At 45.6% G+C, this 72089-nt stretch overlaps 1 long non-coding RNA gene across 2 annotated transcripts; it reads left to right on the top strand.

Annotated features, from left to right (window-relative positions):
• The first annotated feature begins 32645 nt into the window (after positions 1 to 32645).
• On the top strand, positions 32646 to 54699 carry LOC122942370. Of its 2 annotated transcripts, XR_006390545.1 has the most exons (4): positions 32646 to 32707; positions 34931 to 35122; positions 38553 to 38646; positions 54498 to 54699. It is a non-coding gene; the product is annotated as an uncharacterized LOC122942370 (long non-coding RNA). The 2 variants fall into 2 exon arrangements; XR_006390544.1 differs by lacking the exon at positions 54498 to 54699 and having other exon boundaries at positions 38553 to 39569.
• Positions 54700 to 72089: the final 17390 nt, after the last annotated feature.

The raw sequence follows: 72089 nt of genomic DNA, 5'->3' as shown, positions 1-72089 counted from the left end.
AGTGCTGCATCCCTCTGCAAGATATCTCACTATTTTTGACTTTTCTGAGCCTGTCAAGTCCTTCTTTTGACCCATTTTGCCAAAGGAAAGGAAGTTGCCTAATAATTATGCACACCTGATATAGGGTGTTGATGTCATTAGACCACACCCCTTCTCATTACAGAGATGCACATCACCTAATATGCTTAATTGGTAGTAGGCTTTCGAGCCTATACAGCTTGGAGTAAGACAACATGCATAAAGAGGATGATGTGGTCAAAATACTCATTTGCCTAATTATTCTGCACTCCCTGTAGAACAATTGTACTATTGTTGATACTCATCTATACTGAACAAGCCAATATAGCCTCTAGAATTATCTTCACCCTGGTATCAAAGAGATCGCATCTCCCACTCCACTGTAAGCTGGGGTTCTCGCTTTTTAACCCTCACCCTGTGTTTTTTCACACCCCCTGTCTTTTTAGATTTACTATCAGGACAAAAAAAAACTCTGAAATATGCTGCTTTTCTCATTTTTTCTTAATTATAACAGTATGTCCGTTATACTCAACAAACTTGTGTGATTACATTATATGCATGTTATATATCTCTTTAGACCCTGCTGAAGAAGGTCGCACAGACCGAAACGTTCGGGAATTATCTATCTGATATGGCATAATACTTACTATATGTAAATGAATTTGCACTGGATGTACATTAACAGCATTCTGTTTACTAAGAATTAAATGAGATAATTTATCTTGCAAAAACTTTTGGAGTACCGTGGATTTAACTTTTACTGTCTAAACCACTCTCACAGGCACCCACACTGGATCCGAGGTGTGCAGAGTACATAGTTATCCGATATACTGTCCTGCATCAGAAAACTTTAGGTCAAATTCTCAAAATCTGGGCCTAATCTAGTGTCCATATTCTGTGTGTTTCTGTGACATATACTGTCCTGCATCAGAAAACGGTGTCTTTAGCGGACTGTAAAACAATCTGCGCCACATCTAGTGACAAAACCATTAAAATGAAGAAGGCGAGCACTAAGGGACGGGGAAGTGGGCATGATGCTGATGGTGACCCTGGGCGCAATGAAACTGTGCCTGCTGCTAGTGCACCATAAAAAAATAAAACATCCACTGTACCCAGCTTCATATCCAACTTAGCTGGGCGGAGCAGGACAACACTCTCCAAGTCTGACCAGTGCGAACAGTTGGTCAGTTGGATTGCTGAAGATAATGCTTCCAGTCGGTTAAGCACCACCCTCTCTTCCACCAGTTTCTGTAGCCAAGAGTCTGGTCAACCGAATCCTCTCTCTGATCATGCTTCCTCCCACCATGGAGAGGCTTGCCAAACGAGTGATCCCACATATTCCAAGGAGCTCTATCCAGCGCCACTATTACATTTGGCCCTTGCGTCTAGCACACTTGAAGAGGGATCTGAGATATTGTGCCCTGATTCCCAACCTCTTGAGCCCTTACAGTCTCAAGAAGATGACGGTGGTGAACGGCAATCATTCGTTCACGAGGTGGATGATGATGAGAGACAGTTACCAATCAATGAGGTTGTGGTTAAAGGGCTTCTGTCACCCCATTAAACCGTTTTTTTTTTTTTCTTTACTAATAATCCCTACACTGCGATCTCATCATACATAAGCTAATTAATGATTTTCGTTCAGTAGAATTTGTTAAAAATCGATTTTTGAAATATGTAAATTACCTTGCTACCAGCAAGTAGGGCGGCTACTTGCTGGTAGCAGCCGCATCCTCCGATGGTAATGACGCCCCCTCTGCTTGTTGATTGACAGATCCCATCCGCTGGCCCTTTCTCTGCTGGCCCTGCCTGTTTTGATTCAATATCTGGCGCCTGCGCCGCGGCCGTACCCCTCTTCAATCTGCGCAGGCGCACTGAGAGGTGGCCGCTCCATCCTCAATGCGCCTGCGCCGATGACGTCACATCTACACCCGGCGCAGGCGCATTGAGGAGCGAGCGGCCAAGCGAGTGGCCGCCTCTCAGTGCGCCTGCGCAGATTGAAGAGAGGTACGGCCGCGGCGCAGGCGCCAGATATTGAATCAAAACAGGCAGGGCCAGCAGAGAAAGGGCCAGCGGACGGGATCTGTCAATCAACAAGCAGAGGGGGCGTCATTACCATCGGAGGATGCGGCTGCTACCAGCAAGTAGCCGCCCTACTTGCTGGTAGCAAGGTAATTTACATATTTCAAAAATCGATTTTTAACAAATTCTACTGAACGAAAATCATTAATTAGCTTATGTATGATGAGATCGCAGTGTAGGGATTATTAGTAAAGAAAAAAAAAAAACGGTTTAATGGGGTGACAGAAGCCCTTTAAGTCAAGTCAGGAGGATGAGCAGAGTCATGAAGTGGAAGAGGAGGTGGTTGATGATGAGGTCACTGACCCAACATTGGAAGGTGAAAAGCCGAGCGAGGACAGCAGTACAGAGGGAGAGGGATCCGCAACACCGCAACAGACTGGAAGAGGCAGTGAGGTTGCAAAATGGATAAGTTGTCCCACACCAAACAGACCAGCGAACCATTACACCGAGCACCCCATGCGTAAATATTCCTTGCCCAGGGGTAGGTGTTCCACAGTATAGTGCTTTTTTTAGGAAAGTGCAGACAACAAAAGAGTGGTAGTTTGCAACCTGTGCCGTACCAAAATGAGCCGGGGCATGAACACTAGCAACCTCACCACCACCAGCATGATCCGCTATTTGGCATCCAAGCACCCTAACAAATGGGCCGAACGCCTGGGTCCACAATCTGGTTCTGCGGCACACATCACTGCCTCCTCTTCCCCTGTGTTATGCCCTGCCGGCCAATCCCCTGTCGAAGGCACAGGCCCGGCTGCCCCTCGCCCTGCACCTTGACCTTCGCATGAATCATCAGCGACAACATCCACTTCCATGTCCCAGCGCAGCGTCCAAATGTCCATAACACAGTCATTTGAACGCAAGCGCAAATACCCACCGACCAGTGGCAGATCCCGAGCCTGGTCTCGGGAGGGGCACTTCCAGATTATTTTCTGTCCGCCGCCACAAAACAATGGTGCTTATAGAACAGACTGCACATTGTAGAGGTATACTGTATATTGTGTGGCACAGTGGATGCTATATGGGTATAACAAACATATTTCACATGAAAACTTACAATTACTTGGCTTGGTCCTTGGGAAACTCGGACACCACTTCCACACTTTGGCTGGGGGGCTCGGTGGAGCTGATGTTGTGTTTTGGAGAATTTGGAGAAGGGGCAGAGGGATAGCAAAGCAGGGAGAGGCTGGTGCTGCTACTAGGGGGTCATACCATGGGGGAGTAATAAAGCCCACCATAATGCCCCCCCAGTAGAAATAATTCTGCTTATAATGTGACAGTGCAAAAAATACCCATTTATAATGCCCCCAGTTGAGCTAATGTGCCCATAGTTCCCCCAAAATGTGCCAGTATAAAATACCCCTATATAGTGCCCCTCGTAAATGCCCCCATAGTGCTCCTCCCCCCTTCCTCCTAGTTCCCCCCATAATGTACCAGTATAAAATGCCCTTATATAGTGCCCTAGTAGATGCCCTCAGTGTCCCCCATAATTTGCAAGTATAAAATACCCCTTCTTAGTGCCCCCTGTAGATGACATAGTACTCCTCTACCCCCTTTCCCCATAGTACCCACCATAATGTGTCCCAGTATAAAATTCTACTGTACAGAGCCCCCCATATAAAATCCTCCTTCTTTGTGGCCTCAGTAGATGCACCTATGGTACTAACCAATAATGTGCCAGTAAGAAGTGCCCCCAATAATGTGCCAGTAAGTGCCCCCAATAATGTTCCAGTAATAAGTACCCCTAATCATGTGCCATTAAAATGTGCTCCCATAAATGCCTCCCAATCATGTGCGAGGAATAAGAGCCCCCCCATCATGTGCCAGTAATAAGAGCCCCCCATCATGTGCCAGTAATAAGAGCCCCCATCATGTGCCAGTAATAAGAGCCCCCCCATCATGTGCCTAGTGCCTGCAGCCCTCCCCTGCCCCACAGCATAGGCATCTGTATCGCTGTCCTGAGGACGGCGATACAGATGACTATGGAGATGAGCGCTTCCACAATGGAAGCGCTCATCTCCCTGTGCCCCACTGCCGCCGCCCCCCAATTATGAGCAGCTCGGGGGGGCAATTGCCCCCCACCTGGATCCGCCAATGCCACCCACAGACCATAGCACTAAATGTGCAACTTTCAAAATTACTGGCCCTTAAAATGTTGCCATTTAGGCTTGTGGACACTGAGGCCTTCCGCAGCCTGATGCCAGGTGTGTGCCCATTTCCGCAAGTCGTCCACAGCTTTAGCCGGTCTGTCAACACTGCAGCATCGCTTGCGGCTTACAGCTCACCGACTGTTGTGCGACGTGAGCATGCGCTGGAACTCTACATTCCACATGTTGGCCAGGCTTTGTGAGCAGCAGAGGGCAGTGGTATACCAGCTGCAACATCGTCGTCGCCTTTCAAGTCAACTGCCACTATTCAAAAGCGAGGAGTGCGCATTGATGTCAGACCTCTGTGAGGTTTTAAAAAACTTTGATGAATCCACACAGCTGGTTAGTGGCGATAACACTATTATCAGCGTAACCATTCCACTGCTGTGTCTACTCAAACGATTGCTGGTCACAATTAAGGACGACGTTCTGAATGTGGCAGATGAGGAAATAGGGAAGGACATTACATAGGGTGATAGCCAGACCACCCACAGTTCGTCTTCTAAGCGCAAATTGAACCATGAAGAGGAGGAGGAGGAGGAGCTGGAGACAGTTGCCTCTGCTACAGAGGGTAGTACCCATGGAACTTTAATTCCATCTGTTCAGCGTGGATAGGCAGAAGAGGAGGAGAAGGAGGAGATGGAGAGTCATCCTGATGTCGACATCGATGTCTTGCCTGTTGGTACTCTGGAACACATGGCTGCCTTTCTAGCGACCCTCACATTATATGCATTTTAGATAACACGGATTACTGGGTATTCACCATTCTCAACCCCCACTACAAAGAGAACTTCTCATCTCTCATTCCTCTAGTGGAGAGGATGAGCAAAACGGTGCAATACCAGAAGATCCTTGTTGGAAAATTGCTCCAGAATTTTCCATCTGACAACATTGGCGGCAGAGTCTGTCCTTCTTTAGGCAACCGAGGAAGGGAGACAAGGGGAACACACAGCAGTTCCAACAAAGGCAGGGCAACACTCTCCAAGGCGTGGGACACTTTCATGACACCCCGCCAGCAATCTCACCCTGAAGCGCGGCCTAGTGGTACAAGGAGGGAAAGGTTTTGGAAGATGGTAAAGGAATACATAGCAGACCTTGTCAGCGTCCTAACTGATCCCTCAGTGCTTTACAACTACTGGGTGTCCAAGCTGGACACGTGGCACGAACTTGCGCTCTATGTCTTGGAGGTGCTGGCCTGCCCTGCCACCAGCATTTTGTCTGAGCATGTATTTAGTGCTGCTGGTGGCATTATAACAGATAAGTGTATCCGCTTGTCCACTGGCAATGCTGACAGGTTAACTCAGATAAAAATGAACAAGGCCTGGATTGCCCCTGACATCTCAACTCCACCAGAGGAGAGCTGAGCTGATGATGAACATAAAGGCAATTTCAATCCATCAGTTATAATGTACTCAATCTACTGTAGTGTATTCCCATGCACCTTTTCCACCACAAAAAAAGAGTATATGGTTGAATCTTGTTTTCTCAACCTCTTCCTCCTCATACAGATTATCTATATTCCTTCCACTCTAAGGCCCTTTCCCCTAATGTTTTAGAGGGTCAGCTCACCAGCAGGCTCTCGTCCCTAATGTTTTAGAAGGTCAGTTCAGCAGCAGGCCCTCGCATATAATGTTTTAACACGTAAGCTCAGCAGCAGGCCCTCGCCCCTAATGTTTTAGAGGGTCAGTTCAGCAGCAGGCCCTCGCCCATAATGTTTTAGAGGGTCAGATTAGCAGCAGGCTGTTTGAATATAATGTTTTACAGGGTCAGCTCAGCAGCAGGCCTTCACCTAAAATCTTTTTCTTGGTCAGCTCACCTGCAAGCCCGCAACTAAATGTGAATGAGGCCCTCCTTTATGTGATATACAGGTTGTATCGGAGTGCCTCTTCATTGTAATTTTTGGCAGGACTTGTACTTTATATACAAGTAAATATACAGGAAAGAATGTTTTCCTATAAAATCGATTTTTTTTGTTTTGTGCGTAAAACCTTAATTCAATTGTGGGCCTGATAATCAGTTTAAGGCCTTTTAAGCAGAATCAGCATCAGCAGCATGGTGATAAAAATGAGTGGCAAGGTGACATGGTGTGGAGATGGCAGCATGAGGAGGCCACATAGTGGCACAATGACTGAGTCCGGATAAAGACTAAGGCCACAGATTGCTTAGAAAGATGCAGATGGAAACAATCTGTGGAGCTGTATCACCATCACCTGCAGATTAATGCAGCCATCAAATTTAAGTTGGGTTTGTCGGTTCCACCTCAGCTCACCAGCAGGCCCGCACCTAAAATCTTTTACTGGATCAGCTCGCATGCAGGCCCGCGACTTAAATCTTTTACAGGGTCAGCTCACATGCAGGCCCGCAACTCATGCTGCCTTGCTTTGAAGTAGTAGCCGAAGCCATTTATCAGGCTCCCTGTCACGGATGGTGTTTCGGAAAACTAGAAGACAACAAATGAAGATCCGACTGACTTGATCCCAAACTAAGGAACATAAGGGTGAGCCCTGTAAAAGCCCTAGCTCTCTCCCTGACTTCTCAGCCCATGCAAAGATCTCTATGATAGATAATTGCACGCCCTCGTGCCTCGACTGTATGACACCTGAACACCCTATAATAGTGAGGGGACACGACCACCGGCTCCCTACACTTAATACGGAGGGAGTCAGGGTCACCTAGGATCAAGCCAACAGGGAAACACAAATAAAGGAACAGACTTATCTGTAGAAGCATCAGTTGCAGCATCCAGCATGTGCACAATCCAGGAAGTTGTATAAACCGCAAAGTGATGCAGTATGGGAGGGGATTTAAAGGGAAGCAATCAGTGCAACTAGATGACAGCTGAGAGAGGGAAACGAGATGACAAACGAAAGCAAAACAAAAGAACCTCAAGCAAGAGGTTCTGAAGAACGTCTGTCAGAGCTTCTCAGATATCTGGCAGTGACAGTACCCCTCCTTCTACGAGTAGACTACGGACACTCAGAGCCCACCTTCTCAGGATGGGACCTATGGAAAGCCCTGATGAGACGAGTGGCCTTAATGTCCGTCACTGGGACCTACATCCTCTCCTCAGGACCATAACCCTCCCAATGAACAAGATACTGGAGAGAACCACAGACAATACGAGAATCCACAATCCTAGAGACCTGAAATTCAAGATTACCATCAACCACAATCGGAGGAGGAGGCAAAGAGGAGGGTACAGTGGGTTGGACATAAGGTTTTAGTAGGGACTTATGAAAAACATTATGGATCTTCCAAGTCTGAGGAAGATCAAGACGGTAGGCAACAGGATTGATGACGGACAAGATTTTGTAAGGCCCAATAAACTTAGGACCCAACTTCCAGGAGGGAACCTTCAATTTGATATTCTTAGTAGACAACCACACCAGATCACCAACATTCAGGTCCGGACCAGGCACACGTCTCTTATCCGCCACACGCTTATATCTCTCACTCATGCTCTTTATATTATCCTGAATCTTTTGCCAAATAGATGACAAAGAAGAGGAGACTCTCTCCTCATCAGGTAAACCAGAAGACCCCTCTCCAGAGAATGTCCCAAACTGCGGATGAAACCCATATGCACCAAAAAATGGTGACTTATCAGAGGACTCCTGATGATGGTTATTAAAAGCAAAGTCCGCAAGGGAGAGAAAAGAACACCAATCCTCCTGATTCTCCGCCACAAAACAGCGCAGATATGTCTCCAGATTCTGATTGACGCGCTCTGTCTGGCCATTCGACTGCGGGTGGAAAGCAGAAGAGAATGACAACCGAACCCCCAAGCGAGAACAGAAGGCCTTCCAGAATCTGGAAACAAACCCCCTATCAGAGACTATGTCTGAAGGAATACCATGCAGTTTGACAATGTGATCAATAAATGCCTGCGCCAGCGTTTTAGCATTAAGCAACCCAGGAAAAGGAACAAAATGCGTCATTTTGCTAAAATGGTCCACCACCACCAGAATCACACTCTTCCACAAGGAACGAGGCAGGTCCATAATGAAATCCATGGACAGATGTGTCCAAGGATGGGAAGGAATGGGTAACGGAAGGAGAGGACCCGATGGCCGTGAATGAGGGACTTTGGCACGAGCGCAGGTCTCGCAGGCTGCCACAACACCCTCAACCGACTTACGAAGAGCCGGCCACCAAAATCTCCGAGCAATGAGATCCACTGTGGCTCTACCCCCTGGGTGCCCAGCAAGAATAGTATCGTGGTGCTCCTTAAAAACCTTGTGTCGTAAAGCGAGAGACACAAACAACCTCCCAGGAGGACAAAGATCAGGAGCCTCTGCCTGGGCTGCCTGAACCTCTGCCTCCAATTCAGGATAAAGAGCAGACACAACCACCCCTTCAGCCATAATGGGACCTGGGTCTTCAAAGTTCCCCCCTCCCGGAAAACAACGTGACAGCGCATCTGCTTTCACATTCTTAACCCCAGGGCGGAACGTGACAACAAAATTAAACCTTGAAAAGAACAAAGACCATCTGGCCTGTCTTGGGTTCAGACGCTTGGCTGACTCCAAGTAGGCCAGATTCTTATGGTCGGTAAACACGTTAATAGGGTGTCTGGCTCTCTCTAGCCAATGGCGCCATTCCTCAAAAGCTAACTTGATGGCCAACAACTCCCTATCTCCCACATCGTAATTTCTCTCTGCGGAGGAGAGTTTCTTCAAGAAATCGGCACACGGTCGCCATTTGACAGGAGAGGGACCCTGAGACAAGACCGCACCCACACCCACCTCAGAAGCGTCCACCTCAACTATTAAGGGCAGAGATATATCAGGTTGTACCAAGATGGGAGCGGAAGCAAAACTCTCCTTCATACTAGAAAAGGCCTTACACGCCTCTACCGACCAGGAGGAAAAATCTACCCCCTTTCTAGTCATATCAGTGAGTGGCTTAACAACAGAGGAATAATTCAAAATGAACTTCCTGTAATAATTGGCAAAACCCAAAAAGCGCATCAGCGTCTTCTGATTCTCAGGAAGCTCCCACTCAAGCACAGCGCGGACCTTTTCGGGGTCCATGCGAAAACCAGAAGCAGAGAGAAGAAACCCCAGAAATTGAATTTCTGGAACCGCAAACACACATTTTTCCAGTTTAGCGTACAATTTATTCTCCTGCAGAATGAGCAAGACCTGACGTAAATGGTCCTTATGAGTTTTGAAATCAGGAGAAAAAAATCTAAATGTCATCTAGATACACTAGTACAAATTTCCCCATTAAATGATAAAAAAAATGCTGTTCACAAAATGCTGGAAGACGGCTGGAGCATTCATCAAACCAAAAGGCATAACCAAATTCTCAAAATGGCCCTCAGGGGTATTGAAGGCCGTCTTCCATTCGTCTCCTTCTCTGACCCTGACCAAGTTGTATGCCCCTCTTAAATCCAACTTGGAAAAAACTTTAGCTCCAACAATCTGGTTAAACAGAGGAAGCGGATAAGGGTCATGAATTGTGATACTGTTCAGCTCCCTGAAATCCAGACATGGTCTTAAAGTATAACTGTCATATATATTTTTTGGGGAGTATTGGATTGTGGTGATTAATATCTCCTTGGTAGCCCTATTTAAACTTATCACTGTGAACGCAATTACCCCTTAATTCCACAGTTTAGTTCACTGTACTGCCTACTTTTACCTCTGCTTAAAATCAGGTTGCTAGGCAGGTCCGTCTATGTGTTGAAGGATGGAGGACGCAGAAGCTCGCAGCGTGCAAGGTCAGATTACTGACAGCCAGGGACTGTAAGTGAATGACTAAAGCCAGGTCCTCCCCAGCAGCTGATAACAGTGCCTGGGCTGTGTGCACTTCTCCCTGTCCCTGTGCTTGGCAGACGCTCCCTCACTCAGCAGACTGGGACAATGCAGGGCCGAAGCAGCGCAGAGCAGGAAAGGGAGATCTGCCGTCTGCTCAGTGTATAAATGAAAGCAACATGTGGTAAGAGGACCCCTTTGTGCTGCAGGAGATTAACGCTTTAGGGGAGAGGGCTCTGGTTACTGACACTTTTGGGGGGCTATTGTAACTGGCTAGTGAGGGCAGACAGGATTAGCTTCAGGGTGAGGGCAGTGGCGGCCATCTTAACTGAATAGTGAAATTGCAGTTTTATGCAGACTGGTTGCTAAGGGCTGAATCTTATTAAATATGGGGTAAGTCAGTCTAATAGTAACTGATTCTGAAATATCATGTTATTAGTAACTATATATATGAAAATTGAAATTAGGGTCTAAGTGTGACAGTTATCCTTTAAAGAACCATCTTTTTTCTTAACAAAAAAAAACAGCGGCAGCAGGGGACTTCGAGGGTCATATGTGTCCCTTTCTCAGGCTCTCAGAGATATAAGCATGCATAGCGACCCTTTCAGGTTGGGAGAGATTGTACAAACGAGATTTAGGCAGCTTGGCGCCTGGGATGAGATTAATAGGGCAATCGCACTCCCGGTGAGGGGGCAGCTCCTGAACACCACTTTCAGAAAACACATCCGACAATTCAGAAAGAAAAGATGGTACAGTCTCAGTACTCTGAAACAGATGTCGAGAGGCAATCCTGTCTGCAAAAGTCACTCCAACCATTTATTTGCCTCGCTTGCCAATCAATGGTGGGGTTATGTTTAGTGAGCCAGGGTAGCCCCAATACTAGAGGAGTAGGTAACCCGCTTAGGATGAAACACGACACATCCTCCATATGAGCATCGCTCACAATCAAACAGATATTGTGAACTATGCCTTTTAACGATTTTTGAGAAAGTGGAGCGGAATCAATAGCAAAAACAGGTATGTCCTTTCCCAAAGTGCATACCTGGAAACCATGTGTTATAGCAAATTGATTATCAATGAGATTGATAGCTGCTCCACTATCTACAAAAATCTCACAAAAAAATGTTCTTGCTCTCTAGCACCACCCTGGCAGGTAGGACAAAACGGGAACTACAAGCAAACGGAGAACCTTTAATTTCCGCATCAACCTTGCCAACCCTCCACAACAAAAACAAATCCTCCTCTGAGAGCTGAATCCTCTGTTGTCAGAGGCAAGCAAACCCAGCTGCATGGGCTCCTGCTCAGAGAGGATTGAGAGAGAATGAGGCTCCTGCGCACTGAATGAGACCGTCCCACTTTCCTTGGACTGAGTATGACAGGAAGGAGTGATCTCTCTTTTCTCTCTAAGACACCTGTCAATGCGAACAGCCTGAGACATGGCAGACTCCAAGGAGGTAGGTCTCTCATGAAAGGCATCTTTCAATCCCTCTGAAAGACCATGGCACAATTGACTTCGGAGTGCAGCATCATTCCAACCAGTATCAGCTGCCCATCTCCGAAATTCTGAACAGTATATCTCTGCGGACTGTTTACCCTGGCAAAAAAGACGCAGTCTAGATTCAGCAAGAGCAATACAATCTGTATCATCATATATCTGACCCAGGGCTACAAAAAATGTATCCACTGAACGGAGGGGCCGTGCCCCCACCGGCAGCGAAAAGGCCCAGGACTGAGCGTTATCCCTGAGTAGCAAGATGATGATCCCCACCCTCCGCTCCTCATCACCAGAGGAATGGGGAAGTAGGTGAAAATGGTGTTTGCAAGCCTCTCTAAAACGAACAAAATTCTCACTACCCCCGGAGAACGTATCCGGAAGCGAGATTTTAGGCTCTGAACAAATTCCATGAACGCAAGCAGAAACGGTCAGCTCAAACTGAGAGACAGTTTTCCGGAGATCTGCTACCTCCAGTGAAAGACCCTGCATGCGGCCAATCAAGGCTGAAACCGGATTCATGCTTAAGACGGTTTTGGCGGTTTATAATGTCACGGATGGTGTTGCGGAAAACTAGAAGACAACAAATGAAGATCCGAATGACTTGATCCCAAACTAAGGAGCATAAGGGTGAGCCCTGTAAAAGCCCTAGCTCTCTCCCTGACTTCTCAGTCCATGCAAAGATCTCTATGATAGATAATTGCATGCCCTCGTGCCTCGACTGTATGACACCTGAACACCCTATAATAGTGAGGGGACACAACCACCGGCTCCCTACACTTAATACGGAGGGAGTCAGGGTCACCTAGGTTCAAGCCAACAGGGAAACACAAATAAAGGAAGAGACTTATCTGTAGAAGCATCAGTTGCAGCATCCAGCATGCACACAATCCAGGAAGTTGCATAAACCGCAAAGTGATGCAGTATGGGAGGGGATTTAAAGGGAAGCAATCAGTGCAACTAGATGACAGCTGAGAGAGGGAAACAAGATGACAAAACGAAAGCAAAACAAAAGAACCTCAAGCAAGAGGTTCTGAAGAACGTCTGTCAGAGCTTCTCAGATATCTGGTGGTGACACTCCCTCCCTGAAATCGAACTATGATTCCCCGTTATCGGTGATCACCATGGTAGGCGCATAAAAGAACATCGAAAGTTGATAAGGAAGATATTCAAATAGATCGTGGACAACACGGGGACGTGCGATCAGGCAGAAGTTATGTAGAGTCAACAAAGCAGCAGCAGGGCCTCTCCTGTATAACGTTTCCTCATCCAAAATACCGCAGTGACATTCCCTGTAATTTTTTATTACTCATTCCAATAACAAGGCATCTTAAGAGTCCTGTATTGTTATTTATCGTCACTACCTTCCCGAGTCGGGAGTGGGTAATTGCCGCGTGCCTGCTGCCTTCCTTGGATGTTTCTGCTTTAATAACTTGACCCACCCTCTCCACCCAATCAGATTTCAGCCATTGACCCTTCTTGGATGTGGTATCCCTTTCTCAAGCTACCTCTCCGGCATCGAACCCTGATTCCCCGTTACCCAGGATCACCATGGTAGGCGCAGAAAAGAACATTGAAAGCTGATAGGGCAGACATCAAAATAGATTGTCGCTGTCACGGAGACGTGCAATCGCTCAGAAATTATCTAGAGTCACCAATGCGGCAGCAGACCCTCGCCCCTAAAGTTTTAGATGGTCAGATCAGCAGGCCCTTGCTCCAAATGTTTTAGAGGGTCACCAGCAGGCCATCAATTATAATTTTTCAAGGGTGTGTAGGATGCCCTCCTTTATGTGTAACAAAGGGTGTTTTGGAGTGTCGGTTCCTTGTAATTTTTGGCAGCCCTTTCACTTAGTGCATAGGCTTTATGAGTGTAGGAGTCCCACTACCTGAACAATTGTACCACAATGTGAATGAGGCCCTCCTTTATGTGATATACAGTCTCTTTCGGAGTGCCTCTTGCTTGTAATTTTATTGCAGTACTTGCACTTTATGTACAATTGAATATACAGGGAAGAATGTTTCCTAACAATTTTTGCTGTAAAATAGATTTTTTGGGGGGGTTTTGTGCGTATTTTTGTCAGTCTGTAAAAGTGGCGTACAACTCGGACAACATGGTTCCCAGCAGCAACCTAGGAGTCCAAGATGCATCCAGACATCGTCCCCATGGTGTTCCCGATCCATTTCGCTGGTGTTTCTGTCACTTTCTGACCTTTTCCAATGGACCAGGCACCCTCCCCTCTTCAGAGCAGGGGGTAACTGGTTGTCTCCCATTGACATCCATTATAATCCGGTGCTCGGCCGAGCACACGAATATAGCAATGTGTTTGGCCCAAACACTCGAATACCCGAATACTTTGGTGCTCAATCATCACTAGTCAGCACTCTGGCACAGTTTCAGCTTAACACAATCATTTTTAGGGAACATTATGTTTACACTATTAGTGTCAGGGACACTATTTGCTGGGCACAGTTATTTATTAAGGCATTGTGTGTCAATTATTGAAGGGGCACTATCTGAGTGGTACTAGTATTGCAGTGTTTGGGAGCACATTGGCCACAGTATTGGGGTTGGCAGCATGGAGTGTTGAGAAAGTGGAGAGGATGATGGAAAAATAGGAAACTAAGATGCCTGTTTGTCAAACTCTACGGAGACAAGAGATGGCTGAAAAAAACCTTCATGGCAATCTGGTCCAAATGGAGAAGATGAGGAAAGAGAATGTCTACATCAGAGAAGATGTCACTGTATATAAGAGGCATAGGGCCCTGTATTGTGAGATTGTGGAACAGCTCTTCCTGTATAATGGTACATAGTTAAACTTTGAGATTGTCATTTTGCATTTCGGCCACAGGAGGCCGCTGGTTCTCTGTTACAGCTAAGTGACTGCTGGATTTAAATATGCAAAGTAGAGGATGACTCATACTGCTGCTGCTAGAAGAAGAACCAGGAAGTGTGAGAGAGAGAGAGAGCTGACATGCTGGAAAGGATTTTTTGTGTGAGACTGAATCCGGTTCCATCTTGGTTGGCGAGTGCCCTTGAGTGATTGGGGATGCAGTGAATGGGGACTAGTCATTGTCCCTCACCTAGATCCGGCCCTTAGGAAGAGGGATCATTTCAGGAGGACTGCTACAGTGTTTGGACAGAAGTCTATCTACCAAGCAAGGCCACGTGTGCGGTAAGGGACTGGTGGCCATCTCGGTTAAGAGGCATTCTCTGACACAGAACGGACACAGGTCAGTAAATCTGTTTACTCATCGCAGTATATTAGTGGCGCCTGAAGCATCAGAGACTAAGTCTAGCTGCAATTAGTTATTTAGTTAGATAGGACTTGCAGGCTTTACAGAATTGTTCTGCGGCACAGTATTGACTTGCAGGCTCTGCTGTGCACGCCATCGCGATAGGTCTGTGCAACCGGACTGGACTGTGGGCCCAGGGTATAAGATCTTTGTTGCACCTTCACATTGTTTATATTACTGTTTTAGTAAAGTTCCTGTTTTTGCACAAAGCTGTGTGTTGTCGCTTTCCTCGTCTGTGACTTTGCTGTATCCTGGGGATCCCTCTCCAGTTCACGGTCCTAAAACTTGGCATAGTCGGCAGGATACATCAAACGTTATGGACGGGAACGCGGTGGGAGTTCTTCTCCCGGTGGCAGCGGCACCGGATCAGGACCCATCTCAGGGTGTATCAGAGCAAGGCCAGCTTGCCCCCAACGCCATGCCCGCCCTTGTAGGATACATCCCCGTAGGGGCACTGCTGCGTCATCTGCCAAAGTATGACGGCCAAAACATGACGTTGCATGATTGGATTGAAAGGATGCGGACCACAGTTATAATGTGTAACCTGACCCCTGAGCTGCAGGCAGAGGTTGCGTTGGGAGCTCTTGAGGGTGACGTTAGACAGACAGTGATGGTAAGGCCCGAATCCGAGAGGAACACCCTAGAGAAAATATTCTCCCTGCTGGAGGGAGCACTGGGGGGGGGGGGGGGTGAGCTAAAGTATTGCAGCTGCGGAGCCACTTCTTCAACCGACCACAACGAGAGGGTGAAACCCTAATGTAGTACTCCAATGCCCTACAGGAGACGCTCAATGAAATACAGCGGCGGGACCGGCTACTAAGAGATCAGTTCATAGTGGGCCTCTCCAACAAGTTCTTACAAGACAAGCTGCAAGAGACGTCCCGGACAGCGGCCGACATGACATTCTACAGCGTCTACCTAGCTGCCGTGGAGAGAGAGGAAGAGCACATGCCTGTGACGGCGAGAGTAGTGACTAGCACTTAGTCTGCATCTGAAGACTCTGATTCCTTAAAGGATGTGGTCCAGGCCCTGTGGACAGAATTGAAAGAACTCCAGCTGGAAGTGTTCCAGATGAAGGCAGGATCGCCTCGGCCTCTGGAAATGACCCCAGTGCCCCACGCCCCTCCACCCAGGATAACTCAGTTGCGGGGGCACTTTAAAAGAGGACCCCACTGTTGGGCTTGTCAACAGTATGGCCATATAACCAGAGAGTGCCCGGAACAGATGAAGTCTGAGCCGACATAGAACTTCTGACTGCCGCAGTAGCTGGGCGTACTGCGGCGGTGCACCAGAAGCTAGGCCCTATGCGTGAGGAACATGACCTGTATGCCAGCAGCCCCATCATGGAAGCCAAGTTGGAAGGCCAGAAGGTACGCTGTCTAGTTGATACAGGGTGAGAGTGCACCCTTATGCCCCTGGAGTTCTTCGAAAGGCACTTCCGGCATATTATGGAGCCCGAAGACGGGAGCATCATCAGGCTGATGGCTGCCGATAACTGAGAGATGGATGTCCAAGGGATAGTCTGGATGCGGGTCCGACTGGGCAAGACGTCGGCAAGAAGAGGGACGTGCTGGTGGACCATCCGTCCCGGAAAGGAATAGACGTGACCCTAGGTATGAATGTACTGAGGGACCTAGACCATCAGCTCTATGCCAAAGAAGGGCAGAAGTATTGGCAATGGGCCACCACACACCGGCCGACCCAGAAGGTTTTACAACAGATGGTGAGGAGCTGTAGTCTGCAAAAGAGTAACATGTCTGGTTGGCCCATTGGAGACGTGAAGGTGCCGCGGAGGACCCCGGTGAAGATCCCACCTCGACAAGAACGAATATTGATGCTGCCGGTGAGGGCTGGACGATGACTGAATGGTCTGGAGGACCTGATCGAGCCAGCTTATGAAGAGGAAACACAGTTTTGCCCAGTGGTAGCCCGGGCCCAGAGTAAAGAGGAAAGCCCCTCAGAGGAGGAGGAGAAGGAATGGTGGTTGTCTCTGCCCAGGTACCCACAGAGGCTCCGGCTGTGGCAGGTTTGCCACCCAGAGAGAGTGCTGAACAAGTAGTAGCTCCTCCCCTGACAGATATGCCTAATGTCACCAGTACTTCTGAGCTCCTCACTCTGAGACGGTCAGCGAGACCCAATGCTTGGTGTGCCTCCCCAGCGCTATGCACAGGAGAAGTTTGTACGAGATGGCATGTGAGATTTTGGAACAGCTCTTCCTGTCTAATGCTGGTGCATAGTTAAACTTTGTCATTTTGCAATTTGGCCGCAGGAGGCTGCTGGTTCTCTGTTACAGCTAAGTGACTGTGGCCTAACTGTCATGGAGTAGAGACGCACGGCAGAGAGCTCTCCCGCAATACTGCAGCATCCTGACTCCCCTGACTGATTTGCGCTGCGGAAACCGACACACCAGGATTGGTGAGTTCACCTAGAGTGTGGCAGTAAACAATCCAGTAATACAAACTGCTGGAGGGAGCGCTGCCAGCCTGCTGTTGACGGAGGAGCACGGAGCGGCCAGCGCCAGAAGAGCAGAGTGGAGCGCATGCAACAAGTGGACAGTCTCCTGACCTGTTCTGGTCTCTGGTGCGGCAGTGGGGTGGTGAGTCACACACCCTGGGTCCATTCAGCGCCGAGTTTCCTTCATTGGGGCTGCCGTGAGAAGGAAAGAGAAAGTGGAGGTGTGTCCTGGAGATAGGAGTGGCCATTTTCTCTGCAGCACCACGAGGCTGTACCTGTGGCATCCAGGAGGGAAGAGAGTCTTATACCCAACAGAAAAGGGAGCATATTGTGGCAGATCCCGGTTTTAATTCCTGGGTAAGGCATTCTCTTGGCCGGAAGAGAGGGGAATTCTTACTCCCAAAATATATGCCTGACGTGCTACCCCCGGCTCCCCTTATAATACTGGGAGATTTTAATACAGTTTTATACAATCAACTGGATAGGTTGAGGCCTCCACTTAGACATAATATGACTTTAGCAAATTGGGCGAGGGCTCATAATCTGGTAGAAATTTGGAGATGGAAAAATTCATCCCTTAGGCAATTTTCCTGTCATGCTGGTTCGGGAGATACCATGTCCCGTATTGACCTGGAATATAGACTCTATACTCATGGTACGGGGGACGTCATACTTACCGCGGGGTATCTCTGATCATGCCCCGCTACAGGTTATCTTGGCCCAAGAAATAGATAAACCAGAAAGGGTATGGAGGCTAAACCCATTGTGGCTACAAGTGCTTCCGGTGGAATCGGCTTGTCGCACAGAGTTAGGGGATTACTGGAAGGTGAATGAGGGCTCTTCTAATCCGATAATGGAGTGGGAGGCCTGTAAGGCAGTTTTGAGGGGTGTCTGCATAGCAGCGATAGCCACAGACAGGGAGCAACTGAAAATCACCCGTACTGGGATAGAGACGAGAATGGTGGAGGCAGAAAAGGCATTCACGGGCGACCCGTCTAGGGAAGGTCGAGAGGAATGGCTAACTCTTCAAAGTGAATACAAGCTACATCTCACTGAATACACACATAAACGACTCCTTGCGCAGAGACAGATAGTCTTCTCAGAAGGAGATAAGAACGGGAAGGCTTTGGCATATTTGGCTAGGGTTGAGAACCCCCAAACAGTGGTGGCGGCAATTCACACGGAATCGGGACAGGAGGTCTCCAGGCCTGAGGAGATTTGTGCTCAGTTTGCTGAGTACTATACAAAATGATATACCTCAACATTGACGTATATTTCTGAGGAGGTTAAGAGTTACCTGGGGAGACTGACCTTCCCTCAGTTGTCTAGGATAGAGAGAGTGATGCTGGATTCCCCTATCACCCCCTTGGAGATTCAGTCAGCTATAAATGCCATGGCCCCTCATAAAATGCTAGGTCCAGATGGTTTCCCGTCAGAGTGGTATAAACTATATGCAGAGAATTTTAGTGCTAGACTGAGAAAGCTGATTGCACATTCATTAGAGGTATCTATGTTACTGCCCACATTCTCTGAGGCCATAATAGTGGTGATCCACAAGACTGGGAAACCACCAGAAAAGTGTAGCTCCTATCACCGTATCTCTCTCATAAATCTAGATGCTAAGATTTTGCCAAAGGTCCTGGCATCGCGTTTATCAGAGATCATACTATCCATAGTGGGACCAGATCAATCTGGATTTATGCCTGGGAAATCTACTGACATAAACCTTTGGAGACTTTATACTAATTTACAGATAAAGCATGACAATGCGGGGAAATAGGTCGATAGCTTCACTAGACAACGAAAAGGCTTTTGATTCAGTAGAGTGGACATTTTTATGGGAAATTCTGGGAAAGTTTGGATTCCCGGATAATTTCTTTAAAATGGTTACATCTCCTATAAGCACGACCTACGGCGAGAGTACGGGTCAACTGAACTTTATCTAAATCTTTCCCATTGCAAAGGGGCACTAGACAGGGGTGCCCCCTATCCCCGTTACTCTTTGCACTTGTAATGGAACTGATTTCTCTCCTGATAAATAGCTGTCGAAGAATAGAGGGCTGGAATATTGCAGGGATAACAGAAAAATTATAGCTATACGCTGATGACATGATGGTGAACCTGGGTGACACAGAGAAGTCTTTAGACACACTCCTAGAAGTAGTAGATGACTATGGGAGATACTCGGGACTTAAAGTCAACTGGACCAAATCAGACTTGTATCTGGTCGATGAGGATGATATTTCAGCTAGGTCAAAACTGTTAGTAGCAGACAAATTTAAGTATTTGGGGATTATGATACATAAGGAACCTAAACTGTTTGTCTCTCTTAGGCCTCATGCACACTGCCGTGTTTCACGGCCGTATGCGGGCCGTGGAACCGCGGCCTGGATCCCTCCTGAGAGCAGGAGCGCACTGCGTCACTGGTTGCTATGACGCCGTGCGCTCCCTGCTGCCGCCGCAATACAGTGATACACTGGTATGATCTATACCAGTGTATTACTGTACTGTGCCGGCAGCAGGGAGCGCACGGCGTCATAGCAACCAGTGACGCCGTGTGCTCCTGTTCTCAGGAGGGATCCAGGCCGCGGTTCCACGGCCCGCATACGGCCGTGAAACACGGCAGTGTGCATGAGGCCTTAACCTGATCCCTACCATGGAATATGTTACACAAAAATTTAAAGCATGGGTGACCCTTCCCCTTTCGCTGGTGGGGCGGATAAATATTTTTAAAATGACGTTACTGCCCAAATTATTGTATATGTACAGGGCAGCTCCAGAACTGTTAAAGAGTCCTCATTTTGAGGCTATTAACAAGTTACTTACTCCCTTTTTGTGGCCCAACACCCAGCCGAGGATTTCCAGAGATACGCTAAAAGTACCTTATGCCCGGGGTGGTCTAGCTCTGCCTGACATGTTTAAGTGCTACCATGCAGTGCAACTGACATATGCTAGCTGGTGGATCAGAGCAGATGCCAACAATTCAGCCACGGTATTGGAGGCAGCATTGTTGGACTCATATGAAGCCTTGACAAATTTCATATATCGAGAGGGCAAATATCCAGTCAAATACCTTGCCTCCAGCATGTTAGCAGTGTTAGGCTGCATTCACACGTCCAGGGCCGGTTCTAGTTGAAATGGGGCCCTGGGGCGAAAAACAATAAGCCCCCCCCCCCCCCCCCCCCCCGACACTTGCTGACTTTAACGTCCCGTATTGAAACTGGAGATTTAATTTGTGGACGTTCATACAGAAGAAACTTTATATTGTGTGGTACAGTGTATGCTATATGTGTATAACAAACATATTTCACATGAAAACTTACAGTTACTTGGCTTGGCCCTTGGGGATCTCGGACGCCACTTCAACACTTTGGCCGGGGGCTCGGCGGAGCTGATGTGTTTTATCCTAATGAGAAAGATTTCATAATAAAGGATTTGGAGAAGGGGCAGAGGGATAGCAGAGCAGGGAGAGGCTGGTGCTGTTACTAGGGGCTCATACCATGGGGGAGAAATAAAACCCACCATAATGCCCCCCCAGTAGAAATAATTCTCCTTATAATGTGACAGTGCAAAAAATACCCCCTTGTAATGCCCCCAGTTGAGCTAATGTTCCAAATAGTGCCCCTATAATGTGCCAGTATAAAATACCCCTATATAGTGCCCCCAGTAAATGCCCCCATAGTGCTCCTCTCCCCCTCCCTCCTAGTGACCCCCATGATGTACCAGTATAAAATGCCCCATATATAGTGCCCCAGTAGATGCCATCAGTGTCCCCCATAATTTGCAGGTATAAAATACCCCTTCTTAGTGCCCCCGTAGATGACCCCATAGTACTCCTCTCCCCCTTCCCCATAGTAATGTGTCACAGTATAAAATGCTACTGTACAGAGCCCCCCATATAAAATACCCCTTCTTTGTGGCCTCAGTAGATACCTCTATAGTGCCCACCAATAATGTGCCAGTAAGAAGTGCCCCCATAGATGCCCCCAATCATGTGCCAGTAAAAGAAGCCCCCCACCATCTTGTACCAGTAACAAGAGCCCCCCCATATCATGTGCGAGTAGCCAGAGGCCCCCCATCATGTGCCAGTAGCCAGAGCCCCCCTATCATGTGCCAGTAGCCAGACCCCCCATCATGTGCCAGTAGCCAGAGCCCCCCCAATAATGAGCCAGTAGCCAGAGCCCCTCATAATGTGCCAGTAGCCATAGGCCCCCCTATCATGTGCCAGTAGCCAGAGCCCCCCCTATCACGTGCCAGTAGCCAGAGCCCCTCATAATGTGCCAGTAGCCAGAGCCCCTCATAATGTGCCAGTAGCCATAGGCCCCCCTATCATGTGCCAGTAGCCAGAGCCCCCCCTATCACGTGCCAGTAGCCAGAGCCCCCCCTATTATGTGTCAGTAGCCAAAGGCCCCATCATGTGCCAGCAGCCAGAGGCCCCCCTATAATGTGCCAGTAGCCAGAGCCCCCTATCATGTGCCAGTAGCCAGAGACCCCCCATCATGTGCCAGTAGCCAGAGCCCCCCCCATCATTTGCCAGTAGCCAGAGCCCCCCATCATGTGCCAGTAGCCAGAGCCCCCCCAATAATGTGCCAGTAGCCAGAGCCCCCCATAATGTGCCAGTAGCCATAGGCCCCCTATCATGTGCCAGTAGCCAGAGCCCCCCTTATCATGTGCCAGTAGCCAGAGACCCCCCTATCATGTGCCAGTAGCCAGAACCCCCATCATGTGCCAGTAGCCATAGGCCCCCCATCATGTGCCAGTAGCCAGAGCCCCCCTATAATGTGCCAGTAACCAGAGCCCCCCTATCATGTGCCAGTAGCCAGAGTCCCCCTATCATGTATCAGTAGCCAGAGCCCCCCCTATCATGTTCCAGTAGCCAGAGCCTCCCCTATCATGTCCCAGTAGCCAGAGCCTCCCGGCCTCTGATAGGCTGCCGGCCTAGTGGGAAGGAACAGGGGAGGGACACACCTCTCCCTCCCCTGCCGCACAGCCATCTGTATCGCTGTCCTGAGGACAGCGATACAGATGACTATGGAGATGAGCGCTGCGCTCATCTCCCTGTGCCCCGCCGCCGCCGCCCCCACTTGCCGTCACAGGGGACTTGCCCCCCTTGCGTTAATGGAAGCGCCGGCCCTGAGTATTACCCTGTATTGTTTGTAGCGCTGTATGCAATATTTCCAAATATGTCTTAAACAGTAGGCCTGGAGGGTAGCTGTTAGGTTAAGAAATTGGCATGGGGGTGCCTTCTCAGTTTTTGCCTCAGGCAGCAGAAGGACTTTGTGCATCCCTGCCCTTTGCCACAAAGCAATGAGGGAAGGGGGGGCAAGCTTAACTCCTGAACCAGGGCCCATGAGCCTTTAGCTACGCTCCTACCCGCACTTGAAACCAAAATGAAACCTTCACAGCTCTTGTAAATCCTTACGTGCAGAAACTGTGAGCTGTTTTTCTCTTATAAGGCTATCTGTTTTGGCTCTACCTTAGAATTTAGTTTGCAAGATAAGAAGTAGCTGTCTGATAGCTGACATTGTAAGCCCCATTAGCTGTCACAAGGTTGTATTTCTGTTAGCAGGTCATCTGATCCCTCTATGAAATCTCTCTGGCAGTCAGTCACAATCTGAAATTCATTCCTCCAGGAGGTACTGTTCTTCACAAGTCAGAGCAGTTAAGAGCACCATGGCAGACAACATGGGAGCAAAGAATAAGAGAGCCATGACCACCGGCATCACGTATCCTACTATCACAGGAGTAGCCGCTGCATCAACATGCTGGCATTATTGGAGGTATAGAAAAAATACTGTCAGTACATATCTCCGGCGTGCCTGAAGAAGTGCGAACACTGTGTCAAATTATTCTGAATGTGCTTATATTTTACTTTATGGGTTCTATTTACAATATAAAAACCTAATAATACTCTTTTGTATAGCTAGAAAAGTTTCAACTGCAAAATTTGATTATTTCACTACATGGTCAGCAGGATCAACCTTATTAAATCAAGCATTGATCCTGCTGATGAAAATCAGTTTCCCAAGAAAAAAGGCTATTTATTGCATATGCAAATTAGGGATTCAGTGCACCAAGGAGCAGGGTTTACCCCCTCAGTGCACCTCAGCTGCTCAGCTTTCCAGTGCTGGCCACTCCTCTTGGTTCCCTGAAGATTTAATAGGCATAAAGAATAAATAAAAAAAAATCTATAGAATACCAGAACCAATTTAAAGGAGACATTTATCATTGTAATCAGCAGGATTAAACCTGCAAGGCAGTATGTGTAGTGCCCTGGAGCAGGGGTACTTTGAAGTCTGAACATGTGTGGACATTTGCCTATTTCCCCAATGCAAAATTCTTACTTTATTTCACTTTAAAGGGTTAACTTGCTTAAAGGGATTCTGTCACCAGATTTAACCCTATTAAGCTAGCTGACATTAGCGATGTGCTAATGTCAGCTAAACCTAACTAGCCTATTCCTACTTTTATCTATGCCCCCGTTACGCCACAAATCTAACTTTTATAATATGCTAAATAGCCTCTAGGAGCGGGGGGGGGGGCGTCATTCCTGATCCTGGAGGCTCCGTTCTCCCACCTTTGTCGCCTCCCTCCAAGTCCTGATTGACAGGGCCAGGCAGCGCTCGCATCTGTCTGCCAGCCCTGTGCTCTGGTGAGATCTTGCGCAGTTTCTTTGTATCTATCGCTTGATGGTTTTTGTGACTGCACTTGGGGACACTTTCAAAGTTTTCCCAATTTTTCGGACTGACTGACCTTCATTTCTTAAAGTAATGATGGCCACTCGTTTTTCTTTATTTAGCTGCTTTTTTCTTGCCATAATACAAATTCTAACAGTCTATTCAGTAGGACTATCAGCTGTGTATCCACCTGACTTCTCCACCACGCAACTGATGGTCCCAAACCCATTTATAAGGCAAGAAATCCCACTTATTAATCCTGACAGGGCACACCTGTGAAGTGAAAACCATTTCAGGTGACTACCTCTTGAAGCTCATCAAGAGCTCATCAAGAGAATGCCAAGAGTGTGCAAAGCAGTAATCAAAGCAAAAGGTGGCTACTTTGAAGAACCTAGAATATGACATATTTTCAGATGTTTCACACTTTTTTGTTATGTATATAATTCCACATGCGTTAATTCATAGTTTTGATGCCTTCAGTGTGAATCTACAATTTTCATAGTCATGAAAATAAAGAAAACTCTTTGAATGAGAAGGTGTATAATATAAATCCTGTTCATTTGCACAACACTGTGAAAAGGGTTAATGAATACTGAGAGATGTTGGTATTTGAATGAGAAGTTGGTCATTTCTCACAGCTGCGATAGCTGAAGAAGAAGCGCATGTTTTGGAGGATAAAAGCCTGACTTGTTTACCACCAAAACCAGACAGACTGACCTTTTGAATATCTAGTTTAGCTCTGTTGTTATGTCTGGAAACTTGTTTTTGTCTGGAAAACCTGCTGTGTCATTGCCATTGAGTATCATTGAAGCTTTAATGCAAGTCTATACCAGACGGGTGTTGAAACAATGCATTTGTTTGTGCTGAGCTTCTCCACTCCACCCCTCCCACTAGAAGGTTCCAGTCTAGCTAAAACTGGTATATAAGGAGAGCAGTCAGAGCCCCTAGTGTTCTGTATTTAGGGTAAAATGCTTGGAAGAGAAGACTCTGCCAGACTATTGATTAACTGGAAGAAGACGCTGAGATAGGGATACTCATCCGCAGATCCTGGATCACCAGACTTTGGCCAGAGTACCAGCCTTCTGAGAGAGGGACAGCTAGCTCAGGCCTTTCCTCAGCATCAAACCCTTCTTCTGCCAGGGAGGAGACTGGAGAAGCAAGCTCTATGTCTCGCCTGTATTGTTCTGCACTTGAATTCCTCCAGTAAAGAAGCACACTGGTTTACTGCAGACCCTGACTCTCTGGACTTATTTCCCATTGGGGTGCACCACACATTACCATCCCTTCCGGAGAGCAGCAACACGTTCGGGGGACCCAGCATAGCATTGGGGCCACCCCAAACCCTGGGCGGGTTTGGGGTGGCATATGGGGTGCTCTTTAAGGCATTAAAATGAATGGGTCCACACCCGTGCCTCCATATCACTTGCAGCTGTTCCATTATGTAAGCTATGAGCCATACGAGTAGTAGGGCTGTTGTCACCACTGTATCCTCTGATACCCTTCCGCCATTAGATAAAATTATTCCAAAATGCAAGCTTCTGTGATGGCACTGTTTATTGCAAAAATATAATAAACCAGTGGTAAGCAGAGCAATGAATAAAATATATCACTGTGCAAAAAATCATATTTTCTACTGCAAATAACTGTAGGAAGGTAAAGGTAGGAATCAGTGTAACATTCAACAATGCGTGTTATCTTCCTCTTACAGCTAACATCCCTGCTTTGTTGCCGCTTGTCCAAATTTAAAGTATTAAATGACAGCAAAAATGCTGAAATCCCCCAAAAAGATGCAAAATGTTCTTTACTTTGTTATTTCATTTTATTTATCTTCAAGCTAACTGCAAACTCAGGGGTTATGCTGGCCTACTGTATGCATGCCCTTTGTAGTAAAATATCACATATTTAGTATATGAATTGGCATTTCACTGGAGTATAAATCAGATGCATATGCAGAGACAACCTGCAAAGCTGTGGAAAGAGATCTAGAGACGAGTGATTGTCCAGGGGCATCCACAAGTCCAGACTGGGACTCAAATGCAGCCCTGTCACCCAAACTCCACCATCACTCCTCAAATTGCACAGCACGTGTGGCAAAGTTTACTTTACTTGGTCACAGGCCTCAATACTCAGACCTCAGACCAGACCCCCCCTCTGTCGGGGATATAAAGAAAACACTTTATATAAAAAATAGGATCAAAGGAAAAATTTTAAAGGGAGTTGATCCTAGAGGTGGACATATAAAACACCTCAAAAATAGATTGTTGTTAATTTAATTATGTTGTGCAATCAGTAAAATAAGGTACAAGCGTCTATGCAAAAATATTAATAATTTATTATACAATAATTTAAAATGCAATCAAAGCTTAATGAATGTGAAACTCAATAACATGCAATGACACACAGTGATATGCAGTACCCAAAATTCACCACTAGATGGCTCTAGCATGACTACCAGCATTCCATATCACCTCTCAAAGATAAAAATTTAATAAAAGCGTTTCGACGACAATTATGAGATATACACTCAATAGTAATAAGGACAGATACAAACCCTTGCTCTGCTCAAACTATGACTGATCTCGGATATCGGGTAGTATTGCTACATAAGTTATAAATTATCAAGCCTGATATGACTATGGAGTGAATATTCCAATCAGAGATTCCCTCTGATATCAATATTAGATCTTTCATTCAGTAATATGCATCTTTACTGAATAGTGGTAATATTGATGTAGTACTTTTTAACATTACATGTCCGCAATAAAACTGAGATTTTTTTAAATATCAAGCCAATTAATTCAATCAATACTACACATAATAAAGTTATATGTTACCCAAGAATGCAGATGATATGCAGAGTCTAAAAGAAGTCAGCTCTGAAGTACGTTCTGATCATTGGGATTTTTCTCCTGGGGTCTCTCCTTTCTTTCCTTGTTTCTCTGTGTTCTGTGTGTGTGGTTTATGATCACAAACTTATCAGTTAGAGACACCTTCCTAACTTGGAGTTTTCCAAACATTGTCGGTTAGGCATGTACATATGATAATGACTGTTATGTCACTATATCACCCAGAATGCATTTCAGCTGTTGGTGCAATGTTACCTATTCATACCTAGGTGGCACTATTGCATAGGCTGTTAGCATCATCACTATTAAGGGTTAACTGTCCAGGTCTGATTTAGCTTACATTCTATACACATAATATATGGAATCCCAAATCAGAGCTAAGGGATTATTTTTGACACATAAACTAACTTAAAACATAGACATTTGGGTACCATTTGAGACGTTTCTCAAGCTACTAAATTTATGTACCGATAAGAATATACCTTGTACTCTCACAGACATTTGTGTCTCCTCTGTTTCTCCAACGGTTGATTGATTGCTAGTTAAAATAACACTATGTCAGTTGTGGGAGAGTCCCCGGAATAATAATGGACGGACGATACGTGCCACCAGAGGTCCTGGCCTCGGTGGAGTAAGAACCGGATCATTGCGGTTACAGCGGCGAATGCTGCTGGCGCAGCGTGTCCGGGCCGGTTCTTACTGTTCCCCACGGCCAGCCCAGGTTTTTGGTGGAGCTGGGCTTTTAAGAACCCAGCCTGCTGATGATGGGGGTGGGGTGTGTCTTGCTGTGCTGGAGATTTCCACAGACAGAGTGAGTGCTGGTGAAGGAGAGTCTGGGCGCAGCACACATTGAAGGATAGCCTGGGACCTGTGGTGCTACGAGCCGAAGGGGCTCTGGCCTGAGGGAGACAAAGGCAGATAGCCTAGAAGCCTGCAGAACTGCTGTGGTCTGTCCAAAACAAGGTGACTCAAACCTGCTGTTTATTTTCTATGGAAGGACTTTTGTTTTATGCACTATGTGGATATGCACCTGTGTGGTCTGCACATTGCCTGTTATGCCGTTGGTGTGAATAAAGTCACAGTGTATCACAAAGACTGTCTATGATTGCCTCAATACTGCCGCCGCTACCGTAGCCTACCACGAGCACATCCCCACAATTGGTGGCTTGGAGCGGGCATTCCTGCAGTGAGGCAGGCCTGAGGCAAAAGTTGTGTTGGACTGCATGTCATATATCAGGCCTGCAAGTTTTATGGTTCCTGACAAGATGGAGGAGGCCATTAAGCACCTGATTCAGAGTAATGTACAGCAGCAACAGGCATTGCAGGCTCAGAAGGAAAGACATGATGAGGCTATGTGTGCACAGCAGCAAACAAACAATCTCCTAATGCAGCAGCTGGTAGCCATGCAAGAGTCGGTGCGAACATCCCTGCAAGGAGTTTCAACTGCAACAACCCCGACTGTGTCTACCGCCAGGGACAAAGTCCGATCCGCCCTGAGGAAAATGGGTCCGGGAGATGATATAGAGGCATTCCTGATGGTATTCGAAAGAACCGCGGAGCAAGAGAGGCTGCCGTTGGAGCAGTGGGCCGAGGTGGTGGCGCCTTTTCTGGTGGGGGACGCACAAAAGGCCTATTTTGACCTCAGCTGCGATGAGGCCAAGGACTATGAGAGGCTAAAAACTGAGGTGTTGGCCAGGTTGGGGGTAAACACCTATGTGCGAGCGCACAGGGTGTATCAGTGGGTGTTTGCCGAGTCCCGACCCGCCCGGTCACAAGCCTATGACTTACTTCACCTAGTAAAAAAATGGCTTCAGCCTGAAATATTGAGCACTTCTCAGATGGTTGAAAGGGTCGTGGTCGACAGGTTCGTGCGTACCCTCCCGAGAGCCATACAGCGCTGGGTGGGACAAGGCGATCCAGGCAACCTGGAACAACTGGTTAGCCTGGTGGAGAGGTATATGGCCACTCAGGATTTGGTGCGGGACTCAGCGGTACTACCGAAGTCACGTCAGCCCCCGTTGCCGACCCGGGATCCTGAAAAAGGGATCCCACCACATAAGGAGGGGAGTGGATCTCCAGTCCGTGGGAGGAATACCCTGGGGAGGAGGGAGGCTGCGAGGATCAGATGTTGGCATTGTCAGGACTGGGGACATGTGGCATCCAACTGCCCTAGGGCATCCGAACCCATGGACTGCGGGTTCGCTCGCCGGTCCTCTTTTTATGCCCAACCGGTGTATATAGCTGACCCCCTGCTGGCGGCGGACAACCCTCCGGTGTGTGATGTCGTTGTTAATGGACACTCCGTGCAGGCCCTGCTGGACTCTGGGAGCCTGGTAACTCTGGTCCATGAGTCGCTGGTAACGGAAAAACTCCCAGAAAGGCGAACCCTTACCATTGTCTGTATACATGGGGATCGCAGGGAGTATCCCACCACTAAGGTTACCCTGGCAGTGTGTGGAAAGGAGGTACCACATGTCGTCGGGGTGGGGAGACGGCTCCCTTATGCCGCAATATTGGGGAGGGACTTTCCCCTGTTCTGGACTTTGTGGAGGAACGGGTTGCCTACCTATGGGGAAGGAAAATGTCCAGGTCCCGAGCCCGAGGACCCCGAGGCAGGGATCCCAGCTGTAGGGGTCACCGTAGAGGAGGTAGAGTGTAACCCTGACCGGTTTCCCCTAGAAGTATTGGCGGGTGAGACAGTAGAAAGTTCGTCCATCCTGGATCTGGAGGTACCCCGAGAAACCTTCGGGACCGCACAGCTCCAGGATTCAACGTTGTTACGGGCTAGAGAAGGTGTGTCGGTGGTTAATGGTGTTGCCCAGCGTCCCGGCGCCGATACCGTATTTCCTCACCTGGCCTATAACCAGGACCTGTTATATAGGGTAGACAAGGTGAGGCAGGAGGTGGTGGAACAACTGGTGGTGCCCCAGCCTTACCGGCGAATGGTCTTGGATTTAGCGCATGCGCATGTGTTGGGTGGTCATCTAGGGGTTAAGAAAACGCTGGAGCGAATTCTACAACGGTTCTATTGGCCTGGGATATATGAGGAAGTCCGGAGGTTCTGTCAGTCCTGTCCAGTGTGTCAGCTGACTAGCCCCCAACCTCACTATCGCAGTCCACTGGTACCTATGCCCATTATAGAGGTGCCCTTCGAAAGGATCGCCATGGATCTGGTAGGCCCCATTATTAAGTCAGCCCGAGGTCACCAACACATCCTGGTAGTGTTAGACTATGCCACTCGCTATCCGGAGGCGGTCCCATTGCGCCATACGTCGGCCAAGGTAATAGCTAAAGAGCTCATGAGTATGTTTGCCCGGGTGGGGATACCAAAGGAGATTCTGACGGACCAGGGGACACCCTTTATGTCCAAAGTAACAAAGGAATTGTGTAAGCTATTAAATATTAAACACCTACACACGTCCGTCTACCATCCCCAAACCGATGGGTTAGTAGAACGGTTTAATAAGACCCTGAAGTCCATGCTAAAAAGAGTCGTGGCTAAGGACGGGAGGGATTGGGACTTACTGTTGCCCTATGTTTTGTTTGCGGTACGGGAGGTGCCCCAGGCGTCCACGGGGTTCTCGCCCTTTGAGTTGTTATATGGGCGACATCCCCGTGGGCTACTGGATATCGCTAAGGAAGCATGGGAGCAACAGCCTACGCCTCATAAAAGTGTGATAGAGCACATAGGAAAAATGCAGGACCGAATAGGGGTCGTGTTGCCGATCGTCCGTGAGCACATGGAAGCGGCACAACTGGCCCAGAGTCGGGTATATAACCGAACCGCCCGGGTAAGGACATTTCACCCGGGGGACCGAGTTCTTGTACTCGTGCCCACGGTCGAGAGTAAATTCTTGGCCCGGTGGCAAGGACCCTATGAAGTTAAGGAGAAGGTGGGCCCAGTTGATTACAGGATATACCAGCCGGGGAGGCGGAAGCCCGAACAGGTATATCATGTGAATCTACTAAAACCTTGGAGAGACAGAGAGAATTTGTTTGCAGACAGCCCGCCCTCTGTCGGGACGTCAGGGAGTGACCCGGGGTCACCAGGTGTTCCGGAGAGCGCCGCTGGGGTGACGATAGGGGACGGACTGTCGACCAAACAAGCACAAGAGGTGAAAGAATTTGTTAGTCGGAATAGGGACGTATTCTCTGACCTTCCTGGACGTACCACCTTGATCGAGCATGACATTATCACCGAGCCCCGGGTGAAAGTCCGCCTAAGACCATACCGAGTACCGGAGGCTCGGCGACAGGCCATTTCACAGGAGGTAAGATCGATGCTACGTCTAGGGGTCATAGAAGAGTCAAAGAGCGAGTGGGCTAGCCCGATTGTCCTTATTCCCAAACCGGATGGTTCATTACGGTTCTGTAATGATTTTAGGAAATTGAATGAGGTATCAAAATTTGACGCCTATCCCATGCCTCGGGTAGACGAGTTGATAGAGCGGCTGGGAAAAGCCCGGTATTTTTCGATCCTAGATCTCACGAAGGGCTACTGGCAGGTACCTCTGACGGAGGCGGCAATGGAGAAGACGGCCTTTGTCACCCCGGAGGGGCTTTTTCAGTATAGGGTGTTGCCTTTTGGGTTACATGGCGCTCCGGCTACGTTCCAGCGTCTGATGGATGTCGTCCTCAAGCCCCATCACCAGTATACCTCCGCGTATCTGGATGATATAGTCGTGTTTAGCCCAGACTGGGAGGGTCATTTGTCAAAACTTCAGGCAGTGATAGATTCTCTAAGGAAGGCGGGGTTAACTGCCAACCCAAAAAAAGGCTCGGTGGGACTAGAGGAAGCTCGCTATTTGGGGTATGTGATTGGACGCGGAGTCATTAGGCCCCAAGTAAATAAAGTTGAAGCAATCCGGAATTGGCCCAGGCCTCGTACGTCCAAGCAAGTACGGTCATTTTTGGGCCTGATTGGGTACTACATGAGGTTCATTCCCCATTTTGCCACCTTGGCAGCCCCGTTAACCGGCCTCTTGAAGGGTAGAAAGTTGGTGATGGTTCGCTGGGGGGAGAAGGAGGAGGAGGCGTTCTCCCGTTTGAAGTCGGCCCTATGTGAGTCCCCAGTTCTGGTGACGCCCGACTTCAAGCGGGAGTTTGTAGTTCAAACAGATGCCTCGGGAGTAGGACTAGGGGCTGTGCTTTCCCAAGAGCTCAACGGGGAAGAGCACCCCGTGGTTTTTCTAAGCCGCAAGCTTACCCCAGCAGAAACCCGGTATAGCATTGTGGAGAGAGAGTGCCTCGCCATCAAGTGGGCACTCGAGTCTCTCAGATATTACCTTCTGGGGAGAAGGTTCCGTCTGGTGACCGACCACTCCCCTCTCCAGTGGATGAGTCGGGCTAAGGAGGGGAGCGCTCGGGTTACCAGGTGGTTCTTGTCCCTCCAAAACTTTAAGTTCACTGTTGAGCACAGGGCCGGCCGCTTACAGGGGAACGCAGATGCCCTGTCCCGGGTACACTGCTGTGCGTGTGTTCACCCCCTCAGGCTTGAACGGTATGTTCAAGCCCTCAGGGGTGAACAAAGGGGGGGGGATATGTAGGAGAGTCCCCGGAATAATAATGGACGGACGATACGTGCCACCAGAGGTCCTGGCCTCGGTGGAGTAAGAACCGGATCATTGCGGTTACAGCGGCGAATGCTGCTGGCGCAGCGTGTCCGGGCCGGTTCTTACTGTTCCCCACGGCCAGCCCAGGTTTTTGGTGGAGCTGGGCCTTTAAGAACCCAGCCTGCTGATGATGGGGGTGGGGTGTGTCTTGCTGTGCTGGAGATTTCCACAGACAGAGTGAGTGCTGGTGAAGGAGAGTCTGGGCGCAGCACACATTGAAGGATAGCCTGGGACCTGTGGTGCTACGAGCCGAAGGGGCTCTGGCCTGAGGGAGACAAAGGCAGATAGCCTAGAAGCCTGCAGAACTGCTGTGGTCTGTCCAAAACAAGGTGACTCAAACCTGCTGTTTATTTTCTATGGAAGGACTTTTGTTTTATGCACTATGTGGATATGCACCTGTGTGGTCTGCACATTGCCTGTTATGCCGTTGGTGTGAATAAAGTCACAGTGTATCACAAAGACTGTCTATGATTGCCTCAATACTGCCGCCGCTACCGTAGCCTACCACGAGCACATCCCCACACAGTATAAAGTTTACACTTGAAATTCTTCTTATCATGCTTTAGGAGCGTATGCGTTCCTAGTGAGAAATATATAAGATAATAAATGCATTGACGTCCTTCATAATATTCACCAATATAAAACGATACATATGTCCTTTTAATTATCTTATACTAAAAACGTATTGTTCATTATACATATACATCACAGATTTTCTGCTTCATCAATAGACATTGAACCATAGGGATAATTAGCACCAGAGAGTCTAGAGAATATCCTTATCTCAGTAATAAATCTGTAAGGAGACAAGAATGACTCTTCTCAGACTGGTACATCTACAAAAAAATTATATGAACTGTGTCCTTTCCATGAAACTCTTTCGGCCTACTCTAAAATACATACACAATGGTGAATATGTTACAATATGGCCTCTCAAAGGTAATCAAATTATAAATGTTATATACCTATGAAAAAGCACAACACCCCTAAAAGAAAATTCAGACCCCAGATCAGATCAAATAGAAAATCAGATGGCAGACCCTTCTCTTTGCCACACCTCACACACAGACCCTACATAGTCTACACTCAACACAAATACTACACTACATTATACATATACTACACACACTATTGATGCAGCACCCCAGAATAAAGTTGTTTATAATGTTATATTGCTAAAGTGAAATGTTTTGATTTAATGTGTTTGAGTACTTAATAGCACTGTATGGATAGATCAGGGTTAAACACCTTGACTCAGCCCTTTTTAGTTTGCCAGGAGATGGGCCTGGGTCCACCCATGTATTATTTATTAATTTCACGCACTAATATAGCACTGCTATATTCCGCAGTGCTTTACAGACGTTAGATTGTGAGCTCCACTGGGGACAGCTTGACGCTAAGTATGGTTCGTAGCTGTGCTACAGAAAAGACCTACATTGTGTGCGTTCCTCAGAGTTAGGCCTGAGTCTGAGAAAACAATCATCTCTGAGACAGCTACGGCTAAGAAAATAGCTTTTTCCAAAGTGAGATAGACAGAGAGAGAGAGAAAGAGATGGAAGATTAGAAGCTCCAGAATCTGCAAGGCAATCCATTGGAGTCCATCAGCAAGGCATTGCGCACGTTTAAGGCTTATAAAGACTTTAGTTTGGCCACCCGCATCCTAATTAGTGATGAGCGGCAGAGGCAATATTCGATTTCGCAATATTTAGCGAATATATAGAAGAATATTCATCATATATTTGCTTATTTGCAAATTCGCTATTTTTGTACACTAATATTCGTGTAATGCGCATGCGCAAGAGGCGTGGCCTAATTCCGGAACTATTTTCAAACTACCCAAAGTTATTAGAATATTGGAAGAGATGGTGGGAAGCAATTTATGCGACAGTGAGACAGAACTAGAGATCACTGTAAGTATTTTGACATTACAGCAGTGTATTTGATTACATTTCACATGCATGTCAGACCAGTCGCTTTATATGTAAATAGAGTGTTTAAATATTCGTGGTTGCGAAAATCGCCACTTGTGATCCGAATTTTTTTTTCACAAAACATATAACTTCACTTTTTATCAGGTCTAAGTAGATACGTATTACTGATTGGTGCACTAAGTATTGTTGTGACATCACAACACTATTGCATATCCATTTTCCTGCCGCACACTATATACCACACACACAAACACAGTGTATAGATTAGAGTTTGTGTCCTGTTGGTCAGGACTCAGGAGAAGCTTTATTTATATTACCGCCAGTATTTGCTGGTTCATTTAGAGTTACCCAGGGTGCACAACGGGGAGGCGAACCAGCTTTACACCCCATGCCGTACTGTCACTTCACTAGACAGGTACATCTGCTCAGCTGGCCAATATCCAATTGCTCAGACCCCACACACATACAATCGCAATACAATCCGATCTTATAACTGTAACATTAATTCTAATATTTCCCGGTCAAAGACTTAAATACTTTTTGATGTTTTGTTAAGGACATTATTTGCAATACTTGTATTTAAATTTTTTTGGATGATATGCTTGTGTCTTTATCCTGCAGCGCATGTTGGTGTGGGGCTATGACCGCACCTGGGTGCAGGCAGAAAAGCAGAGGATCGTGAAGGAGATCCGGACCGAGCTGAAAAAAAAATTCAAGGTCAATCATCCCAGGATGGTCGTCTTGAAAAAATGGTCCAATCTGAAGAGGAGGCACACTGGCTGGTCACAGAGATCCGTGACCGCACATGCCCAGGTACAATGCTTACATTACTTTTGTTTCTCTCGCCAACACTCTGTAATGTGTATATACAGTTAGGAAAATTAGTATTTCATCCCTTTGCAAATGATTACTTAGTACCTGGTGTGACACGTAGCAAATCAGCAGGTTACATCATACATCTCTTCCTCACCATGAGTATATATATTTATACACACAGCGAGGTACAGATGTATGATGTAACTGGCTGATTTTATGCATTTTACACACACAGAAATATATATATATGTGTGTATATATACATAAACTGCAATCATCATTCTGTATTCCAGTAAAAGGCCACATACACCATTACATTAGATACATCCCCCACTTTACTCCTTAACCACCGATGACGTACATGTACATCACTTAAAGCCCAGTGACATAAATGTACTGCATGGTGATCGGGCGGCTTCTTGAGCGGTGCCTGCCTGATCGGGGTCAGTGTTCTGGCAGTCACTGATAGCCGGACGCCTGCTGTATGCGCTGGCATTGGTGAAATAACCGATGCCGGCGCATTTACCCCTGCACGGCCGTGGTCAGACATGTGCGGGGTGTCCATCAGGTCCCTGCGCTGCTGTGACGGGGTCCTGATGGCCTTCGAAAGGCATCGTGTTTGCCCTCCGGGAGAGCCTGTGAGTACAAGCCCCCTGTATTAGACTGGTAATACACTTACAGCCAATGCATTAGAATACATAAGTATAGTAATGCATTGTAAAGGGGATCAGACCCCCAAAAGTTGAAGTCCCAGAGAGGGACAAAAACTAAACCGAAAAAAAATAATTATAAGAATAAATCTTTTCCAATTTTTTTTTAATTATATATATACTGTATATAAATTATATATTTCAGCTAACTATCTCTATAACCTACACTACTCCCTGTACTGGACCCTATCAGCTATTCACCTTCATTTTTCCCTAATTACTATCTAATACTAACTATCAAGAGTATTTATATTTGATTTGAAATGATATCATACAAAGCACAGCACTAAAATCACTAGAATCAAGCTCCTCTCTCTCTCACATCAAACTCCACAAAATAGCTGCTGGGGAGTGTCTTCATTTATATAGTGAAGGGGTAGGCAACTTTCCGATTGGTTGCTAGGAATGTTGCTAAGCTGTGACAAAGCCTTCTCATTGGCCCTTCAAACTAGAAGGGAGGGATGATCACCTGATGTGTACTGTGTTAAAAAAAAAAAAGCTAATATTAGTCATTACGAATGTATTGCACTATATTCTAAATATTCGCGAATTCTCGAAGTGCCGATATTCGCAAAAAAATCACAAATCGCATTTTGAATATTCGTGCTCAACACTAATCTTAATTATTCCTCAGCTGGAAATTATAGAACATCTACCAAGAACTACTATTGCCAGCATAAGGTTCTGCAGAGAGAGACTTTAGAAAGACATAAACAGACTATACATTAACAGTGAATCCTCCAACATTCGACCACCCAAAGAGGTGGTCTTTTGAGAGTAACATAATATAGTTTGTAAGGCTGAATAAAGACATACATCTGTCCAGTATAGCAAAACACCCATCTCCAGTAATCTAGTAGCTATAGCCTGTAATATTATTACACTCCAGAAATACGTCCAGGGCCCTCTTGAATTCCTTTATTGTACTCACCATCACCACCTCCTCAGGCAGAGAGCTCCATAGTCTCACTGCTCTTACCGTAAAGAATCCTCGTCTATGTTTGTGTACAAACCTTCTTTCCTCTAGACGTAGAAGGTGTCCCCTTGTTATAGACACAGTCCTGGGTATAAATAGTTAATGGGAAACAGAACTTTAATTGTGATCATCTTTCCAGCTTCTGTATTCCACCGATTCCATTTATTACTTTGGTTTTATGGTGCACTGATGCCCGAAATTTTACACAATACTCTATGTGCGGTCTGACTAATGATGTTTTAAGTGAAAGAATGATGTGGTCATCATGTTTATGACAAACACTTTTTGATGCACCGCATGGCCTTATTGGGGGCAGCTGCCTGACATTGGTTGCTCCAGTTAAAAATGTGGTTCTCTGGGCTGAACCCGGATATAAGCTTTTCTTTATTCCCTGACTACATATAAGTGGAGCAAAGTACGTAGTATAGTACCCGCCTGAAAACAGCCTCCGTCAGCGCTATAAACCAATCTGTGCCGGTGATGTCACCAAATGTCTCACTGCTAGGAGGAAGTCACCGGCACACAACAAAGACAGCCTTGCACGGCACAATGCAGTGCCACAAAGGGGGAGCATCGGAGCAAGGAAATGCTTCGATGCTCAGCTCAGATGTAGGCAGAGAATAAAGAAAAGCTTCTATCCAGGTTCAGCCCAGAACCCAGAGAACTCCTTTAAAGGGGTTCTGTAGCCTTTTATTACTGATGATCTATTCTCTGGATAGATCATCAGCATCTGATCGGCAGGGGTCCGACACCCGGACCCCGCCGATCAATTGTTTGAGAAGACAGCGTCACTAGCAGTAGCGCCGCGGCCTACTCCCTGTTTCCCCCAGTCCCGGTGACGTCATGACTAGAATCACTATTCAGTTCAATGGCGCTTATCCGCGGCAAGGCCAGTGATACTGGTTGTGACGTCACCGTGCCTTCGCAAAACAGGGAGAAGGTAGTGGCGCTACTGCCAGTGATGCTGTCTTTTTAAATAGCATCTGAACCAACACCTGAGACCCCCCGCTGATCAAATGCTGAGGGCACCACAGGAGGCACTAAAGTGCAGCATTATAACTATTGGGGAAATATTAGGAGAGATATAACTACTAGACCACTATGGTGACATTAAAACTACTAAGGCACTATGGGGGGCATTTTAATTACTGGGGCACTATAGTGGGACATTAAAACTGGAGGTGGAACTGCAGGGAGCACGATAGCTACTGGGGCCACTATAAGGGGACACTTTAACTACTAGGACACTGTAGGGGGAATTTCAGGGGGCATTTTAACTACTGGGCATTAGTCAGTAACCACTGGTGCACAATAGGGGGCATTAGACTAACCACTGGAGGTCCTACAAGGGACATTATAAAGGTGGATAAATACTACAGCCCTATTACTGCTGGGTGCACTATGGTGGCCATAATTATTGAGCACCATATGGACGGAGCTATCACTAAAATGGGCACTCTTGGGCAGCAGCATCATTATTGGGGGCATTGTAGGCACTATGACTAATAAGGTCACTCTGGGAGAGAATAATTGCTATTGGTATGACTTTTGTGTTACTATAGGGGGAATAATCTGTGTGGCAGTATAATTTCTGCAGTGTAGTATTTGGTGGCATTAGGGAGCACAGCGGGCACAGTATTGGGGGTAGCAGCAGGATAATATTGTTTTGGCAACAGGGTGGGAAGGATGATGATAATACAAAAGTTAGGAACCTAAGATGTCTGTTTGGTAAACTCTGCAGAGACAAGACGCGGTTGGAAGAGGTTGTCATAGGTGGAATGAAAAATATGATTACAGAGAACTTCAAAGGAGACGTCACTTCTGAGGCACTGGATGTAAGAGATATGTAGTGCCAGATAGTCCTGTATGTTTGGTAGCACTGAATGTAATATGTTTTTAGTGCTAGTATGTGTATATGTGGTGCATTGGGACTTGGGCCCCAAATATTTTGAGACCCTAGAAACACCCCTGCCCCATATTAAAGGGAATGTCTATGATGAGTCAACCCTTTTAGGTCTGTCTTTGGAGCCCATCACCTACCACTAGGGTCTATTTCTTTGATTCAAAACCATTTAGGCTGAGTTCACACTTCAGTTATTTGGTCAGTTATTTCCCATCAGTTATTGTGAACCAAAACCAGTAGTGAAGCCTGCTCAGAGATAAGGTGTAATGGAAAGATCTGCACCTGTTCTGTGTGTTCGACCTGTACCTGGTCTTGGTTTACAAATAACTGAAGTGTGAACCCAACCTTAGACTTTATTGCTGATACAGTGGCTGGGCTTCTGAAACTATTTACTCTTCTGTGGCCCAAGGAACCAAAGTCCAACACTGTGGTTTTCTGCCTGTTGAGTAACCAATGTGTTGTGATTCAATAGAAAATGTAGAGCATGGCCAATAGATGTCTCTGCCGTATGGCAAATCCTCCACATCTGTCATAGCTGTAACCACCTGTTCCTCAGCTGTTGGGATGTGCACCCTCCTATTTTACTACAGCATTAATATATTGTAAAAAATGTAATAATTATGGTCTGATGCACTTAAAGGATCTCTGGCATCTCCAGATATCTGTGGGGACATTTTTCATGAGGGTACTTTTTGAAGTCAGTTTTTCTTGAGTCTGCACTGGCATAATTTGCACCAAATTTACCAAATGTCGCACATTGTTTCATAAATCTGGTGCATCTTTAAACAGGACACTTGTCTAGAGCTGTTACTCCAGTACTGGATTGCATTTTTTTTGCGACTTTGATACGACGCATTTGAGAAATGTGGAGTGAAACTAGTTAACATAGTTAACCACACCCACTTTCAAAACTGTAAAGAGTGGCATAAAAATGCATAAATGTCACAAAACTTGAAATAAACTCCCCAAAATCCCAAATTCTAATTTTGCAACTTTTTAAAGCTAGAATTCTGTAGTTTGAGACTTGATCATTTCCCCATCTTCCTACTGTATGTATGGGAAGGTTTGACCCATACATTTCTGAAGCACACAGCCGCCACTAAGTTAAAGAGGACCTGGCTGTCACCTCTCCTGACATGTCGGTTTTTGTAACTACTTGTTTCCCCATGTAATAACAACTACAGCATCTATTCTTATGACATTCCTTTATTATTCCTGCTAGAAGTTATGAAGGAATTCTTAGCAGTTTGCAATAAAGGTCCAGATGAGTGTTACCAGTTGGGGGCATGCGCAGTCTGACACTATCCATTCGGTGCCGCCAGTGTGAAAACTCTGCAGGGACACATCCCCAGCTGGTAACACCCAGCTGGACCTTCATTGCAAACTGCTAGCAAATCATTCATAACTTCTGGCAGGAATAATAAAGGAATGGTACAACACAGAGTCATAAGAAAGCAGCTCCATAATTGTTATTACATGGGGAATAGTGACTATAGCAGACATTTCAGGAGAGGAGACAGCTCCTGTTTAAGCACAAAGAAGACAAGGTGATAATTGATTTCTATCAGCCTGTATAAATCCACCTTTTATGTTCTTTTAGGACATTTAGGCTTTCCTATGCATATCATCATTGTATTGTAGTCATCTTGCTGGACATCTTCAGTGTTACTTTATGCACACGGCTTCCTCACATCTTTATTGTCCAGTTTTCACATCTTTTAAGAAGCAGATAACATTGTGGTCTCACTTTCGGTTGATTCCATTTGAAGGTGTTTTCTAGGTCTTTCATCCTTGTTCTTTCAATTACATCTGCATCATGTTCTTTCTTTTTACTGCCAAATCCATTGTGGTTAATAATTGATTGAAGTAGAGAAAAGCCGTCTATGACTTTGATGTCTTTACCCTGAACTCTTAAATGAACTGTCTTTCCTGTTCTCGTAACCTATGTTATCTTTACATTGACTGATGCCCCAGATTATCCCTCTTATACATTTCTCAGAAGGGCCCTTGTGGCTTCTCCGTTTCTATCTATTAGTGCAATGTCAGCAGGAAACTGAAAATTGTCATTTTCACCAACATTAAAGGTTATGCACACCTTCTGGGACATTTTTTATGATTGCTTTTTACTCAATTTGGGCTAAAAACTATTTTTTCAATGGGTCTTTGTTAAAAATATTCAGCCATTCTGTCACAAAGCCGATCTGTTTGTCTACCTGTGTGAATTGTACTTTCCCTTTCATTTTGTGCTGGTCATCTAATAAACATTATCTCTTGTTTATAAACGAAAACTCAAGAGTCGAGAATGAGTAAGCTTGCGCAGGCTAAGTGAATAAATATATTTGCTAAGTGTGATTTAATATAACATAACACAGACAAATCACAGACAGAATAATTAAAAGTAGATAAACACCACTAGCCTTAATATGGGGTAGGGATACGGTCGGCCATGCTATAACACCTGGCTGTTTACCACATTATAACACATGACTGAGACCCCAGGGTGTACAAGAGGTAGGGGAAATCAATACCTACATCCTACCAGGGGCGTAGCTATAGGGGGTGCAGAGGTAGCAGTCGCTACCGGGCCCAGGAGCCTGAGGGGGCCCAAAGACCCTTGTGCCACATAAGACACTGGCATTATAGAAAGTGCATACTGGTCAATTTACACCTCTGGCTGGAGGGAAGGGGTTAGGTTAAGAATTTGGCATGAGGGGGTGCCCTTTCAATGTTTGCCTCAGGCAGCAGGAAGGCTATGTGCTCCCATGCCCCTTGCCAACAAGCACTGAGGGACAGGGCCCAAGCTGATCTCTTGCACCAGGGCCCATGAGCTTTTAGCTACACCCCTGCATCCTACCTAGGATAAAGTTCCAGGTGAAGTCTCCCGAATGAGTGTGTGCAAACCAGAGTAATTAACATCAGCCACTCCTCCAGTGTGCATCACGCATGTCTCTAAGATCACTCAGGAATGTGGTCTTATCAGCACAATGGGGGTGGGTACGTCTCTAACCCACTACAAGGGAAACTTTATTTTTCAGAATATTAAAAGTAATATAAAAGAGACAGAATTAAAGGGGATAGAACCAATGAGTACTTAAAAATGCACTTATAAAACATCTCTAAAATACTAAAATTACTAAAAAACACTTATTTAAGCCACAATCTTATCAGTAAGATAAGAACTAAGCTATAATGAGTATTTAGGAGGTCACAGAGAAGAGATAAGGAGCGATAAGCTGAGCTGCCTGACAGGGAAACAGTAAGGTCTGTATTACACCAACAGATTATCTGTGACAGATTTTCTGACCAATTATTGGTCAGATGGCCTGTTACACCCACAGATTTTTTTTTGTTATACACACCAACAATTGGTCTGATTGTACAGATATTGGTAAGATAATCTGTTGGTGTAATACAGCCCTAAAAATAGCCTGCTACTAGAGAATCTCAAGGCTGTACAGAGAAAGGGGCTGCAATTTTTTAATAAAAACCAATTGAAAAAAATATATTTTCAGCTCAAAAGGAGTACAGTGCAATAATAATAAAAAAAATTCCCCCAAATGTGTACATAGCCTTTAACTCCTGAAAGGCATATTTCACCTTAAGGACCAGGCCATTTTTTGCAAATCTGACCAGTGTCACTTTAAGAGATTATAACTTTCAAACGCTTTCACTTATCCAGGCCATTCTGAGATAGTTTTTTCGTAACATATTGTACTTCATGACACTGGTAATATGAAGTAAAAAAAAAAAACATTTTTATTTATGAAAAAAATAAAAAATTTAGCAAACATTTTGAAAAAAATTGCAAATTTCTAAGTTTCAGTTTCTCTACATCTATAAAACATAGTAATACCGCCAAAAATAGTTATTACTTTACATTCCCCATATCTCTACTTCATGTTTGGATCATTTTGGGAATGACATTTTAGTTTTTTGGGCCGTTACAAGGCTTAGAAGTTTAGAAGCAAATCTTGAAATTTTTCAGAAATGTTCAAAAAATTTTAGGGACCAGTTCAGGTCTGAAGTCACTTTGTGAGGCTTACATAATAGAAACGCGGATGACACTGGGACTATCGGAGTCGGACTGGGACTCACTGGAACTCACTGGGACTCACTAGGACTCTCGGAGTCGGAGGCAAGCTGGGCGTTTGCCTCCTCGGTCGAGAACATCCGGCGGGCCATAGGGAAGTGTGTGTGTGCGTGATAAACTTTATTTGGTGTGTGTGGGGGCACGGGTGTTTGCGAACTTTGTTGTGCTTTTTCATGACAACTTACCCTAAACCTAACAGACAAAAAAAACTAACTAAAAAAGGGCAAAAAATGTGATTTATTTTTTTTCGAAATCTCTGATCAACCATCCGAAGTTGATCAGCGGTGGGGTGTGTGATGCGCTAACAGTGGCCGGATGCTAAGAGTGCCAGCCACAGTCAGCGTACGCACAAAAAATATAAATAAAACAGCTTGCACCCAAAAAAAGTTGTGGGGGGCAAGATGCAGCACCCCTGGGGGTCTAGGGTTAGATAGCTGTGTTGTGGACCCCAAACACCCGATTTAGGGTGATGCAATCAGTAACGTTTTTGTTTTTTTCTTCCACTAACTTTCCCTGAATATCCCTGCCTAACCTAATCTGACCCTAACCTTTCCCTAAATACCTGGGTGGTGCTGGGGGTGCTGGGGCACAGATGGGGGTGCTGTGGTGCTGGCTAGAGATCCGTGCAGCTGGTGATCCACGTGCAGCGCTCTCCTCTCTCCTCGGCTCCCGGACACAAAAGGAGGAAGAGAGGAGCGCTGCGGTAATTTGAATGACCCGCCCGCCCAGCCGACCAATGAGAGCGATCCGGAGAGGTGATGTCACCATCACCTCTCAGGATCGCAGGATGGTGATTGGTGTATTATCACACCACCGATCACCATCCTGTTCCGGGTTATCGGGTCTTCTGCGATCGCCTACACGGGGGGGGGGGGGGATCACAGGACCCCCCCGGGGCTTTGTCCCCAGGTGCCTGCTTAATGATTTGAGCAGGCAACGGGTTCCGATCACCGCCTGCCGAGCGTCGGTGATCGGAAATACATAGCATGTACCGGTACGCCCTGTGTCCTTAAGTACCGGGACATCAGGGCGTACCAGTACGCCCTATGTCCGGAACAGGTTAACTACCTCCCGTCTGCCCGTTGACTATAAACATCCGGGAGTTGGATTTCTATCTCTGAATGGACATTTCTTAATGTCCATTCAGAGATGGCAGCTGCACGCTAATCGTGCAGCTGCCGAGAGCGGGCCCGCTGTCAGTGACAGCAGGGCACCCCAGAGACAAGGCAGGGACAGTTCCCAGGTGTCCCTGCCTTTTAGATCACTGTATACACAGCGATCAACGAGCGCTGTGTATATAGATCAGGAAGTGCTATGCACTTCCTGTCCCGGCCCGGTGGTCATGTGACCACCGGGGCCGGGATACTGCAGGTGCTGTCAGGTCTTCCATAGAACTCGATCAGCCCCGCACTGAGGCTGTACAGCACTGTATTATGCTGTACGGCCTCTCTGGGGGGTGTATTTCCCCTGTAACTGGGGCTACTATGTCAGCCCCAGTTACAGGTGATATCAATAGTGGAAAGAAAAAAGTGAAGTTAAATGTCCCCTAGAGGTCTTGTATGACCTTATGGGGGGTGCAGTGTAAAATAAAAAAAATAAAAAATAAAGTGTTTTATAAAAAATAAAGGTTTCACATGTAAAAAAAAAAAAATTCCCCAAGTAAGTAATTTTAAAAAAATTTAAAAATTGAAAAAATAAAATAGACATATTTGGTATTGCCACATCCGTCACGGTCAGCTCTAGAAATATATCACATGATCTACCCAGTCCAATAAACACCATAAAAAAAAACTGTAAAAAAAAAAACCTCAGGTGGATGCTGTAAAAATAAATAAATAAAACTGTGCTAAAACAACCAATTTTTTGGTCAACTTGCCCTATAAAGTGTAATAATGAATGATCAAAAAATCACATGTGCCCAAAAATGGTACCAATAAAAACGTCAACTCTTCCTGCAAATAACGAGCCCCTGCACAAGACGATTGGCAACAGAAAAATGGAGACACAAAAAAATATTTTTTTTTCATAACCCACCATGGTGATGGATCATGTGATGGACCATGTGATGTACGCAGTGACGTCATCAAAGGTACTATTGCTCACAGATGAAGACAGAAGAGATGCCAGCTGCGCGAACAAGGGGTTATTTTTTTTTTAATTCCTCCAGCCTCGGGTCTGGGTACCACAGTCGGTTATTTATCACGCGCGTGCAAAACACATTGCACCCGCGCGATAAAAACTGAACATCGGAACGCAATCGCAGTCAAAACTGACTGCAATTGCATTCCTACTCGCGCAGGTTTTCCGCAATGCACCGGGACGCATCCGCACCTAATCCGGACACGCTTGTCTGCAAGGGGCCTTGCAGTACATATCTCAGTTTATACCGATTCACTTAATACTATGCTGTGATATAAGAAGAGCTACAAGCACAGACATGAATCCCGCTGCCTTGGAAGCTTCTCATCCTGATAGCAATACCACTAAGAACATTTTCCCAGAGTTTATTTAAATGCCGTACATATTGCAACTTTCTGCACAAGCTATAGTTCTGTGATCTCTATGAATCCTACAGCCAGCAGTCATCCATGCCAGTCTTATGTCTGTCTGTGCTGCTGGAGGAAGAGGCAAAGTTATGTGAAGACGCAGGCCTCTACATATCTTTGGCGTTTCCTCCAGTAGGTTGTGTGTCAGACCCGGCTGGCGTAGATTTAAGGCATTTTCTACACCAAAACTGGTGTAGAAAATGATGAATTAGATGGGCCTGCTCACACCACTTTTCTGAAAGATCGAGAAAATGGGGCATAGTGTGGGTGGGGAAAAGGTGCAAATTTTGCTGCAAAATGGCATGCAACAAAACCTGCAAATAATATACTCCACAAAAGTAGTGTATATCAGTTCCTAAGTGAGCCCCAAAGTGGTGTTTTTTTGCATTTTTTACCAAAACTCTTCACACTTTGCTGTTTTTCCTGGGATTTTTCACATAGGTGTCCATATGGGAGTTGTAAAATGCCTTAAAAGGGGTATTTGATTGTTACAAGTTATCCCCTATCCACAGAATAGAGGACAACTATTAGATCGGTAGGGGTACTACCGCTGCGACCCCCATCGATCATGAGAACGGGGGCCCCATACCCCCTTGAAAAGAACAGAGTGGTTGGTCACACATGTGTGTGGCCGCACCATTCATTTCTATGGGAATTCCAAAGATAGGTGAGCTCTGTACTCGGCCATCTCCAGAACTCCCATAGAAATGAATGGAACTGCCACACGCATGTGAGGCCGCCCGCTCCGTTCTTTTCAGGGGGCTGCAGGGGGTACGGGTAGGACCTCCACCAATCTAATAGTTATCCCCTATCCTGTGAATAGTGGATAACTTGTAACAACCGGAATACCCCTTTAAAAATGCCTGTATATAACACATAAAACACAAAAAAAAGCACAAAAAGGTGCAAAAAATGCAAAAACAGTTAAACTTGCGTGGCTTTTTTTTATTTAAAATATTGTGTGTGCGGAAAGCTTAGAGTAAAGGCTTACACTTATTTCAGATCCATTTCACTCCTCCACAAACTGTACTACGTGAACAGACCTCATACATAAAATGCGGTAATGGTGATCTGCCATCTTCTGTAGGATGTTCACCTGAAATTTTAATGATAATTATCAGTTTTCAAGATGTCAGTGCTTGAGAGTACTCAACTATACGCCCTATATTCTAAATGGCAGTTAGGGGTGAGCAATTCGATTCGCATAAAACTTTGTTTCAATGCTGTACGGAGTGAGCGCTCTGTGCAGTATTAGAATGTATTGGCTCAGATGAGCCGAAGTTATTACTTCGCGAAGACTCACAGGACTTCGGGTAATAACTTCATAAAATGATTTCTACTGTAAAAAAACATTTCCCGAACACGGGTTCGGTTCAAAATGATACCTCATCGGAGCCAATACATTCTAATACCGTACGGAGCGCTCATCCAAAGTAGATTCGCTCATCCCTAATGGCAGTATCTAAAGAACGCTCGTCGTATATTTTTAGTTATGACTATAGTAAGACGTTAAGACAAGGCAGGAGATGAGGGATTTTTGTGTTTGTCCTGACACCGCCATTTATTTATAGGGTGTTTGCAGGACCCGACCTCACAATCCCAGTGGTGCCTCGGCTGTGTGAAGCACTAGGATCTCATGCAGGCCTCTAGCTCCCCCTCTGGGATCTCATTAGATTTACAGGTATCTAATTGCTCTGCGTATCAGCGCAGGCAGCAGAAGCTGGCAGGGGACAGCGTCCTACCAGAATGAAATATTGTTAGCTTTCCTTCAGCTCTCATCTTCTATTACAGCATTTCTTCCTACCAGAGACACCATTAAGACAGGGAGAGGTTCTAACCACGGACAAACAACCGCCACAGAAATGATAAGAAAAATCTAAAATGGATCACGGGAAAAATAAAGAAGAAAACACAATAGACGAAGGTGCCTAAAAATAGTAAACCTAGATTATAGAGTAGCTAGATAGATAGGAGATAGATAGATAGATAATATACAAATAGATAGATAGATAACATACAGATAGATAGATAGTATGCAGATAGATAGATAGATAGATAGATAGATAGATAGATAATATACAAATAGATAGATAGATAACATACAGATAGATAGATAGATAGATAGATAGATAGATAGATAGATAGATAGATAGGAGATAGATAGATAAATAGATAACATACAGAGAGATAGATAGATAATAGATAGATGATAGATAGATAGATAGATAGATAGATGATAGATAGATAGATAGATAGATGATAGATAGATAATATACAGAGAGATAGATAGATGATAGATAGATGATAGATAGATAGATAGATAGATAGATAGATAGATAACATACAGAGAGAGATAGAGAGATAGACAGATAGATAGACAGATAGATAGATAGATAGATAGATAACATACAGAGAGAGAGAGATAGATAGATAATAGATGATAGATATGAGATAGATAGATAGATAGATAGATAGATAGATGAAAAAGCAAATATATGACAGCACTAAAGTCAAATGGATATAAGTAAACAAATAGGTGCAGGCCTGGAGGGACTAGACAATTGCCCAAATAGAAAAAGGAGCAGCACTCCAAAAATAAAATAAAAATGCAAAAAATATAATCACCCATGTAGATACGTGAAGTTTTGTTCCTCAAGCAGTTGTATATGTGAACAGATCATATATACATATATACAAAGTGCATGTGCAATGAATCATGAATCAATATACTGTACATAACTAGGAATAAATAATTAAAACTAAAGTGCTAGTTGTGTAATAAAGAAGTGCTGAGTGCACGGGATAATCATGATATAATAACAAAATTATAAACATGATTGTGATGCCCAAACATATAATACAATACAAATAAAAATCACATAGTGCCATGATTCATAATAAATGAAAAATACGGCTCACCAGGGGACAGTCAGCATGTACCAATGTCAACTTCAGCGTTCGCATCGCGCTACTGCGCATGTCAAAAAAAGGTAGAGTAGGCAGAGGAAAGCCGAAGTATATATATCTGATCTGTTCACATAAAGTGCCTTGCAAAAGTATTCACACCCCTTGACTTTTTGTTTCGTATTTTGGTACATTACAGCCTTAAAGTCAATGTTTTGCTAATCTGAATTTTATGTGATGGATCAGAACACAATAGTCTAAGTTAGTGAATAGTGATCAGCAGCATAGGCTATATTTAAATTCACGCTATTTCGCAAATTTTTGGTCGAATAATCACCATAAATTCGCAAATTTGTGATCTCCAGTCATTGTTTACTTGATTGCAAAAAATCTGCAATTCACGATTAGAATATTCAACACTATTCGCGAATACGTGTATATAGCACTATATTCTACATATTCGCAAATTCTCAAAGTGGTGATATTCCTGATTAAAATTCGCAATTTGAATATTCGTGCTCAACAGTATTGGTGAAGTGAAATGAGAAAAATATATAAATAAAACTATTGTTTACAAATAGAAAACAGAAAATTAGCATGTGCATACAGTCATGTGAAAAAATTAGGACACCCTTTGAAAGCATGTGGTTTTTTGTAACATTTTTAATAAAAGGTTATTTCATCTCCGTTTCAACAATACAGAGAGATTAAAGTAATCCAACTAAACAAAGAAAACTGAAGAAAAGTCTTTTCAAGATCTTCTGTAAATGTCATTCTACAAAAATGCCTATTCTAACTGAGGAAAAAGATAGGACACCCTCACATGTATTCCCTCTTAAATTGGCTCAGATCTCACACAGGTATATCACACCAGGTGCACATAATTAGTAGATCGTTACTCTGCATGTTGAATGAGGCTTGCCCTATTTAAACCTCAGACATTTAGTTTGGTGTGCTCCTGACTGTTGAAGTGAGAGTGAGCACCATGGTGAGAGCAAAAGAGCTGTCAGAGGACTTCAGAAAAAAGATTGTAGCAGCCTATGAGTCTGGGAAGGGATTTAAAAAGATCTCAAAAGATTTTGAAATCAGCCATTCCACTGTCCGGAAGATAGTCTACAAGTGGAGGGCTTTCAAAACAACTGCCAACATGCCCAGGACTGGTCGCCCCAGCAAGTTCACCCCAAGAGCAGACCGCAAGATGCTAAAAGAGGTCTCCAAAAACCCTAAAGTGTCATCTCGAGAACTACAGCAGGCTCTGGCTACTGTTGATGTAGAAGTACATGCCTCTACAATCAGAAAGAGACTGTACAAGTTTAACTTGCATGGGAGGTGTGCAAGGAGGAAACCTTTGCTTTCCAAGAGAAACATCGAGGCCAGACTGACATTTGCCAGAGATAAAGTTGACAAAGACCAGGACTTCTGGAATAATGTTCTTTGGACAGATGAGTCCAAAATTGAATTATTTGGACACAACAGCAGAGGACATGTTTGGCGTAAACCAAACACAGCATTCCAAGAAAAGAACCTCATACCAACTGTGAAGCATGGAGGTGGAAGTGTCATGGTTTGGGGCTGCTTTGCTGCAGCAGGACCTGGTCAGCTCACCATCATAGAATCCACGATGAATTCTACTGTGTATCAGAAGGTGCTTGAAGAACATGTGAGACCATCAGTTAGAAAATTAAAGCTGAAGCGGAACTGGACCATGCAACATGACAATGACCCAAAACATACTAGTAAATCAACCAAAGATTGGCTGAAAAAGAAGAAATGGAGAGTCCTGGAATGGCCAAGTCAAAGTCCAGATTTGAATCCCATTGAGATGCTGTGGGGTGACTTGAAAAGGGCTGTACGTGCAAGAAACCCCTCAAACATCTCACAGCTGAAAAAGTTCTGCATTGAGGAGTGGGGTAAAATTTCCTCAGACCGATGTCGAAGACTGGTAGATGGCTACAAGAACCGTCTCACTGCAGTTATTTCAGCCAAAGGAGGTAACACTCGCTATTAGGGGCAAGGGTGTCCTATCTTTTTCCTCAGTTAGAATAGGCATTTTTGTAGAATGACATTTACAGAAGATCTTGAAAAGACTTTTCTTCAGTTTTCTTTGTTTAGTCGGATTACTTTAATCTCTCTGTATTGTTGAAACGGAGATGAAATAACCTTTTATTAAAAATGTTACAAAAAACCACATGCTTTCAAAGGGTGTCCTAATTTTTTCACATGACTGTATGTATTCACCCCCTTTGTTAGGAAGCCCATAAAAAGCTCTGGTGCAACCAATTACCTTCAGAAGTCACATCATTAGTGAACTGATGTCCACCTGTGTGCAATCTAAGTGTCACATGATCTGTCATTACATATACACACCTTTTTTGAAAGGCCCCAATGGCTGCAACACCTAAGCAAGAGGCATCACTAACCAAACACTGCCATGAAGACCAAGGAACTCTCCAAACAAGTAAGGGACAATGTTGTTGAGAAGTACAAGTCAGGATTAGGTTATAAAAAAATATTCAAATCTTTGATGATCCTCAGGAGCACCATCAAATCTATCATAACCAAATGGAAAGAACATGGCACAACAGCAAACCTGCTAAGAGAAAGCCGCCCACCAAAACTCACGGAGCGGGCAAGGAGGGCAATAATCAGTGAGGCAGCACAGAGACCTAAGGTAACCCTGGAGGAGCTGCAGCATTCCACAGCAGAGACTGGAGTATCTGTACATAGGAAGAGAATAAGCCGTACGCTCCATAGAGCTGGGCTTTATGGCAGAGTGGCCAGAAGAAAGCCATTACTCTAAGCAAAAAACAATTAGGCACGTTGTAAGTTTGCGAAAAAGCATGTGGGAGACTCCCAAAATGTATGGAGGAAGGTGCTCTGGTCTGATGAGACTAAAATTGAACTTTTCGGCCATCAAAGAAAACGCTATGTCTGGTGGAAACCCAACACATCACATCACCCAAAGAACACCATCCCCACGGTGAAACATGGTGGTGGCAGCATCATGCTGTGGGGATGTTTTTCAACAGCCGGGACTGGGAAACTGGTCACAGTTGAGGGAAAGATGGATGGTGCTAAAACCTGTACCACTCTTTGCGTGATTTGAGGCTAGGACTGTCACGGAATGTGTACAGGTAACAAGGCAAAACAACATGCATAAATGACTCGCTGGATCCAAAAGCTAAGGAACAAAAGGGAGACCCCTGTAGAAGACCTGGCACTTTCCCTGGCTGCTCAGCCTATGCATAGATCCGAATGGTGGAGGTATGCATATCCACGTACCTTGACTATATAACCCCTGAGCACCCTACAATAGTGAGGGGACACGACCACCGGCTCCCTACACCAGACACGGAGGGAGTCAGGGTCACCTGGGATCCAGCAAACAGAAAATAACAGATAACAGTTTAACACTTAACTTTGTAGAGGAGAGGAGAACCAGATGGGCATGCACACATACTCCAGGAAGAAATATAAGCCGCCCAGAAAAGCCTTCTGGGGAAGAATTTAAAGGGAAGCAATTAGTCCAACACATGACAGCTGAGAGAGACTAACGAGAGGAGGAGCTGAATACCACAACACAGAAACTCAAGGGGGAGGTTCTGAAAGGCCTCTGTCAGAGCTTCTCAGCTGTCTGGTTGTGACAAGGACGGAGGTTCACCTTCCAGCAGGACAATGCCCCCAAACACACTGCTAAAGCAACACTTGACTGGTTTAAGGGGAAACATGTAAATGTGTTGTATTGGCCTAGTCAAAGCCCAAATCTCAATCCAATAGAAAATCTGTGGTCAGACTTAAAGATTGCTGTTCACAAGCACAAAACATCCAACCTGAAGGAGCTGGGGCAGTTTTGCAAGGAGTAATGGGCAAAAATCCCAGTGGTAAGATGTGGCAAGCTCATAGAGACTTATCCAAAGCGACTTGGAGCTGTGATTGCCGCAAAATGTGGCTCTACAAAGTATTGACTTCAGGGGGTGAATAGTTATGCACATTGATTTTTTCTGTTATTTTGTCCTATTTGTTGTTTGCTTCACAATAAAAAAAAACATCTTCAAAGTTGTGGGCATGTTCTGTAAATTTGCAAATTCTCAAACAATCCATGTTAATTCCAGGTTGTGAGGCACCAAAATACAGAAAAAGTCAAGGGGGGTGAATACTTTTGCATGGCACCACTGTATACAACTGCTTGAGAAAGGCTCTAAGGTTGAGCCGAAACGTTGCGTATCCACATGGGTAATTAAACTTTTTGCATTTTTATTTACCTTTTGGAGTGCTGTTTCATTTGCTATTTTAGATAGAGATAGATAGATAGATAGATAGATAGATTTTTTTCACAGTGTTTTTGTATCATTTTTCTAAAAACACTATTAGGGGAGTGCATTAAGACTGGTGTTTCTAACCCTAAACGTCAAAACAGGCCATTTGTGAAACTAGCCTAAGTGACAGTAGGTCTAACCCTTAGTAACAAATAGTAATGTTACTAACTGTGAACACATACAAATCAATGCCATTTGCATGCAAAAAGGTAGTAGTGTACCCAGTCCAGTGCACTGACATCGCAAAAGGCCAGATACAGATGTCGCAGATGTACATACGAAAGAGTAAGAAAATCAGCGGCACTCACCAATTGCAGAATATCAACGTTCCATTACTTTATTGCGATAAAGGTACATGTACAAAATAGGGCTGGGGCGGACAACCATTCACTTAAGACAACAACCGCCTAAGCGGTGTACGGCAGCGACGGCCGTTTCGCACACTTGTGCTTCTTCCGGCTACCTGTGTGACGCAGATAGGTGTGCCAGCCTACTTAAGGAGGAGCGCGAGGTTAACCCGATAAGGGGTATATGATTCTCGATCGCAAAATGGGCAACACCTGTGTGCGTATACAATTGAACATCATTCAAAGTAATCAATAACATTTCCAAAAAATACACTAAGATCGTTAAGATCATTCAGACCTAGGGGTCCCATGGTGTCCATGCGAATTATCCATCACGATTCTTTTTGTAATAAGAGGCGATGCCAGCAAAACTCAGGTATTTTTTTATTACCATACATGGTCTATAAGACGGGGGCAGCCTCTCCTTGTTTTGATGGAATTGAGGTGCTCACGCACCTCTAGCATGGGCCTAATTGTCTTCCCTATATAGAATACTCCGCATTCACATTTCACCACATACACAACGTATGCGGTTTTACATGTGCAGAATTGTTTCATTCTGTGTGACACATTCCCAAAAGAAAGGACCTTGTCCCGGAGAATGTATCCACAGAAGGAACAATTACCGCAACGATGATTCCCTGAGGGTTTCATCATTGCAGAGTTTAACAGTCGCACTTGGTGAGTTATCACATCTAGTTAAGGCTACTTTCACACCTGTGCTTTCCCTTTCCGCTATTGAGATCCGTCATGGGATCTCATAACCGGAGGAAAACGCTTCAGTTTTGTCCCCATTCATTGTCAGGGAATGGAGTTCACCAGAATGCATTCCGTTCCGTTTCATTGCGTTCCCATGATGCACAGAAAAGCGCAGCGACCTTGGGTGCGTCCTGGGACGCGGAGCAAGACACATCCATCATGACCCACAATGTAAGTAAATGTTAATGTGTTTCTGACACAAAAGAAACCGTCCCCCATTGACTTTCAATGGAGTTCATGACGGATCCGTCTTGGCTATGTTAAAGGTAATACAACCAGATCAGTTCATAACGGTTGCAGACGGTTGTATTATCATGACAGAAGCATTTTTGCTGATCCATGATGGATTCAGCAAAAACGCTGATGAGAAAGTAGCCTAACGCATTATGAGTATGATTGTTAACTCTACTACATCTGTTAGTGAGCAATGTGGCCAAATGCCCAGTGCCCCCCCACCATCTAGGACTCTCCAACAGTGTATATTGGAAAAACAAAAGAAAGACCTCTTCCTAATCTTTCTTCTTTGGAAATTTACGGTTTATTGAACATAAAATGCCAATAAAAACAGATTAAAATTAAAACACAAATTACGCATTTCGAAGCTAAAAACCATTCCTCAGTAACAGGGTGAATGGGATACCAACCCATTTTGACTATATATGAGGAAGGCATTTAGCCCCATTTGGATTTTAATCAGTTTTTATTGGTATTTTATGTTTAATAAACTGTGAATTTCTAAAGAGGAAACGTTGGGAAGAGGTCTTTGTGTTTTTTTTTGTTTTTTTTTACAATATTTCCTTTCCCCCCCTGGATATCCACAGGTGCAATCTTGACATGGACGACCATCTCCAGCGAGCAAGCCTCGAACTTCGTGCGTTGGGTATCACCTTATGTCTGCACTCTTACTTTTCTCACAGTCTACCCGCCTCTCCAACAGTCTATTCAGGATGATTAACCGAAAAGCTTAGATTCTATACTCTGAGGATTGTTTCAAAGCCCAGGTGTCACGCTTCGGTGTGGGAGGGAAACACCACACCGAGCATAAGAGGGAAGGGGGGAACAGGGAATGAGGCCTGAGAACTAGGGAAGGAAAATGGACACCTAGTAAAACCCTAACCAAAATCCTGACTGACTATCAGTATGAACAGACCCCAGAGGTAGGTGTGTTCATACGCAGGAATACCTAGAGTCCTATCTAGCCCTATAGTACCCTGGTACTAATGGCAGGGGACGAGACTACCTGTTCCTCCAAAAGGAAGGACGAACAGGAGTCTCCTTCAGGCCTAATACAAACAATAGGGAAATGTAACACAAAGAATCCAAACAAAATACAAAAGGGAAAGGAAAGACTTAACTTCAAAGGAGCTATGGAAGCACCAGGAACTCCGCTGAGATCCACACACCAGCTATCCACAACTGAAACTGAAGCTATAAACCCCACAGCATTGTGGGAGAAGCAACAATAAATAAGGAAGGTTAAATGCCCACATTAGCAACACCTGGAGGCAAGGGGTGTGGACATTACCAGAAACAACACAGACACCTATTGATCCACAAGGAAAACCTGTCAGATCAAACCACGTGTTTCCAGTCTAACTGATCTCTTGCCACCTGTTGCGGGAACGTCTGTGACACCAGGACCTAGGACCTATTTTCTGGGCACTAAATAGCACTGCTAGTGAGGCAGTGCATGGTGGTATTATTAGGGCACTGTATTACATTGTTATTTTAGTATTATACCGTTTTTGAATTTTCAGTATAGTTTTGCTCTCCTAAATTGTATTAAAAAATAAGAAGAATAAGGCCCTTATACGTTGCTTTATGAGGGGCATCAAATACCTTGATCTGACCCTGGTAACTAGCCACAAAATTCTGAAACATGTATGAAGGACATGTCCATTAGTGATGAGCGGCATAGGCAATATTCAAATTTGCGACATTTTGCAAACTTTTCTGCTGAATATTCACAAAAAATGTGCTATTGCAAAAATCAGCAATGTAATATATACGTACTGCCTGCACACTTTCATTACCTATAACATACTATCACACCAAGGCTATATGCCAAAAGCAAGGTATGTGCAAGTCAACAACTATCTATGAGACAGGTACAGTCAGCATGCTTTACAATGGCAGCCTTGTGTGCAATGAGACATTTAAGACCAGCTCTCATCTGACTGAGAGCCAGTAAGCCTCAAAGTTGCTTGATTTGAGTTGGATGGCTTGGGGGACCTGCAAACCTAGATTATTATCACTAGGGTGACAAAAATTGTAATATATATTATTTTTTAATGCCAGCTAACTCTTCTCTCACTGCTTAGGAGGGCTGCATAAAAATTTTCAGTTTTCTAATTGTCCTAACATTTTATAATTAAATAACCTTTCTATACTGTTTTGTCATGTAAACTCATTTATATACAAATGGCCATATGGAAAAGACATGCAAATTAGCAGAATCTGCCTTGTTTTCTTTAGCTGAAACCCTATTTGCATGTCTTTCCCATTGCCCATGTTTATGCAAATGAGTTTACATGACAAAACAGTCTGGGAATTGCAGAAGGAGCTAACAAGAACCGAATTGCATGACTGCATCTGTTGAGAGACTGCAAAGTATCCTTAGAAAAAGAGACAGGGAGTACTACAACTGCCATCATTGTTGTTGCCTATACACTGAAATTGAGAGAGGATTACACTGTGATAAATAGCGCCTTTTACTGCTATATGTACTACTACTCCTATCTTCACTTCAGTAAAGAAAGACTTTATTTATTGCAACCTATGGGCCTAGTTATTGTCTCCACCATACATCTGCCAACCCTCTGCATACGTACTCCTGCCTTGCACCCTGCCAAACCATCTACCATCAAGGGCACCCCAAATGGCTACAGGCAGGAGCCGCAAACCCAGGGTGTGCTCCGAGGGAAGAAAGGGTGCTCCCTCCAGTCCCCTCACAGCACCGTGGAGCTCGAGAGTGGAGATTACCACCATGAAATGTGAATACTGCCAACACCCCAAAAGCCACCACTACCACCACTCCCATTCTCCACGCACTCTCCCGTGGATCACTACATTTGTGGCATGCCAGATTTACCATCCCTTTAAGAGAAATGCCTGTGTTATGCATTTCCTTTCTTGGTAGGATGGCCCATGGGTTGAGTTAGGCCCATGTGGAAACGTGGACCTCACTGCTCCATGGACCAGGTGATATAGTAGACATGTGAAGTTATATCCACTTAGTATTGCCCTGCGATGTTGAGGATACTAGTTTTTTGGGGCACATTGGGAAATATTTTCCAAAACTGGTACAAATGAGAAGTGGAGTAGTTGGAATCTACTCTTATACTCAATACCTGAATATAAATACAGGGTCTTAACGTGCAAAATCCAAATCCTCAAGATAGACCTCGGCATTACATACTAAAACATAACTTTTACTTGATGTCCTTAAAATTAAAATAAACAAATATGGTGCTCAAATAATGCAGTGAAATGCAAAAATAACAAAAACATTCTTTTACATACTTGGTCAAGACATTTACTGGTATATAATGGAATGGTCTTACCAGATCCTGAAGTACATATACCGATTTTTGTCTGCCTAGTGTTCGTCCTTTATTGTCAAGACGAAACACAGAAAACAGCAGGGTCCGTATCACTGAGGTATATCTTCTGGGGACAAAATCCTAAATAGCCCATGTAACCCTATCATTGGTTGGGATGAGGGCTATTAGTCCCTGCCTAGCAGTAATACAGAGCACCAGCCCCGACAGGAACCTGTCCCTTTAAGTGGCCTATTCTCTAAAAATGTCCCTCTCTCATGTCCCGACATGACATGTTTCATCCCATTTGGGGACTCATCAGAAGATATATGTAGAGAGTCAACTAAAACAAAAATAGAGAAAGAAACAAATAATAGTAAATAATAACCAGTGCATGGTAAGATACCAACTGTGTCTATTAGATGTTTAAATGGGGATCCACTAACTATTCAGAAGTATAATGGAGATCTCAGATGGATAGACAACTCCTATGGTAGTCTCAAGAGAAGAACAGTGGTCGATATCTGGGCGGGTTGGGGAAGTGTCCCCACAGAAACCCATGTCTCACCGCCTGTGAAGTCACACGGAGGAAGAGCGATGTACTGCGCTACCTCCCTTTTGAACTCTCCCAGTCACTGAAGCCCAGACATAGCTTCTCCTCTCCTCAGCGCTCTGGAACGCTAGTGGAGCGCATGCTAAACGCGTGCATTGAGGAGGACCAGAAGGAGTTGTCATGTGACAATGGGGCAGCTGGAAGTATTGTCACCCGAGGGATCGACGTTTGTCATTGCATAGCAACCAGACAACTCATAACTCCGCTCGCCTGACTACCATGACAGTGTAGCATGGCTGATCTACATTATGAGCAATGTTGCTCTAACTGGATTTATAGGTAGGTAACTTAGAAGGATGCAGTCAGAAACTTAATATAACATGAAATAGAGATAAACCATGAAACCTCATGGTAGATCCATATTGTATCACTGATGAGATGTCTGAAGCCCAGTAAAATGGGTAATTGTAATTATCAACCCCACATAATGGGCATATGGTAAAAATGGAAATCAAATAAAATAACTAAAATTAAGTTGTTCATTGAGGCCGGTTGGATTCACAGTTTTCAAGTAAAATCCATTTAGCCTCACGTTGCAGAACCATTTTATCCCAGTCTCCTATTCTACCTGTTTGTTTGATCAAATCGATACCCATGAAATCAAGGTAGTCAAGTCTACCATCATGTTCATTTCTAACATGGCGGGAAACCGATGTGTCTCTCTCTGGTTTGTTATGTCCCCAATATGCTCTCCAACTCTGCGTCTTAATTCTTGTGTCGTTTTACCAACATACTCTTTGCCACACTTGCACGTTATTTTATAATAACACCTTTAGACTTGCAATTAATCATGTCTTTGATCTTATAGACCTTGACCGTGACATTGCTTACAGAAGTTTTACCGCAGCATACAAATTTACAGGAGACACAGCCGCTACATCTATAGCAACAATTTTTGTGACATCTCGATGTTTTTTGCAAATACTTAAGACCGATGTTTCACACATCAGTATTAGTGAAAATCCAACTGGATGCAGAGCCAACCAATTTAAGAGGTGGACACCTTTTCTAACTTTGGCGCATCTTCTGATGTCCGTGTGCCAGCACTGAAATCTACTCCAGCCAGGAATATGCTCTAGTTTTATGGTGCACATGTTAAACCAGTCAAGCCGTGGAGGTCCCGTCCGTGGCCTGTCACTTCCCATCTGCTTTTTGGAAAAGTGGCAGGGTTGTCATAAAAAGCTAAAAAGTTGCTAATTTTCTCACAAGGCAAAACTTGTAACACAATTTTCAACCTTTTGTAAGCCAGAAAAATAACCTCTGGTGTGTTTTAGTGCATGTATTTTTATTTTTTTTTTAAAGCTCAACATTTTTTTTTTAATGGGAAAGTATGCACCCTCCTCTAATGTCACTTCCTTTGTAGATTTCTGTACAAAAAGAAAGAAAAGCTAGGGCAAGAAACCAATGGATTGAAAATAGTAAGAAATAAGCCTAAAATGCTTCTACAAAAAAAATCAGTCTGGTGTCTACATTTTTATTTTTTTTACTAAATAAAAATGGCTGTAAAAAATGCTGCACAAACACAAAGAACACCACAAGGAAGCAATGTAAGAAACCAGCCTTTAAGTTGTCTCCATTTGTTGGTGCCTCAGTAATCATCGTGAACTTCGAAGAAAGGTTAATTTACTCTGGAATTGGTTAATAATGAAAAATCCTAGTAAAGCCTAGTAAAGTCCAAAGTAATGAGGTTAGCTGTCATTTCACATGAACCTGATCACTAGGGATGAGCGAACTCGAACTGTATAGTTCGGGTTCGTACCGAATTTTGGGGTGTCCGTGACACGGACCCGAACCCGGACATTTTCGTAAAAGTCCGGGTTCGGGTTCGGTGTTCGTCGCTTTCTTGGCGCTTTTGTGACGCTTTCTTGGCGCTTTTTGAAAGGCTGCAAAGCAGCCAATCAACAAGCGTCATACTACTTGCCCCAAGAGGCCATCACAGCCATGCCTACTATTGGCATGGCTGTGATTGGCCAGAGCACCATGTGACCCAGCCTCTATTTAAGCTGGAGTCACATAGCGCCGCCCGTCACTCTGCTCTGATTAGCGTAGGGAGAGGTTGCGGCTGCGACAGTAGGGCGAGATTAGGCAGATTAACTCCTCCAAAGGACTTGATTAACTGATCGATCTGCAGCTGTGGATCATTGAGCTGCTGATCCTCAATTGCTCACTGTTTTTAGGCTGCACAGACCGTTTGTCAGTCTCATTTTTCTGGGGTGATCGGCGGCCATTTTGTGTCTTGTGGTGCGCCAGCACAAGCTGCGACCAAGTGCATTTAACCCTCAATGGTGTGGTTGTTTTTTGGCTAAAGCCTACATCAGGGTGAAGCTGTCACACCAAGTGCATTTAACCAGCAATAGTCTGTTCATTTTTTGGCCATATACAAAATCAGGGGCAAGCTGCGCCTGTCACCAAGTGCATTTAACCCTCAATGGTGTGGTTGTTTTTTGGCTAAAGCCTACATCAGGGTGAAGCTGTCACACCAAGTGCATTTAACCAGCAATAGTCTGTTCATTTTTTGGCCATATACAAAATCAGGGGCAAGCTGCGCCTGTCACCAAGTGCATTTAACCCTCAATGGTGTGGTTGTTTTTTGGCTAAAGCCTACATCAGGGTGAAGCTGTCACACCAAGTGCATTTAACCAGCAATAGTCTGTTTATTTTTTGGCCATATCCCAGTCTAATTCTGTCACTAAATCCATACCGGTCACCCAGCGCCTAAATACTAGGCCTCAAATTTATATCCAGCTAAATCTGTCCCTAGTGCTGTAGCTGGGCGAGTTATTTAGTGTCCGTTCAAGCACATTTCTTGTTCTGGGTTGAAATACAATTCCCAATTTAGCAATTTCATAATTTAGTGGTTCCTGCTATATCAGAGCTATTTGAAATCTATCCCAAAAAGGGTATATAATATTGAAGGTGCACATTGGGTCATTCAGAATAACTTCACACACACCCGCTACTGTGTATTTCCAAGTCTAATTCTGTCACTAAACCCATACCTGTCACCCAGCGCCTAAATACTAGGCCTCAAATTTAAATCCCTCTAAATCTCTCGTTACCGCTGTACTGTTGTTGCTGGGCAAGATATTTAGTGTCCGTCAAAGCACATTTTTTGTTCTGGGTTGAAGTACAATTCCCAATTTAGCAATTTCATAATTTAGTGGTTCCTGCTATATCAGAGCTATTTGAAATCTATCCCAAAAAGGGTATATAATATTGAAGGTGCACATTGGGTCATTCAGAATAACTTCACACACACCCGCTACTGTGTATTTCCAAGTCTAATTCTGTCACTAAACCCATACCTGTCACCCAGCGCCTAAATACTAGGCCTCAAATTTAAATCCCTCTAAATCTCTCGTTACCGCTGTACTGTTGTTGCTGGGCAAGATATTTAGTGTCCGTCAAAGCACATTTTTTGTTCTGGGTTGAAGTACAATTCCCAATTTAGCAATTTCATAATTTAGTGGTTTCTGCTATATCAGAGCTATTTGAAATCTATCCCTAAAAGGGTATATAATATTGAAGGTGCACATAGGGTCATTCAGAATAACTTCACACACACGCTTCTGTGCATTTCCAAGTCTAATTCTGTCACTAAATCCATACCGGTGACCCAGCGCCTAAATACTAGGCCTCAAATTTAAATCCCTCTAAATCTCTCGTTACCCACCGCTGTACTGTTGTTGCTGGGCAAGATATTTAGTGTCCGTCAAAGCACATTTTTTGTTCTGGGTTGAAGTACAATTCCCAATTTAGCAATTTCATAATTTAGTGGTTTCTGCTATATCAGAGCTATTTGAAATCTATCCCTAAAAGGGTATATAATATTGAAGGTGCACATAGGGTCATTCAGAATAACTTCACACACACCCGCTTCTGTGCATTTCCAAGTCTAATTCTGTCACTAAATCCATACCGGTGACCCAGCGCCTAAATACTAGGCCTCAAATTTAAATCCCTCTAAATCTCTCGTTACCCACCGCTGTACTGTTGTTGCTGGGCAAGATATTTAGTGTCCGTCAAAGCACATTTTTTGTTCTGGGTTGAAGTACAATTCCCAATTTAGCAATTTCATAATTTAGTGGTTTCTGCTATATCAGAGCTATTTGAAATCTATCCCTAAAAGGGTATATAATATTGAAGGTGCACATAGGGTCATTCAGAATAACTTCACACACACGCTTCTGTGCATTTCCAAGTCTAATTCTGTCACTAAATCCATACCGGTGACCCAGCGCCTAAATACTAGGCCTCAAATTTAAATCCCTCTAAATCTCTCGTTACCCACCGCTGTACTGTTGTTGCTGGGCAAGATATTTAGTGTCCGTCAAAGCACATTTTTTGTTCTGGGTTGAAGTACAATTCCCAATTTAGCAATTTCATAATTTAGTGGTTCCTGCTATATCAGAGCTATTTGGAATCTATCCCTAAAAGGGTATATAATATTGAAGGTGCACATTGGGTCATTCAGAATAACTTCACACACACCCGCTACTGTGTATTTCCAAGTCTAATTCTGTCACTAAACCCATACCTGTCACCCAGCGCCTAAATACTAGGCCTCAAATTTAAATCCCTCTAAATCTCTCGTTACCGCTGTACTGTTGTAGCTGTGAAAGTTATTTAGTGCCCGTCAAAGCACATTTTTTGTTCTGGGTTGAAGTACAATTCCCAATTTAGCAATTTCATAATTTAGTGGTTCCTGCTATATCAGAGCTATTTGAAATCTATCCCAAAAAGGGTATATAATATTCAAGGTGCACATTGGGTCATTCAGAATAACTTCACACACACGCTTCTGTGCATTTCCAAGTCTAATTCTGTCACTAAATCCATACCGGTCACCCAGCGCCTAAATACTAGGCCTCAAATTTATATCCCGCTGAATTTGAATACAATACATTGGGCCAAATAATATATTTGTTGTTGTGGTGAACCATAACAATGAGAAAAACATCTAGTAAGGGACGCGGACGTGGACATGGTCGTGGTGGTGTTAGTGGACCCTCTGGTGCTGGGAGAGGACGTGGCCGTTCTGCCACATCCACACGTCCTAGTGTACCAACTACCTCAGGTCCCAGTAGCCGCCAGAATTTACAGCGATATATGGTGGGGCCCAATGCCGTTCTAAGGATGGTAAGGCCTGAGCAGGTACAGGCATTAGTCAATTGGGTGGCCGACAGTGGATCCAGCACGTTCACATTATCTCCCACCCAGTCTTCTGCAGAAAGCGCACAGATGGCGCCTGAAAACCAACCCCATCAGTCTGTCACATCACCCCCATGCATACCAGGGAAACTGTCTCAGCCTCAAGTTATGCAGCAGTCTCTTGTGCTGTTTGAAGACTCCGCTGGCAGGGTTTCCCAAGGGCATCCACCTAGCCCTTCCCCAGCGGTGAAAGACATAGAATGCACTGACGCACAACCACTTATGTTTTCTGATGATGAGGACATGGGAATACCACCTCAGCATGTCTCTGATGATGACGAAACACAGGTGCCAACTGCTGCGTCTTTCTGCAGTGTGCAGACTGAACAGGAGGTCAGGGATCAAGACTGGGTGGAAGACGATGCAGGGGACGATGAGGTCCTAGACCCCACATGGAATGAAGGTCGTGCCACTGACTTTCACAGTTCGGAGGAAGAGGCAGTGGTGAGACCGAGCCAACAGCGTAGCAAAAGAGGGAGCAGTGGGCAAAAGCAGAACACCCGCCGCCAAGAGACTCCGCCTGCTACTGACCGCCGCCATCTGGGACCGAGCACCCCAAAGGCAGCTTCAAGGAGTTCCCTGGCATGGCACTTCTTCAAACAATGTGCTGACGACAAGACCCGAGTGGTTTGCACGCTGTGCCATCAGAGCCTGAAGCGAGGCATTAACGTTCTGAACCTGAGCACAACCTGCATGACCAGGCACCTGCATGCAAAGCATGAACTGCAGTGGAGTAAACACCTTAAAACCAAGGAAGTCACTCAGGCTCCCCCTGCTACCTCTTCTGCTGCTGCCGCCTCGGCCTATTCTGCTGCTGCCGCCTCGGCCTCTTCCTCCGCCTCTGGAGGAACGTTGGCACCTGCCGCCCAGCAAACAGGGGATGTACCACCAACACCACCACCACCACCTCCGTCACCAAGCGTCTCAACCATGTCACACGCCAGCGTTCAGCTCTCCATCTCACAAACATTTGATAGAAAGCGTAAATTCCCACCTAGCCACCCTCGATCCCTGGCCCTGAATGCCAGCATTTCTAAACTACTGGCCTATGAAATGCTGTCATTTAGGCTGGTGGACACAGACAGCTTCAAACAGCTCATGTCGCTTGCTGTCCCACAGTATGTTGTTCCCAGCCGGCACTACTTCTCCAAGAGAGCCGTGCCTTCCCTGCACAACCAAGTATCCGATAAAATCAAGTGTGCACTGCGCAACGCCATCTGTAGCAAGGTCCACCTAACCACAGATACGTGGACCAGTAAGCACGGCCAGGGACGCTATATCTCCCTAACTGCACACTGGGTAAATGTAGTGGCAGCTGGGCCCCAGGCGGAGAGCTGTTTGGCGCACGTCCTGCCGCCGCCAAGGATCGCAGGGCAACATTCTTTGCCTCCTGTTGCCACCTCCTCCTTCTCGGCTTCCTCCTCCTCTTCTTCCACCTGCTCATCCAGTCAGCCACACACCTTCACCACCAACTTCAGCACAGCCCGGGGTAAACGTCAGCAGGCCATTCTGAAACTCATATGTTTGGGGGACAGGCCCCACACCGCACAGGAGTTGTGGCGGGGTATTGAACAACAGACCGACGAGTGGTTGCTGCCGGTGAGCCTCAAGCCCGGCCTGGTGGTGTGTGATAATGGGCGAAATCTCGTTGCAGCTCTGGGACTAGCCAATTTGACGCACATCCCTTGCTTGGCGCATGTGCTGAATTTGGTGGTGCAGAAGTTCATTCACAACTACCCCGACATGTCAGAGCTGCTGCATAAAGTGCGGGCCGTCTGTTCGCGCTTCCGGCGTTCACATCCTGCCGCTGCTCGCCTGTCTGCGCTACAGCGTAACTTCGGCCTTCCCGCTCACCGCCTCATATGCGACGTGCCCACCAGGTGGAACTCCACCTTGCACATGCTGGACAGACTGTGCGAGCAGCAGCAGGCCATAGTGGAGTTTCAGCTGCAGCACGCACGGGTCAGTCGCACTACAGAACAGCACCACTTCACCACCAATGACTGGGCCTCCATGCGAGACCTGTGTGCCCTGTTGCGCTGTTTCGAGTACTCCACCAACATGGCCAGTGGCGATGACACCGTTATCAGCGTTACAATACCACTTCTATGTCTCCTTGAGAAAACACTTAGGGCGATGATGGAACAGGAGGTGGCCCAGGAGGAGGAGGAGGAGGATGAGGAAGAGGGGTCATTTTTAGCACTTTCAGGCCAGTCTCTTCGAAGTGACTCAGAGGGAGGTTTTTTGCAACAGCAGAGGCCAGGTACAAATGTGGCCAGCCAGGGCCCACTACTGGAGGACGAGGAGGACGAGGATGAGGAGGAGGTGGAGGAGGATGAGGATGAAGCATGGTCACAGCGGGGTGGCACCCAACGCAGCTCGGGTCCATCACTGGTGCGTGGCTGGGGGGAAAGGCAGGACGATGACGATACGCCTCCCACAGAGGACAGCTTGTCCTTACCCCTGGGCAGCCTGGCACACATGAGCGACTACATGCTGCAGTGCCTGCGCAACGACAGCAGAGTTGCCCACATTTTAACCTGTGCGGACTACTGGGTTGCCACCCTGCTGGATCCACGCTACAAAGACAATGTGCCCACCTTACTTCCTGCACTGGAGCGTGATAGGAAGATGCGCGAGTACAAGCGCACGTTGGTAGACGCGCTACTGAGAGCATTCCCAAATGTCACAGGGGAACAAGTGGAAGCCCAAGGCCAAGGCAGAGGAGGAGCAAGAGGTCGCCAAGGCAGCTGTGTCACGGCCAGCTCCTCTGAGGGCAGGGTTAGCATGGCAGAGATGTGGAAAACTTTTGTCAACACGCCACAGCTAACTGCACCACCACCTGATACGCAACGTGTTAGCAGGAGGCAACATTTCACTAACATGGTGGAACAGTACGTGTGCACACCCCTCCACGTACTGACTGATGGTTCGGCCCCATTCAACTTCTGGGTCTCTAAATTGTCCACGTGGCCAGAGCTAGCCTTTTATGCCTTGGAGGTGCTGGCCTGCCCGGCAGCCAGCGTTTTGTCTGAACGTGTATTCAGCACGGCAGGGGGCGTCATTACAGACAAACGCAGCCGCCTGTCTACAGCCAATGTGGACAAGCTGACGTTCATAAAAATGAACCAGGCATGGATCCCACAGGACCTGTCCGTCCCTTGTCCAGATTAGACATTAACTACCTCCCCATAACCATATATTATTGGACTCCAGGGCACTTCCTCATTCAATCCTATTTTTATTTTCATTTTACCATTATATTGCGATGCTACCCAAAGTTGAATGAACCTCTCCTCTGCCTGTGTGCTAGGCCTAAATATATGCCAATGGACTGTTGCAGTGGTGGCTGACATGAAGCCTGATTCTCTGCTATGACATGCAGACTAATTCTCTGCTGACATGAAGCCAGATTGTCTGTTACGGGACCTCTCTCCTCTGCCTGGGTGCTGGGCCTAAATTTATGACAATGGACTGTTGCAGTGGTGGCTGACGTGAAGCCTGATTCTCTGCTATGACATGCAGACTGATTCTCTGCTGACATGAAGCCAGATCCTCTGTTACGGGACCTCTCTCCTCTGCCTGGGTGCTGGGCCTAAATTTATGACAATGGACTGTTGCAGTGGTGGCTGACGTGAAGCCTGATTCTCTGCTATGACATGCAGACTGATTCTCTGCTGACATGAAGCCAGATCCTCTGTTACGGGACCTCTCTCCTCTGCCTGGGTGCTGGGCCTAAATTTATGACAATGGACTGTTGCAGTGGTGGCTGACGTGAAGCCTGATTCTCTGCTATGACATGCAGACTGATTCTCTGCTGACATGAAGCCAGATCCTCTTTTACGGGACCTCTCTCCTCTGCCTGGGTGCTGGGCCTAAATTTATGACAATGGACTGTTGCAGTGGTGGCTGACGTGAAGCCTGATTCTCTGCTATGACATGCAGACTGATTCTCTGCTGACATGAAGCCAGATCCTCTTTTACGGGACCTCTCTCCTCTGCCTGGGTGCTGGGCCTAAATTTATGACAATGGACTGTTGCAGTGGTGGCTGACGTGAAGCCTGATTCTCTGCTATGACATGCAGACTGATTCTCTGCTGACATGAAGCCAGATCCTCTTTTACGGGACCTCTCTCCTCTGCCTGGGTGCTGGGCCTAAATTTATGACAATGGACTGTTGCAGTGGTGGCTGACGTGAAGCCTGATTCTCTGCTATGACATGCAGACTGATTCTCTGCTGACATGAAGCCAGATCCTCTTTTACGGGACCTCTCTCCTCTGCCTGGGTGCTGGGCCTAAATTTATGACAATGGACTGTTGCAGTGGTGGCTGACGTGAAGCCTCATTCTCTGCTATGACATGCAGACTGATTCTCTGCTGACATGAAGCCAGATCCTCTGTTACGGGACCTCTCTCCTCTGCCTGGGTGCTGGGCCTGAATATATGCCAATGGACTGTTGCAGTGGTGGGTGACGTGAAGCCTCATTCTCTGCTATGACATGCAGACTAATTCTCTGCTGACATGAAGCCAGATTGTCTGTTACGGGACCTCTCTCCTCTGCCTGTGTGTGTGCTGGGCCTAAATATATGCCAATGGACTGTTGCAGTGGTGGCTGACGTGAAGCCTCATTCTCTGCTATGACATGCAGACTGATTCTCTGCTGACATGAAGCCAGATCCTCTGTTACGGGACCTCTCTCCTCTGCCTGGGTGCTGGGCCTAAATTTATGACAATGGACTGTTGCAGTGGTGGCTGACGTGAAGCCTGATTCTCTGCTATGACATGCAGACTGATTCTCTGCTGTCATGAAGCCAGATTGTCTGTTACGGGACCTTTCTCCTCTACCTGGGTTCTGGGCCTAAATTTATGAAAATTGACTCTTACAGTGGTGGGTGACGTGAAGCCTGATTCTCTGCTATGATATGAAGACTGATTCTCTGCTGACATGAAGCCAGATTGTCTGTTACGGGACCTTTCTCCTCTGCCTGGGTTCTGGGCCTAAATTTATGAAAATTGACTCTTACAGTGGTGGGTGACGTGAAGCCTGATTCTCTGCTATGATATGAAGACTGATTCTCTGCTGACATGAAGCCAGATTGTCTGTTACGGGACCTTTCTCCTCTGCCTGGGTTCTGGGCCTAAATTTATGAAAATTGACTCTTACAGTGGTGGGTGACGTGAAGCCTGATTCTCTGCTATGATATGAAGACTGATTCTCTGCTGACATGAAGCCAGATTGTCTGTTACGGGACCTTTCTCCTCTGCCTGGGTTCTGGGCCTAAATTTATGAAAATTGACTCTTACAGTGGTGGGTGACGTGAAGCCTGATTCTCTGCTATGATATGAAGACTGATTCTCTGCTGACATGAAGCCAGATTGTCTGTTACGGGACCTTTCTCCTCTGCCTGGGTTCTGGGCCTAAATTTATGAAAATTGACTCTTACAGTGGTGGGTGACGTGAAGCCTGATTCTCTGCTATGATATGAAGACTGATTCTCTGCTGACATGAAGCCAGATTGTCTGTTACGGGACCTTTCTCCTCTGCCTGGGTTCTGGGCCTAAATTTATGAAAATTGACTCTTACAGTGGTGGGTGACGTGAAGCATGATTCTCTGCTATGATATGAAGACTGATTCTCTGCTGACATGAAGCCAGATTCTCTGTTACGGGACCTCTCTCCTCTGCCTGGGTGCTGGGCCTAAATTTATGACAATGGACTGTTGCAGTGGTGGCTGACGTGAAGCCTGATTCTCTGCTATGACATGCAGACTGATTCTCTGCTGACATGAAGCCAGATTCTCTGTTACGGGACCTCTCTCCTCTGCCTGTGTGTGTGCTGGGCCTAAATATATGCCAATGGACTGTTGCAGTGGTGGCTGACGTGAAGCCTCATTCTCTGCTATGACATGCAGACTAATTCTCTGCTGACATGAAGACAGATTCTCTGTTACGGGACCTCCCTCCTCTGCCTGGGTGCTGGGCCTAAATATATGCCAATGGACTGTTGCAGTGGTGGGTGACGTGAAGCCTGATTCTCTGCTATGACATGCAGACTAATTCTCTGCTGACATGAAGCCAGATTGTCTGTTACGGGACCTCTCTCCTCTGCCTGTGTGTGTGCTGGGCCTAAATATATGCCAATGGACTGTTGCAGTGGTGGCTGACGTGAAGCCTCATTCTCTGCTATGACATGCAGACTAATTCTCTGCTGACATGAAGACAGATTCTCTGTTACGGGACCTCTCTCCTCTGCCTGGGTGCCGGGGCCTAAATATCTGAGAATGGACTGTTCCAGTGGTGGGTGACGGGAAGCCAGATTCTCTGCTATGGAACCTCTCTCCAATTGATTTTGGTTAATTTTTATTTATTTAATTTTTATTTTAATTAATTTCCCTATCCACATTTGTTTGCAGGGGATTTACCTACATGTTGCTGCCTTTTGCAGCCCTCTAGCTCTTTCCTGGGCTGTTTTACAGCCTTTTTAGTGCCGAAAAGTTCGGGTCCCCATTGACTTCAATGGGGTTCGGGTTCGGGACGAAGTTCGGATCGGGTTCGGATCCCGAACCCGAACATTTCCGGGATGTTCGGCCGAACTTCTCGAACCCGAACATCCAGGTGTTCGCTCAACTCTACTGATCACTCATTCCTGTTTGGTCCTTCTTGATATTGCCTCAAAACAGGGCATGGCCAGGATATGACATTGCTTCAAAGGTTACAAGGCCATTAAATATGGGAATCTTAATGCGATCAAGCTGAAACTGACAAAGTATAAACTGCTAGTGGCGCACAACCAAGGTGATGCCCCCTTTATTTTGGATTCTGCAGAAGGGTTACAATACTAAGTGGAATCTCCCCTTGCTGTGATACAAGCTGACAAGGGAAGATAATCATTCAGTTGCTGGATATTCTCCTGTGGTCATTCCAAGCTCCATCATCCCATCAAGTCCGAGACGTTCTCAATGGGGGAGAGATCTGGCGATTCAGTTGGCCAGGGGATCTGCTGGATATCTTGAAGACTATGTTGTGCAGCACGAGTAGTATGTGGGCAGGCATTACCTTGTTGGAACCAGGGGCGGAGCTATAGGGGATGCAGTGGTAGCAGTCACTACCGGGCCCAGGAGCCTGAGGGGGCCCAAAGACCCTTGTGCCACATAAGAAGACACCGGTATTATGCTGGTCAAGTTACACCTCTGGCTGGAGGGAAGGGGTTAGGGCCAAGAATATGGCGGGGGGGGGGGGTTGCCGTTTCAATTTTTGCATCAGGCAGTAGAAAGGCTATGTGCTTCACTGCCCCTGGCCACAAAGCACTGAGGGACGGGGGGCAAGCTGAACTCTTGCACCAAGGCCCATGAGCTTTTAGCTATGCCCCTGGTTGGAACAGTGACCACAGCAGGATATCCAGCATTTGTATCACGCGTTGTAAAGAAATTATTTTTTTGCACAAAATGAGTAAGATGCAATCATACAAAAAAATTGCCCCCGAAGGTATACATAGCCTTTAAACTCTACTACATCTTTTTTATGCACCGGTGAGCTGTAAGTATGCTCTTGTCATGTACATCTTTGCCCCTTTATATGCATCCCATGATATTATTTGCCTCGGCAGCAGCTGCCTGACCCTGGATGCCTCGGTTAGGTTTACTGTCTACTAATATCCCTGTCCTTTCCCATGTCAGTTTTAATCAGTAATTCCCGTTTAGTATGTACTGGTTGCAATTATTGATGTTAAACCTCGTTTGCCCCTTCTGTGCCCAAGCCTCCAACTTTGACATAATATAGTCCTCTCTTGTGTTAATTACTTTACACAGTTTATTGATCTGCAAAAATTGATATTTTACTGTGCAAGCCTTCTACACGGTCATTACTAAATATATTTAAAATGGGGGAAGGGGCAGTGTGAGTATATCCCATTAATAACCACCATGTGCTTTCTGTCACTGAGCCAGTTATTAACCCACTTACACGTTTCCTCCAGTCTCAGCATTCTCGTTTTACATGGCACAGAAATCCAGATATATAACATCCAACACCTCACCGAAGACCAGTGTATAACTCACCTCCAGCAACCTAGGTGGGATATGACTGAGCATGCTCAATCATATAGCTTGACCCAAGGTGAACCACTTGTGGACCACCTAACACAACCGCCTGGCTGGTCCACATTAGAGATGAGCGAATTCCTTGAAATTCGTTTTGAGTCTGTTTGGTTGTCAGGTTTGATTCAGGCAGGGGCGTTGCTAGGTTAAAACATTCGGGGCCTGGGCCCCTGATGTTTTGTCCCAGGCCCCGAATGTACTGCCTGCCAGATAGATCCGACTGTATTGCCATCCTCAGGATGACAATACAATTAAATTTTATGCCCTGCAAGAGCTGAATGACCTGTAAAGACATTACAGTCCATGTGATCAGTTCTAAATGCAGTAGCTGAAAAGGACCTGCGATGATGTCACCATCATGTTGCCAGTGCAGGAGAGGACGACTCATCAGTGAAGAAAAGTCCTGGGAAGAGGCTGAGGTGAGGTCTGCTACATGAGGAGAGGTAAGTGATGATTACTCAGTGTGAGAGGCAGAGCAATGTTGGGAGTTGTAGCTATTTAACTGGGACTGTATGTTAGGGCTGAAGTTATTTACGTGGGACAGTGGGGTTGAGTGATGTTATTTACATGTGACTGAATATTGAGGGGTGATGTTATTTACATGGGACTGTATGTTGAAGGTGGCTGGGGAGGGGGTGATGTTATTTACATGGGACTGTATTTTGGAGGGGGCTGGAAATAGAAAGGGATGTTATTTACATGGGACTGGATATTGGAGGGGGATGGAGAGATGGTGTGATGGTATTTACATGGGACTCTATGGCGGAGGAGGAAAATAATATTATTTACATGGAACTGGATGGTGAAGGGGCTGAGGAATTATAATTTCTGAGGACAGTAAACGGAGGAATATAACTACAGGGGGCACTGCAGGGGGCATTATAAATACTGGTGGCGCTTCAAGGTGAGTATTATAACAGTAGGGGGGAATATAAATACTGGGGTCACTGTGT

The sequence above is a fragment of the Bufo gargarizans genome, chromosome 6 (genome assembly GCF_014858855.1).
Source record: "Bufo gargarizans isolate SCDJY-AF-19 chromosome 6, ASM1485885v1, whole genome shotgun sequence".
Classification (NCBI taxonomy): Eukaryota; Metazoa; Chordata; class Amphibia; order Anura; family Bufonidae; genus Bufo; species Bufo gargarizans.
This window is presented reverse-complemented; position numbering and strand designations above follow the sequence as displayed.